The sequence below is a fragment of the Puccinia triticina genome, chromosome 15A, assembly GCF_026914185.1.
Source record: "Puccinia triticina chromosome 15A, complete sequence".
Classification (NCBI taxonomy): Eukaryota; Fungi; Basidiomycota; class Pucciniomycetes; order Pucciniales; family Pucciniaceae; genus Puccinia; species Puccinia triticina.
Genome location: NC_070572.1, coordinates 4,437,306 through 4,502,979, shown reverse-complemented (window position 1 = coordinate 4,502,979; position 65,674 = coordinate 4,437,306). Strand labels below are relative to the sequence as shown.

Below are 65,674 nucleotides of genomic sequence, written 5' to 3'. Positions count from 1 at the left end.
GCACCATGTAAGTCAACTGCTTGGACAAGACCGTCCGGGCAGTCGTCAGACAGAATCAGTTTGCGAGCTTAACCAAGCCTCTCCGGGAGGCTCCGAAGGAGAGGCTTACGTGTAAAGTCGGGGTCGCGTCCTGAGAAGAACAGGGCTGTTGTGTTATTTTGTTGTATTTTGATTTCAAGATCCTGTAGCACCTACAACTGAGCATCTCAACAAAGAATCAAAATCAGGGAAGTGGAGCCTACCTTCTTGCTTATGATTTCTAAAAAAACTATGTCAAAAGATTAAGGTTTCAAAATGTGTTTCAAGAAAGTGATTTTAAGGGCTCTGAGGGGTGTGAAAGGGGTGGCAACCAATCTATAATTCCTGTGACAGATGATTGGCTGCTGGCCAGCTTTACAAATGGTTTCAAACACAATGGCAGCTTGTTTTTTAAGAGTTCAACAGTTCAGAAAATGTAGGAAGTCCTGATGATTCCAATGGTGCTCTTGGCTTCTCAAATTTCAGAGGGGTTGGGGGTCATCTGGGGGGTTTTATGGTCTTTCTAGCCATTTGGCTGGTACTACTCACGCCTCAACATTGCGTGCAAGTCCCTCCCTGGCGGGAGGGTGAGGGAATTGTGTTAATTTTGGTCAGTTTGTCAAGTTAAATTCATCAAAGCCCCTCCAAGGGGGGCCCAGAGGGCTCCACAGGAGGCACTTGTACCTTAACTGGTGAAAGATGGGGTGGCAGGAACAGAAAATCTGCCTCAATGCAAGGGGTTATTTTTGCATCAGTTTTCAAACCCCCATCTCAAAGGTTTCCTGTATGGTGTGTTACACAAAAAAAAAGTTCAAAAGCATGACTTCATCCCCCTCCTTTCTCTAATCACTTGCTTGCTTATCCAAGCGCTTCAAATGCAAAAATGCTGCAGGAAACTGAATTTGAATGCACCAAAAATCTGAGATGCCATAATCTCACACGCTCACTGGATGACTTCCCGTTGGCATCCAGCAGGCTCTAGATGGCATTCAGCAAGCTCTAGATGTAATATTAAGACACCTATCAAAGCCATGAACAGCACACATGAAAGCAATGAACCACAGACTTAGGACAACACTTTCCTGTTTTAGTGAAAATTAAGGGGCAGGCTAAATGCACTACCAAACTTTACTACATGTACTCCAAATATGAAGTGCACATTTGTGTACTCCAAAATATTGGAGTGTGCATTAATGTTTCACTGAATTGCTGGGGTAAACATACAGCTACTCCAAAAAATGTTCAATTCTTGGAGTGCGCAAGCCTTGCACTACCAACATTTTGGAGTGCACTATTGTGCACTCCTTTTTCAACTTTTTTAATTTTTTTGCTCTGGCAAATGGAGTCCAACAGAACACACTCCTACAATCAACACAAGGTCAACCTCCAAGACCTTCCAGGGTTTCTTGAACTTGTTTGAAAATGGCCTGGCTTGAGTCTATATATATATCAGGATTTGGATTCCCAAGTATCTTGATCCCTTGTCTTTGTTTTCTGTTAATTGGTTTCCTTATCCATACAGAATAAATTTGTTTTTTGGTCATTTTTTTGTTTTAGTTCTTAGTTGATTTGTCTAAGAAATTCATTTTCAAATTTTTCTGGATCCTATTTGATGAACTCCAAGTTCTTGTGACACAAATTTGCGCACTCCAAAAATTTTGGAGTGCACAGGATCAACATTGGAGTGCATAAATTGTGCACTCCAACATTTTTGGAGTGCACACATGGTGCACTCCAGATTTTTGGCGTGCACAGGTGGTCCACTCCAAAATTTATCACATTTTTGGAGTGAACATTGGTCTACTCCAAAATGTACCACATTTTTGGAGTAAACATTGGTCTACTGCAATAATTTCGGAGTGGACTGATGTTTGCTCCAAAATTATTGGTGTAGACTAATGTTCGCTCCAATATTTTGGAGTACATGTAGTAAAAGTTGGCAGTGCATTTAGCCTGCCCCTCATTTAGTTCTCTGAAGTCAATGTAATAAAATCATTGAGTCAGAGTATTTTTTTCTTGAACTACCTCTTTTGGTTGAAATTCCCAACATAAGAAATATTTTTTATCAGCTCCATGGTCAAAATTATCTCCTCGCATCCTGGAAAGGCAACAACGGGTCTCAAATTCTAACACAACCTACCAGGGTTTAGAAAGCTGGCTATTTGCTATTTCTATTTGTTTAGCAAATAGAAATAGATACCACTTTTTCTGTCCTTCTAAGTTGTGCCCCTCATGCATATCTTCTTATTGATTTGGTCACATCTCTCACCTTCAACATTTGCGCCCAGGGGGTATTCAATTGTATTTGTTTGATAGACTTTCTTGAAAATGTTCTGCAATGTGCTGCATCCAGATGGTGGAACTTGACATCAAACTTAATACAGACCCTCCAAGGAGGTTACCCTTCGCGCGACCTCCACGGGAGGGAACTGCCTGCAAGCAGTGAATTTTGAAACCAGGAACTTGAGTTTTTGCCTAATTCCCAAATTTTTCAGTAATCCAACATTTCCCCCATCATTGTAGCAATTTCTTTTTTTTTTTTTTTTGAATAAATGGAAGATCTCCATGTTGTAGAGAGAGCAACAGTTACAAAAGAGCTATTGTCTAATTTCTTAAACCTATAATCAAATCAGTAAATCATCCAACCAACACCCTTCTCAGGGGGAGGGCTGAGTAAATTTACACAGTACCCTTGGAACGTTTTTTACAACTACTGACACATCATGTTCAGTTTTCTTTGCTGATCTAAGCTTTGTAAGTTGAACTGCATTCAAGTGTCAGTGGATGATTTCCCATCAACTTCAAGTTGGGGACTCCCAGATATCAATTTACATGTCTCAACTGAGAACTCTTAATTTTGGGTAATGCTTTACGCACTACCAAAAATTACCATGTGCACTACCAAAAAGTAGTGCACTCCAAGAAATCTTGGTTCTTGGAGTGCTCAGCTAGCCACTCCTTTTTTTTTTTTGGAGTGGAGCCCTGTGCAGTGCACCCCGAAAATCAATGAAGTACACACTACCATTGCTCTCAATGAACAGGACAGACTGGCCATCAAGAGGTTTAGAGCATACAACTTCTGTTGGCTGGTGTGGTGTGCGGGGCCTGTGCCTATGCCAAAAGCATTAGTGCAGCAGTGTTGGTATTGCCCAGTTACATACAAAATAAAGCAATTACAAGAGGAGGATGGGTATAGTGTATGGAAAGGTATTTCAGGTGGCAAGGGTAGTATTACATGGGGGGCGACAGAAGAGTAATTATGTAGGAGGGAGGAAGAAAGATGCAAGGAGAGGCTTTGACCCCCAACATCTTGGATTGGAGGAGTTAGCAACAGACACCAGGAAGGGATGTGTTGCACTCTCCAGAGAGTGCCAGACCATAATTTTTATCTAGAATTCTGCCAGATATGATCCATCACCTCATGTTTAACTGAATCATGGGTTGGTTTTATGTTTATAATCAACTCATGCTGATCTTATCTGTATCTAATCTTGTTGTATCTGGCAATTTAAACTGAACTAATGAGTATTTCCACTCAGTGGCCGGTACACAAAGGGATTCTCCACCAGCCAATTTGTCCCGCCATCAAGTGGAGACATCCTCCGCTTGATTACTGGGTTGTATGGCCATCAAGTGGAGAAAACCTCCACTTGGTGACTGGTTTAGATGATCATGAAGTGGATAAATCCTCCATTCTATGATCCTTGCCATTGACCATTGAGTGGAGGAATCCTCTACTTGATGACCATGTATAAAAACCATCAAGTGGAGAAATCCTCCACTTCATGAACTGTTTTTATAGTCATTGAGTGAAGGGAATCTTATCTCAATTACATGTGTATACCCTCCATTAATGGGTGGAGGGATTCTTTACTTGATTACAGGTGACTGGGATGTGAAAGGACCAGCTCAACAACCAGTACATGTTGGTAATCAAGGAGTCTCTTTCCCAGCTTGGTGAACCAGCCATTACTGTACATTGATCTGGGAAAGTCCCAGCTAAAAGGCCATTGCATTCTGGCAATTTGGCGGCACTTTTGCAATCTGGGACGCCAGTTTATACTTCCTGCACATCTTGTGAATGTTGGCTTGATGACCAGTATGTGCTGGTCATTGCGCTCATGTGATGACCAGTAGGTACTGGTAATTGGTTTTGAGCTGGGATAGGCGGCGGATTGGTGTCCACGGCACTTGTCCACCACAAGACTCGACCAAGCATTGCAGTGGACAAATGAAAGGGGTCCCCAAGTTGGGGAAGCTCTATTCCAATGACCAGCAGATACTGGACATCACACTGTCCTTTCGGAGCTTTTTTGACAGCATATACTGTCCAAAGACATTGGAAACGCCCAGCTTGGCAGCTACATGGTCAGCAAGCCAGGAATTTCCCAGCGCAATGGTCAGCACTACCTGTTCATTGAGTCTGGGTACAGCTGTTAGCTGCTGGCCAATGTCCACCCTGACGTTCACCCAAACACAAGGGTGGACATTACAAAAGTAAAAAAGACCCTCCCAAGTGAAAAGGGGCCATGCTGAGCCAATCCAAATTTCCTCACCCGGCCATAGTTCACTTGCGCCAACCTTCAACCCCCAGACCCAAGTTTTTTAATGCTTGTCCTCACATAATTGTGCTGCTCCTGCTATCCTAAGGCCAATGATGTTGAGTGGTCTGGATACAACAGGCCCGCAGTGCGGAGTTCATAATTAAACGCCAGTGCTACTTAAGCACCTGCATATGATAAGAGCAATAAGCACTATTTGCTTGAGTGGAAATAAAGGTACATGTGATGAAATAATGCTTCAAATAGGAGAAACTTTGTGGAAAACATTTGGGGAAAAGATGTGAAGATAGTTGATCTACAAGACAAAAGGTGTTACCCACACTGAGATGTGAGTGAAAATTGAAGAATTGACTGCTCACCGTGGAGTCCTCAGACCAGCTGTTGAAGTATTTCTCCAGCTGGTTCCAGGAGCAAGGGAATATTGGTGCAACTGTCAATATCAAAGAATATACCCCCATTTCCCTTTAGAAGCTTCATTTTGGCCTCTAGGCTGTGCATTGTCCAGTCTGTTGTGGGTAAATATTCACAAATTGTACCAAGTCTAGTCATCTACTAGGCAAGGTGCAGATTCCCAAATGAACATCTATTCACACTTCCAACTTGAGAATTATTTTATGGCTCATACCTTGGTAAAAATGGTAAGGAAAACAAACTCCGTTATCTTCACATTTCATATTTCTTGGAGTACAATTCCACATTACACAGGTCTTCCTGGCTTTGACACTTTTTGATACTTGAAGAATACAAATTGATTTCAAACCAATTTCTGCCTAATTTAATATGGGAATTGGCATGACATAAATATGCTCAAAGGATTCATCCGGCAGCTGGCTGACCCTCTGAAGTTGCTATATTTTACAAGAACTTTTCATAATTTGATGTTATGTTTGTTTTGAATGAAGAAAATCTGCAATGCAAAATATTCCCTGTCACTTGGCTAAGTATATATTTGAGCTTAAGGATAGGTAAATTATTGGCAAAAATTGTGTGCATTGAAGCTCAATTCCACAAATGTGGTCATAAAAAACCCAACACAAAACGTCAGCAGAGGGTATTCATGTGTTGGAATTGAGTGAAATATTATCCCAAAACAACTTGAACTAATGTTAAACCAACTATTAGCGGGATTCAAAGTAGACCCACGCATGCCACTTGCAAGGCAAAGCAAGCCGGCATTCAACTCAAATGTTGAAAGTTGACTTGCAGTCTCCCCACAAAACTGGGTTATGCAAAGTGACCTGCATGCACGCGCGGGTCTACTTTGAAACCCATTATTATCCCAAAACAACTTGAACTAATGTCAAACCTGAGTTGGGAATAAAGTGAACAAAGAGTTAAAGTTAACATTGAAATCACATCAGACCTAATTCAATATAAAATTGTGGCTTGTCACTCTCTAGAGAGTGCAACACATCCCCCCCTGGTGAGATCAGGCAGCTGTGTGCAGGGTGCGTGGAAGAGGAGGTAAGGTGGCTTGTTTGCATAGCAACACATGACATCATGCATGCAAATGCTGTGTAGCGGAGTATCCCCTCTAGCATAAATTCCTCATTGGTGGTATGTTTGGTGCAGCATATGCAGGTAGATAAGATGGACAAGGAACATCTCATGCAGCATAAATCCCTTGTTGTTTGTGCAGTTAGTACAGCATATGCAGGTAGATAAGATGTACAGGGAGTGTCTCCTGCAGCATAAATCCCTCATTGTTTGTACATGCAGCACAGTAAATGCATCAAAGTGCTGTGCAGTTGAGATTCCCTGCAGCAATAATCCCTCACAAGGAGCTCCCCTGGAGCAAAAATCCCTCATTCTTCAATAAATAAGGAGGCCTCTTCCCCCCCTTCCTGAGATCTTTTTCCCCATCAGCCTAGATAGTTTTGGTCGCAGTGGTTAGTTTAGTTACTATCAGCCTAGGAAGGTTTGGTCACAGTGGTTAGTTTAGTTAGAGTTACAGTGGTAGTTTGGTGGTAGTGGTAGTAGTAGGGGCAGTGTCAAGTTTGAGTCAGTATTAGTAGTAGTAGTAGTCAGGAGCTCTAGTAGTAATTAAATTGCCTTATCAAGAGATTTTTAAGGAAGATATTATTACCAACTTCATCAACAATAATTATAACAAATTTTTAGTAGTGGTAGTAGCAGTAGTAACAACCAGGAGCACTAGTATTGATTAAAGTGCCTTATCAAGAGATTTTTTAAGGAAGAGATCATTACCAACCTTCTCATAAACAACCCATCATCAGCAAAAATTGTATCTTACACAATCAATCCCACTGGATTATATTATCCCCCATCATCAGAAGTTGCAACAGATCTGCAAGATTAGTGATTTGAGGTATCTAGGTCTGATAGAGGTTACTATACAAAAGTAAGATCTATCTTGTAATCAGCCACAACATTATAAATATTGATTACAAGACTATTATTTGCATAGTACCATTAGAGGGGCAGGTCTTTCAAACCACCCATAAGCTGTAATAGCTTTTCAACCTATTAGCAATTTATTTCCCCCTCAGAGGATATTTCACCAAATAAACATTTAGTGTCCCAGAAGAGTCCCTACACCAATCCAGGCTGTTCATCTAGAAAAATAAACCCTCTCAATTGCCAGCAAAGACCAGCCATCACAACCATACAGCCCTCTGGATGACTGTTGCAGACCAGTAATTGACAGACCATAGCACAGTGGTATTCGACGCGTTTTTTGGGCCCGTTGAATACTGATTTGTCGAATATTCGAGTATTCGGAGATGTTCAACGGAAAACCCTCCAAAATACATTAAAAACACCAAAAAATTACATTTTTTGTGTTTTTGACTTCTTTTGTCTCATTTCTGGCCCATACATTTTTGAGGAGGTCATCCTTCAAAAATACTAGAGTTCATGGCGGCTTCGCCGCTGCAGTGTCAAGGCCTCTCGGAGTCTCTCCTCACATCACACAAAAATGTGTCCAGGCGCAAGCACACCAAAATTTCTGCAGTCATGAAAAATTGGAAGCTGCATTAGGAAGGTTTACAGTCAAAGGACCTAAGGGTGATGCCCTGCGCAAACTTGTTCCTTGCCTAGAAGTCAAACTTTGATTTTAGCCTATGGCAACATAGCTGCCGGCTACACTCATGATAATTGTAAAACTTTATCTACAACTGAGCAAAGGCAAATTTCATTAAGGCTTGCATATTCAACAACACAGGATGCTGCCACTGTCCGACCAGGCGAAGGCGCAAGGCTCATCCAGCCCCAACAAATAAATTGGAGATCTTCACCAAAGGACCGCCGCACTACGTTCCCGCAAGGCGTTAATAATTATTGTTCTGCTTTTTATTTACAATAACATGAAAATAAGTCTATGGCTTGCGAGACAAGTTTACAATACATTTTGCAACAATAAAGCCCTATTGTTAAGCCCTAGAACCAATAGCAAACGCATCAGTCATAACTTTGTCCAGTTGCAATTATAAACGGATGTATCAAATCAAAGTCAAATCAACATCAGATCACACTAATCTCATCAAAAGTGACTCCAAAGGGGAAGTCAAACCAAGGTAGCCACAAAGTAAGTACTTATGGTTAATGACTCAATTTGGCCCAAATGCACCCAATAATAAGCAGTTGCATTTGTAAGCTCTAACAACCCAGGCTGTCAACACTCCTGAACACATATGTATGACAGGATCTCCAGTGATTAGATTCCTGTTGTTCAGACGACCGGTGAAGCACGCTCAACGGCCAATCACATCTTCTCCCGAATAAATTTCCGGGCACCTGGACGGCCTGGTTATGAAATTCATGGTCAACTCGGTTTGGGGATCCTAACACAAGTTATTTATTAGTAATAGACTCCATAAGCCAAAACGCGGGTGTCAGCAGTGCAACAAAACAAGGACTGGGCATTGCCAGGCCAAGCCAACCTAGTTATGATCAGGTGAGGCCCTGTTGCAAATGCCAAGGTGGGGGAATAAAGTACAATCAGATATTGGAATCCTTGGTTGTGGCAACAGCTGATCCAGTAAAGTTTGACCCACCCTGTTTTGCTTTGAAATGGAGGCTTGGCAAGGGAAACTTTGTCAGGGGATCGCGACGACTGGGGGAGAAAAGGCGGAGAGAGGGCTTTGACCTAACGACAATCAACAGAGATCATGCCCTGGGATATTGAGATGGCTCATAACCGTTTTGGATACGTTCTACTTGAGCAATGGGCTTGGGGCAGGAAGGGTTTGCTGTATTGTAAATGAAGGCTGGGAGACCGCTAGGAGGGTGTAGGGTGTGGTTGCAGCCCGGGGTTGGATTGCTAGGGTTGAAGTTGGTGAAACATTGCGGGTATATTGCGATTGGATTAGCCGAGGTTGAGGAATGTTTGGTGCAAGGCCTATTGCTTAAGCACCCCACCTGAAAAATTGAATATCCCCCAGCGCGATTCGAGATGCTGTAATTCCAGCTATCCATCGCGCTCAACCCCTCCGCTGTAGCACTTGCTCAGTTTGAGGGGCAAAGAGTGGGCCCCCCACAGGCCAGTAGCCTTTGCTGCGGGCCGGGGGCCTTCACGTCCAGTTCTTTTGACCCGTGCAATTGACGCGGGCTGGGGGCTGAGCCTGTGGCACAGCACTTTTGCTGATGTTGGAAGGCTATTTCAGTTTTTGGTGCTGGAGAAATTTGTGCATTCAGTTCTGCAGGAGTTGTGGTTGGTGCTTTACCTGTTTTTAATTTGGGGGGGGGGGGGGGCCATGATGTTTTTTTTGTCAATTTTGTATATTTGCAGGGAGAAACCTTGAATTTTTTTTTGGGGGTCCAACATTTCTGTGTCTTTAATAAACTTGGATCATGGTGTCAGATCTCATAATGGCGGATGCACTATTCAGAGTGCCGGACACACTTTTGATAGTGGTGGACGCACTTTTGATAGTGACGGACGCACTTTTGATAGTGGCGGACACACTTTTGATAGTGGCGGACGCAGCTTAGCACGCGCTCTTTTGCGCCCTGCGTGCTTAGCGGTAGCGCAATTGCGCGTATCTGTGCTACCGCTATGCTAAAAGCTAAAATAGTTTTGCGCCCTGTGCGTGTAGCGTCAGCGCAGATGCGCGCAATTGCGCTAACACCACGCTAAAAAATAGCGCATTTGCGCTGCACTACGCTATGCTAACAGCTATGGATAGCGTAGCTGACCCACTTTTGGGCCATTTCAAACTCATCTGGGTCCTTTGGGCCCCAGGAAAGCTTGTATTGGACCTCTACGCGCCCCTTTGAGCCATTATTTGAATTTATTCGAATATTCAAGCTTAGATTTGCCCAGGCATTATTTGACTTGAATCAAATTTGAATACAAATAATCAAATTGATTTGATTCAATGTGCTATGGTCTGGTCATTGAGGGGATATGTGCAACCCTGTCCCTCTGGATGACCGGTACAGACCAGTCACTGAAGGGATATGTACAAACCTCTGGATGACAAGTACAGACTGCTCATCAAAGAGATATTTACAAACCTCTCAATGGAGTATACAACCCTCTCCATGTAGTATACAACCCTCTCAATGGAGTATACAACCATCTCAATAACAGGTCTGTGTTGGTCATCAAAGGGATACAACCCTCTCAATGACTGATCTGTGCTGATCATTGAGGGGACTCAATAATCTTGATTAGCAGTGCAGACTGGTCATTGAGAGGGTCAATGAATGGTACTGCACCATTCATTGAGAGGGTGAGGGTTGTATCACCTAGATGACTGGCATAGACCAGTCATCAAGAGGGTTGTATGCCATTAATGACCGGCGCAGACTGGTTATTGAGAGGATTGTATACTCTTGATGGACGGTCTGCACCATTCATTGAGAGGGTTGTATGTTCTCAATGGCCAGTCTGTACCAGCCACCAAGAGGGCTGTACATGTGGTCTTGCAAGCCAGTTTGGGCACATGGCAAAGGTTGGCCCAAAAAAAGGCCAGCTGCCAAGCGCACATGGACAATCTCAAAGCCCGCTTGGCCAATCCCCAAGCCCGCCTGGCACACTCCCAACCCCTGCTTTGCACATTGCAAAGCTGGCGGGGTTTGGGACAAATCCCCTCTGGGCCAATTTCAAGCAAGGGTGCCAAACCACAAAAAGCTGCGCCTGCCATCAAGGAGAAAATTTTCCTTCCTCCATGATTGTTCTACAAACCAGTCCTTGAGAGGGGAAGACTCCCTTCTTGTTGGTCAATACATGTATTTCCCGCCAAGAAGGGAGGCTTTCCTACCTGATGACCAGCCTACAGACTGACCATCAAGAAGGAAAAGCTACCTTGTCAATGTGGAGGAGGGAGAACATCTCCCCTCCTTGAGTGAATTTTATTTTTGCCTTTCAAGGCAGAGAAAAGGGCCAGATTCTGATGACTGGTGTGTGCAATGTGCATGCCAAGTCATAGATCCCATTGGCCCAGAGCTTGATCTTGGCCAGGCAGGACTTTGCTGTGTGCCAAGTCCTGCCTCCCGTTTATCCTGCCCAATCAAGCCCGCTGGGCACATACAAGGGTGTAAAAGCTACGCTATGCTGAAAAAAAGCGGTGTTATAGCGTAGCGTAGCGGTCATACTGCTACGTGCCCAGACCGTTTAGCTGTAGCGGTCCCCAGAACCGCTAAAGCTACCGCTAAATGTAGCGGGGTACCACTTTTTTTCCTAGGGCTGCAGCTTTTGCGCAGCGGAAATAAAGCGCTTTTGCTACCAGAAAGCGCAGCTGAGCCTGTAGCCCAAAACCGCTACATGTGAGCTACATGCCCGCTGACCGCTGCGGAAGCGGGTAGCACCTGTGTAGCATCACATTTGCTGCAGGATTGCTACGCTACCACACCTGCCACGGGCTGCGGCGGTACTGTACCCGAGTAGTACTTGAGCATGAGGGACGGCTGGAGCTGCGTGCCGCACCTTCCCACCCACAGTTGATCCCCTGTCCCATTCGTAGGAGCATCAGAAGCCAGCTCCACAAGTGGCCCGGCCTTCAGACTATCCGTGGCTTCAAATTAAACTCTCCTTTTGTTTTCTTTCTCAGTCTGTTATCCAAAGTCATGGCCAGCACGCCCTCATCCACTCGCAATCGTACCGGAACCACCAGATCAAATAATCCCCCACAGTCTGCCCGCCGGGAGTCCTCACGTATCCAAACGCCAAGCACTCAACCAGGATATGTACCAACTCAACGAGATTCTCGTCGCTCTCTCGTCAGTCCCGCGCCTACTCGACAACAGGGATCAAACAAAACCTCCAAGAAAAGGAAACTCACAATCTCCTCAGAATCCAATGAAGAAACTGACCACGATGACAGCAATCCAAGCAAACAAAAAGATGCGACAGCCACTAATCCGCTTGCCAGAATAAAGCAAGTATCCAGCCGCACTGGCGAAGAGGTTTTAGTCAACACGGCCAAAGATTCTGAAGGGGAGAACCGCAAGAAATCCGTCAATTCACAGAAGAAAAAGGATCTTGGTAAAGATAAGGATGGTAATGATCATGTCCGCCTTTACTTTTATGAACCGGGTAGTGATCCAAATCAGGTATGATGCTTGTATAATCAATATTCAAGTGCAAATTGATCCAAACTAACTTCTTCAACCTCACAGGAACCCGGAGAGGTTGCCTGGGCATGTCTATGGTGTCCCAGCAAATTCAAGATATTGGGAGGCTTGTATTATAATGAAATCTCATTGCAACGGTGTGAAAATCAAGGGTGCACTACGTTCGGCATGCCTTGGTCGTTCTAAGGCCATCAAATCAGGATCTAAACTTCCCCCCACTGCCGCAGAGGCTTCTTCCAAGATTGCAGAGAATTTTCCTTCCGGCAACAGTACCCTGGTTGGCTACGCAACCAAAGGACAATTCAACAACAAAACGTTGAACAAGCTTATTGTCATTTGGATTGTCCGGCATTTGTTGCCCTGGATACAAATTGAAGACTTCCTCCTGCGTGTTGCGTTTGACTTCTTGGTATGCAACTCTGAGCTTCACTCTTGGGTTTGGGCCGCCACACATGCCCATCAGCTTTACCTCAAACAACGTATTCAGGTCTTAGATGAAATTAAGGTACATGTTTTCTCTTTTAATTACGTTGATGGTTTTTGACTGAGTTTCCTTTGAATTTTTCAGAAGTCCAATTCACAGATTTGTCTTGCCTTGGACGTCTGGACCACAAAGGGAAGCCACAAGGCTTTTGTTGGCATCACCTGCTTCTTCATTAATGAAGACTGGAAGTATGTGTGTCAACATCTCACAATCAAATATGTCTTGTGGCATCACAACGGCAAGTACCTTGCCGCCCCCTTTGCCAACGTACTGTTCAAGCATGGACTTCATGGAAAGATAGGTTGTATAATTTATTTCTATCTCTGATCATATAAAAACTAACTTTGTTATTATGGAATCTATACGTCCTTGCCCAGACCACGGACTCTGGGATTAACAACTTCACTATGGCCACCGGTGTAGCCTCAATTTTTGGATTGGTTGATTCAATCTACTGGGATGTTGAGAACAACCATCACCGGTGTATCTGTCATGTTATTGCTCTCATCCTTGGCGCCGGTTTGAACACTTTGAATCTTTCAAAGGCCATGGTTTGTAAACAGACGGATGATCAAAGCTTTCCGACCCTGGAAACCATTGCTGAGGAAGTAGAGGAGTTGATTGATGAAGAGATTGTTGAAGTTAACACTGAAATATCAGAAGATGAGGAGGACTTGGTTGATCCTTGTCAGATTTCAGGTTTGAGGTCGTGCGTGCGCTCTGCGCAGCCCGTGCTCTCAACTTTCTCAAACTCAGTTTGAGCTCGCCCGCTCCCCTTGTCTGTTCTCTATCCCGTCCGGAACCAATCAAATCCGACACACTAGCGAACAAACAAACGGTCAAATTACTCATTGTTGTCGTTGTTGTCACGGGATGACAGCAGTTAGAGTTTAGAGTATTGGTACTTGTCTCTTCTTTCTTGTTGTCTTGTGTTTCCTTCCAGACCCTTGTCCATTCACTTACTTATCATCTCTCAGTCTCTTCTCTTGTTTGTTTGTTATTTTGTTTCTTTTTGTCTCCTGTCTTTCGTAGCTTTTCCATCCTGGTCCTCTAGATACATTCTTGTTTTTCTGTCTCCTTTCCTTCTTCTTGTTTTCTCTTGTCTGACAGAAATACACCTCAAACTCTCTTAATCCTGACAATGCGGAACCAGAAGAACAGGAGCCTGGCTGGGAGAACAAGTCAGATAATGAAGAAGAGCTCAATGGTGATCTAAGTGGCATAGGTTTTACCTTGAAAAAGGTATGTTTCTTTATTTCTATCTACATCATTGCACATGTGAAGAGAGCTAATGACCACACATTACATTTAGATTGATTACATATGCCGGCGTATTGCTTCGTCGCCACAGAAGCAAGCGGAGTGGAAACTTTGGGCAGACAGGCTAGGCTATAAAGGTCCTGGAGTTATTGGGGGCTACGGCATCAGGTGGATAATCGCATACAACAGTCAACAACGAGCCTACCAGGGTCGGTGGGTGATCAAGCAGCTTCTTGATAATGAGTCCGACAGGCACAATGGACGTTCTGCCAGCAAGCACTTTTATAAGTCTTACAAGCTGACCACAAACAAGTGGGAAGATATAAACAACTTGAATATGATCTTGAAGGTAAGATTTTTAACTTCATTTGCTTTGTTGGTGTGAGAATTGAAGACAAACCCTTCTTATTTTACAGGACTTCTTGGAGATGACCAAACGCATGGAGGGAGATGGCCCCAAGCTGGCGATGGTTCTATATGAATATTCTCGTGTTCTTGATACCCTCAAAAAAAAGAAGTTGGCCTCAACAACAAACAAGACCAAGTTGCAGCAAATTTTTGCTCCAATGATCAAAATCACTAAGAAGTACGTCAATATTGCCCTCAAGTGTGATACCGTGATTGTTGCAACCTTCCTTCATCCAGCATGGTGGATGATGTTGTTCCAAAGCCGATTTGGAAGCCACGTCAGATGGATTAATGGCTTGATCCAAGTCAAGTTCAAAGAACGCAAGAATCTCCTCAAGTCACTCAGGGACAATTCACCTCAACCACAGGCGAAGTAATCAGACGCAAACTGTACCCCGTCCGACTCCGACTCTGACAGCGGAGCATTCAATTTCTATCCCCAAAATCCTGAAGCTGTCAACATCAACACAGAAATTGAGCGTTATACCAATGGTGACTTCCCCTTGGACAAGAAGGGATGCATCTTGTCTTGGTGGAAGGTCAGTCTGACTTCCTTCACACATCTTCTTTCTTGGAAAATAATAATTATTGACAATGTATGTTTCTTTATCTATTTCAGTGTCATTCAAAAGAATTCCCAGTCTTGGCCTCAATGCCCAGAGACTATCTAACCTGTCCTGCCAGCTCGGCCAGTGTGGAGCGGACGTTCTCGGCAGCTGCAAACATTTGCAGAACAGGAAGGTCTGGGCTTGGCATACAAACAATTGAGAGATGTATCAGCAGCCACATGTGGCTTTGCAATGGTGTTAACTTGGGAGGAGTTTTTTCTGATTGCCAAGTGATAATCAATGCTGCCAAGAAGAACACTGTAAGACTCAAAAGTGGTTGTGAAACCCTTTTTGCTGAATAGAGAAGGGGATGATGGAGGTGCAAACTCTGCCCTTCTATACTATCAGATAACAAGACCCACCAAGCTAAGCTTGGCAAGTTTTAATCAAGTGATAGGTCTGGTCTAGTTCCAGATGAAGTTGTTTGATGACAGGTATGTGAGAGTTGAGAGGGTTCATGATGATGGAAAGGGTGAAAGTTGACTTGATGTTTCCGGTGGGGGTTGAACACAGGTCTTCCAGAGGGTGGTATAAAAAGTTGAGAAGAGTGTCTGGACTGAGAAGGGTATATGTCTTAGTCGGGAGTTGAACCAGGAACCGGGTAACTTGTGACAGGTGCGTGATATGCAACCAGGAGATATGAGAGTTAAGAATATGAGAGTGAGCTCAGTGGTTATTGCAGATAAAAGGGAGGTGATGTGGGATGTTATAAGAGTGTAAGGCTGATGATAATGGCTAATGGGTGATATCTGTATAACTGGTGGGTACTGAACTGAGGGAAAAACAACTGGGGGGGAGAGAGCTCCTTATATAGACAAATGTGAGGGATTTTAGCTACAAGGGGGACCCTGGATGAGGGATTTTAGCTGGTGGGCTGCGTACAAGTGGTGTCAGAATATACTAAATACAGGCAAAAAGTGGGGTGAGAAATGAAAGATGATGTCATACTAATGCAAGGAGTGCATAAACAAAGCGGGGAAATGTCAAATACAGGGGTACTTCATGCAAGGGGTGCATGAGTGGTGTCAGACTAATGCAAGGAGTGCAGAAATGGGGTCAGAAGACTGCATGCAGCTGCAAGGGGTGCATAAATGAAGTGGGGACATGTCAAATACAGAAGAAATGGGGTTGGTCCCCTGCATATGCAGTGGAGATAAGAGGGATAGAAAAGAGTATGTTTTTGGCTGGGGCTGAGTATGCGTATACCTGGGAAAGGTGACTTGAGGGGTGTGACAGGTTGATGACTGGGGCTGGCCGTGTCCATGAGGGTCCAAGAGGGTGTAACTTCCAATCCAGCGGGGTTCCAGTGACGCTTCCAGTTGTGACTAGGGGTAAAATTGACCGTAGAATCCATTTCTGAGGTGCATTTGATGGTATCTTGAGGCCTAGGGTGAGTAAATATATGTATGAGAAAAACTTTTGATTTATCACTTTTCCGTCTACCACAGCGCTAAATTTGCCTGCTACCAACAATGGCTTGAAAAACAACAAGCTAGCCAGAAGAAGAAAAAGAAAATCTGAGTTTATTAAAGACAGACAATCACAAAAACAAAAATCAAGGGTTTCCCCTACAAAATAATAAAAAATAAAAATAAAAAACAGCCCAAAAAAACACCCAGCCCAATACCCATCCTCTTCTAGAGAGGGTGCAAGTATTGGGCAGATGACCCCCAGCGCGCCGCATTTAAGGCAAGTTGCAAAGGGGGGTCATCACCTTTCACCCTCAAACTGTGCAAACGCAGCAGCGGAGGGGCTTGAGTCAACTCACTGGCTGGAAGTGCAGCACAGCGAGTCGACTGGTGATTCCACTTTGCCAGAGGCCGCTCTATTTATAGGCGCACCCTCCACCCTCACTTCTCTTTCCTGACCGTCACCCATCGCAAGAAAACACCAAGACTGCCACCGCAAGCCTCCCGACCGTTGCGAGATACTCGGCAAACTAGGACTCCTACCAACAAGCACCCTTAAATACACTTCACCCCAGCCACAATCTACCGCGGCTCTGGGAAGCCCGGGATCCGATGGTGCTGGGCTCACCATTGAGAACCATGCCAACAACCAGGTCTCCAGCTCAATGTGAAACACTTACCCCTGCTCTCATCCATCCAAACCCCTCAACAGACCATCCAGATGATCAGCTCCACCGAATTCGCTGAGATCCACGACACGTACATGACCTTGGTCTCCCGGGTTGAAGAGTCCCTTGTCTTTCCCTGGCTCCACTTATACCCGGCACTCCTCAAGCCTCCTACTTCTGCAAGTGTCCATGCGCGGTACTTCCCGCGCTACAGAGGCCTTTACCATTGTCTTGGCCAACTTGAGCCTGCCCCTTGCTCTACCACCTGAACCACCACCAACACCACTACTACCGAGTCCTCCTCCCAGTCTCCCCAACCAAGTGGCCGCGCCTCTGATCCCTTCGAGGTCTTTGAACGCCAGTTCAGCCATGTTGTCGCCGTCGACGGCTGGGGCTATCGTCGCAACAAGATCGACTTCTTGGAGCGCGAGCGAGAAGAGATGGCGGCTTTAACGAGAGCCTCGGAGATTGCCCAGAACGTTTGGGTGCGTCCATCCTTTCTTCTTTCTTCCTTCCTAGATCAATTTCTGATAACATTGTCGCAACAGCTCGGCAATTCTGCAGATGTCCCGCTTACCAAAGAGGATCTATCGTCCTCACGTCAGCGTGCTGCGTTCGATGAGCGCCCACCAATGGTGACCTCCCACTTCGCCATGACAGACGAGTATGGAAATGCGCCGTACAATGTGTGTGTGGAAGCGCACGACCAGGCCGTGATCACCTCGTCGCTCGAATTCCATCTCAACCAAAACTATCTCGACAGCATCAAGCAACGCGCCAAGAACAGCAGCCTCTCTGCCGAGCTTGCCGAGATCATCCACATGGAAGTCCCGAGCACCGGCCAAAGCTGCTCAGGGGCCATGTCCCGCAATAAGCTTGTGCGCTACTTGGTTGACCTGTGCACATGGGTCAAGAAGATCGCGAAACCCGGCAAAGGCAGGGCTGGCCGAAAAGTGTTGATTCACTGTCACGATGGATAGTACGTTCTATCCTCTCCTCTCCAGCGCATCATCCAAAAAAAGCTCATTTTTTTTAATCTTGTCTCTACTTTGAGTACAGAGACGTCCCTCTTTGCGCCGTCGTACATCATGTACGACCTGGGATACACCCTTCCCGACGCCTATCTGCATCTGCAGAACGACCAGAACCGCTCGTTCTTTGTCTATCCCGCGGACGTCCAGCTGTTGCGCCGGGTGGAGAGCCGGATTGAGCAGGAGCTGCACGAGCAACGCAAGGCGCAGCAGATGCACCGGATGGCGGTCGATGAGCCAAGCCGCAGCTCGTTCCTGCGCGGATGCGTCTCCTTCGGCGTCTCCTCCGTCCACAGCGCCAAGTCCGCCGCCACCCACCCCTCCCCTCCGCCCCGACGCCCTCCCCCCCGCGGACGACCCGGGCACACCATCCCTGGTTCTACGACCCCCGCTTCGACGGCCACTTCCCCTCGCGCATCCTGCCCTTCGTCTATCTGGGCAACCTGAACCATGCATTGAATGCGTTGGGGATCACCCATGTGGTCTCGATGGGCGAGTCCGCGCTGGTCGCCCCACACCACCAGCACCAACAGAACGGCCGCTTTGGGGCGCCGTTCGCAGCCGACGCCGCGTGTCGTGAACTCGCTGTGGCACGAATGGAAGAGCGGACCTATGGAGATGTTGGACATGAAGGGCGTGGCGGACGACGGGATGGACTCGATCCGGCCGCACATCGAGCGCGCCATGGCGTTCACCGAGGCCTGTCGCGTTGCCGGGGGAAAGGTGCTCGTGCATTGCCTTGTCGGCGTCAGTCGCAGCGCCTCCATTGTCATCGCACACGTCATGAAACATTGCCAGCTCGACCTCACGTCCGCGTACCTCATGGTCCGCTCCCGCAGACTCAACATCCTCATTCAGCCAAACCACCTCTTCATGTGGAGCATCAAACGGCTCGAAACGACTTGGTCGCCTCTGCCGCTGCCAATGCTTGTACCTACAGGCCCATTAATTCCAGATTAGTCATGAAAGCTGTACAATCATTTTATGCAATTTAACAACATACATGTCAGCTTGCACTTAACTTCTTGAGGACAGCATCCATCAAGGCTCAAGACCAAGCACAAAAGTATCATCTCCAAACATAGTTTGGTATCCAAACTGGCTATGTTTGCATATAAATTTGAGCCAATAGCATGTAAATTACAAACAAATTGTATGGAGGTAGGCTCTTTGGTGGTTAAATAACTTCTGTGTTGTTTAATTTGAAAGCACTTCCTCAAGAGCATGGTCCTTGGGATCAAGCATTAATTTTCAAGGAACCAGCTCAAATCCATGTGAAGTTGCAATAAACTTATTGTAGCACCTAAGGAAACTAAGCTACCAACACATAATTGAGCCCTCATATTCCCTCATGCCATGAATAGCTAGGTCACAAGCAATCCTAAATCAGAGAGTTGATGATAGTAGGAAGTTCAAGACCAATCTATAAAGAGGTGTAGAAAAAAATGTTGATTTTTATTGAACTTGATTCAGGTGGGTGGGTGGGTACTGGGTAGGGTGGTCCTCCCCAGGGAGGGAAACTCAGGGGAGGTGTCTCAAGGGAGATTAAGAGTGGGAAGTCTGAGAGATTTGGGGGCTGCATGGGCCAAGTATGTGGTGTGAACTTCACACCACATACTTGCAGGGAGATTAAGCACAAGACTATAGGACTGAACCTGAAATCTGCAGCGGCGAAGCCGCCTTGGCCTCTAGTCACTGTCTAATATAGTATTTCAAAATTTTTTCCTTTAAGTTCTTGATGCCCCTATTACTAATTTATTTTTAAAAACATAAAATACAAAAACAAAGCAAAAGTTAAAACCATAAACATATGATTTTTTCTTCTCATTTTACAATTATTCTATATATTTTCTTCCTTCTTGATTGGTAGTTTTGGTAGTTTTTTCCCTGGTTTTTTTCCCCCTGATGTATGTAGAAAAGCGGTTTTGAACCGCTGCGCTACCACTATTTTTAGCGGTTTAGCGCTAGGCTACCGCTGAAAATAGCGGTTCAGCACTACGTGGCCGCTGAAATTAGCGCGCTAAATACAGCTTTTTTTCCCCCGGGATTTTAAAAAGCTGTAGTGGTTTTTAAGACCGCTACTTTTCAGTGTAGCATAGCAAGCCAAAAAACCGCTGCGCTAAGCGCTACGCTACGCTTTTTGTAGGGCAGCGGTTACACCCTTGGCACATACCAAACCCCTGTGTCACTTGTTCAAGCAGGAGTTTGTTATGTGCCCAGATGGGCTTGCAACAACATATATCCTCCTCAATCCATCAGATTATCTTTGTGGTGGGTCAGACTCATATGAAGAGGCAAGGCCCCAAATTGTAAGAGTCCAACTGGGACTCTTCACTAAAGGGCTCCAAGGGGGGCGCAGAGACTCGTCTCTAGAGTTCAGGGCCCAATTATCTTGTGTTTTTGAGGGGCAAGGACTAGCAGGGAGAGAATAATATCTCTCTCAGGATCTACATCAAGGGCTGAGAAAGGGAAGAGAGAAGAAGCAAGAGAAAGAGAGAGGGACATATCTAGCGGGGAGAGAATAATATCTCTTACTGGGCTAGGTAGGTGGGGCAAGGCTGAAACGCTGCGCTGCGCTACAAAAAAGCGGTCTTTTAGCGCAGCGCAGCGGGGAACCGCTGCGCGGTCAGCCCAAAAAGCGGTAGCGCAGCGCCAGTCCCGCTGCGCTACCGCTCAAAATAGCGGGGGCCCGCTTTTTCCCCGACCCAAAAAGCGGTAGCGCAGCGGACGGGGCCGCTCCTTTCAGCGCTGCGCAGCGGTCACCAAAACAGCTGCGCTTTGCGCTGCGCTGCGCTTTTATGGCTGGCAGCAGGGGAGCGCTACGCGGCCAGTTCAAAAAGCGGTAGCGCAGCGGGCGGGGCCGCTACTTTCAGCGCAGCGGGCGGGGCCGCTACTTTCAGCGCAGTGCAGCGGCCACCAAAACCGCTGCGCTGCGCTTTTTGAAGCGCAGCGCTTTCACCCTTGGGTGGGGGAGGAGCCGGGGCTATATGGGTCCCTCTTAGTGTCTTGTGACTTGTGTGTGAAACCCTAGGAGGGGGGCTCACACAAATGCCAGTATTTGTTTTGTAATTTTTTGCTCTGTTGCTTGCCGGTGAAAAACAAGATGTGTGGTTTTTTCAATCATTCCCACAGGTCAGTGAGCTACTTAGTTTGAATCCCAAGGATGCCAGCCAAAAACAAAGAAAGTATAGACTTCTGGCTTTTGAAGCCTAGAGGGGCTACACACTCTGAGCCTTACCACAGTCACAGTATTATCTTCATCCTGTACACCACAGGCTGAATTGGTCATCACAAGGATGCATGTGGGGATGTCATTTGGATGCACCTCCTGTGGCACGGCAAAAAGTATCACCCAGATCCGCATGGTCAAACTACACCTGGGACATCTTTTCAAAGATGTCCTCAGGTTATCTTCCAGATGCTAAAAAGCCAGCCTCAGGATGCATTTCTGCCCACCAAGACCACCATAAATAAGACCAGACCCAGAAGAAGTTGAACCCACAACCTCTAATACCATTCTTGGGAACCACTTGCCCTCCAATACCCTTCCCACAACTACTGTTGTGATCAAAAACCGCACACAGTTAAACCCAATTGCATGTGGTAGCAGTGGGTGCAGTCAGTCAACCCAAATGAGGGGGTCAGCACACGGTAGCACTGAGTACAGTCAGCAAGCCCAACTGTGGTGGTTGGTGTTACACGCTGGGTTGGCAGCAAGATGGGTAACATGCAAGTTTACCAACTTCCCTATTGAAATTAACATGGAGTGCACATGTTAAGTTCTACACAATCCAAATATCTTCAGAGATTTCTGGAAGCAAACCTTGGGATGATTTGGTGAAGACTGTCCTGAGGATTGGTGTTCAAAATCATCCTCAGGACAACTTCCCAAAACATATCCTGATGATGTGTTTTTTGAGCTGGATAATGCATCCTTGGGATTCTCTTTGTGCAGATGGGTCCTTGGGATGCCTCCTGAGCATCCTTGGGACCAACGGTAACCTGTACTCAGGATAAATCAAGGCTGTCCCGGGGTTACTTTTTGAAAAAAGCATCCTTGGGACAGGCCCAAATATTAAATACTGGTTTGATGGTTTACATGAACCTTTGCTGAATAGCCTGTGAATCCAACCAAATTTTCAATTGAGCCCACTGACTCACAACACTAGCCCCTACTACTGATTTTGTGGTAAATTTTAGGATTTTCTGCCACAGACTGCTTGATTATTTTTCTGCCAAATGAAATGGGTCTAGAATAAAAATGAATCCAAGTTACCTAGCACAACTCCCAGCACAGGGCCCTCAATCAGAAGCATGTGCTTTGAGCCCAGGAGAAATTTGCTAAGTTAGTAAGACTAATCCTTCAACTTGTTGAACCAGGCTGTCAGGTTAGTTAGTTTCTGCAATTCCAGTATGATTTATCCTATTATAAGTGCAAAAGGAATGATCTGGTAAAATTTCAAAACTCCCTGCAGAATATTATCCCACTTTCTTGCAGAATCCACAAAATCCTAGACCTCTGGATCTAAGTTTTGGGGTGTTTTGTTTTTGCAATTCTAACAAACTTACCACACACACAGTAATCTAAACACAAGCAAAAGTTGAAAAATACCCAACGGCCCAAAGGTCCTATGGATGACCCTCCAGCTGTGCTGCAGCCACAAGCAACCAATATAATATAATGGTATTATGGTAATGAAGATGGCTGGATCAGCTGAATCTGATTTCAAAGTTGAAGAGACCAGTACTGTAGGTTGCCTACAAAAGAAATGGACACTTTATGTTGAATTTTGTATTTATTATTGAATTAATCAGTGATTATATTGCCTATATTTATTTTGGTGCCAAACAGAGCCAAAGCTTTTAGAGGGGGTGTATTATATCTACGGACTTACTTCGCACAGTACGGAAAACTCTTTGTGCACTGCACAGTGCGCGCATTTCCAAACACTTTGCGCACTGCGGGTGAAGGAAGCAAAATTTTCAAAAAAAAAATTGACGAATCAATAGAAGGCCCTTTTACTGTCCTCTATTAATTTTCTTGGGAGTTTTTTGAAACTTCCTTGTATGCTGTAAAAACCCATTAAGGAACAAAACAAGTGTGAAAATTAACAACTGATGACAATGAGATAGGAGAACAGCAGAGTGCTGAGGTCAAACTAAGTTTGACAGATAACCTACCAAAAAACTTAGTTGTTGATGATTCTGAGACTATCAACACAAGAAGTACTTGCGCAAGAGGCTGAGAGTGTTGAGTGCAACGAACAATTGTGGTCAGGACTGATGTGTGTATTGCCTCAGTGAAGGAAATACATGATTACTAAACAAAAAAGGTTTGAAATGTGGTTGATGAATATGCATCAAGATGCATAAAAAGCATAATGAGAAAACAAAATTGACAAAAAACCTTGACATCAATGAGGGAGGACATGAAATGAAAAACAAGATATTTCAACAACAAGTACAGTCATTTGGGGACCTGGAATTCATGTTCCCGCATGCCAAAAATTCCAAACAGTTTATCAAATCATGGTAAAAATATTTCTAACTTTTTCAGAACTTTTGGGAACCTCTGATCAAGAATGAGGCCTTGAAAAATGAGGAAATTTCACATGAAATCTGTCAAAGTGCACCAGTGTGTGATGCAATTTCCTAAATTTTCAAAACCACATTCTTGCACAAAGTTTCCAAAAAGTTCTGAAAACGTTAAATATATGTTTACCATGATTCAATAGATTGATTGGAATTTTTGGCATGCAGGAAGATGAATTCCAGGTCCCCAAATGACTGGACTTGTTTTGTTCCTTAATGGGTATTTACAGCATACAAGGAAGTTTCAAAAAACTCCCAAAAAATTCACAGAGGACAATAAAAGGGCCTTCTATTGATTTGTCAATTTTTTTTTTTTTTTGAAAATTTTGCTTCCTTAATTCACCCGCAGTGCGCGAAGTGTTTAGAAATGCGCACACTGGGCAGTGCGCAAAGAGTTTTCTGCAGTGCGCAAAGTAAGTCCGTATATTTATAAGTTAAGTTCTGAAGAAGTCTCCCACCTTCTCTCACTGGCATCAGCCCACTCCCAATTCATCAGGATGATTTTGTGTGAGAAATTGCACATTCCATTAATTTTGAGTAGCTACTAGCATGCATAAAGTATTTATGGAGACATGTTTTGTACAGACCACACCAGTGGCAATATGTGTAAATGCACACCACCAATTGTTCACACCCATCCCCAAAAGTCTCCTACCAAAAACAATTAAGCAAAAAAAAAAAAAAACAAGAAAAAAAAAACAAGGACAGAATGCAGGGTCTACGGCATAATTAGGGCAGACAGGTTCTAAAGTTGTCTCAACAGACTTTTCTTTTCTTTTGGTTGTTGTTGTGGATGGTGTTTTTGTTGTAGACTATACATGACTGGACTATGTTGAGAAAACAAAGTTCTCGAGCGAGAGAGAAGACATGACAAAAAAGAAACCTAAAACTAAACATCACAAAACTGTATACAACAAAAAAAGGTCAAAAAAAAAAGAGTAAAACAAAAAAGAAGGTAATTCGATGAAGAAAACAACAGCAACAAAAAAGATTGACTCAGCGAGTGGTGCATATTCTTCGACTAGCTATGTTCTGATCCCGTTTCTTCAAGAAAGATTTTTCTCGTATTCATTATCGTAAAACAATCCGGGGTGGAAAAGAAGCGAAGAAAGAGAAGGAAGGCCGTTCCGGAAAGAAAAAAAACAGTGGTCAGATTATAAATGAAGTGTAGTAGCAGTAGTTGTAGTCAAAAAAAGAGAAAGGTTTCCAAGATGATGAGCGGATGATAAATAAGTGAATGTGGTTGTTGCGGTGTGTGTGTGTGTGTAGTTGTTGAGGTGTGTGTAGATCAGTCGAGAGCCAAAGGAAAAGAGAGAGAGAGAGGAATATAAGTGCTTGAACAAAAGAGAGTGAGGAGGCCGGGAGAGAGGCGTTGTGCGAGGCGGGGGTTTCGGTAGAGAATGTGTGTGTGTGTGATGTTTTACGTTGATCGAATCGAGGGAAAGGGCCGCTTGAACGAGGTGAGACTGGGAGGGATCGGACGAGGCGGCTTGCGAATGCACCAAAGCGTTTACTGCAACTTCTGCCAAACTGACCAAGACGAAAAAAGGTGAAAAAAATGACTCCCGGGACAAACAAAAGAGAAAAATAACGGGCAGGGTCCAACGATCTGAGACGGGAGAGAGTGGCCGAGAGCAGGAGGGGGACGGAGAGAGAAAGGGCGGCTGGTATTCCAATCAGTTGAGGGTTCAGTTTCAATTTTTTTTTTTTTTTTGATTTTGATTTTCAAGATGAGGAATGGATTAGGTCGGAGGCAGTTCGTGGGAGACAGAGTCGGTTTTGACTTCGGCCAGCGGTTGCTGATCGATCGGGATTTTGCCGGCGGCGTTTGAGATGCTCATGGAGGCAGTGAACGTGCTCGGGGTCACTTCGCTCGTCTTGGTCTCTGCCCCCGGCTCGATGAACCATGACCGGCGCGACATCTTGGCATGGTCGTAGACTAGGAAGCTTTCTTCCATCAGCCGGAAGTCGGCCGACATCGAGTCGATGTTTAGGTTCGGGTTCCTCTTCTTCGCTTTCAGTGGGTTGTCCTCTAGCAAGAGTTCTTCCAGCTCGTGAGTCGCATCAAAATTTGCCTTCTTCGACTGTAGATTATCATTGTAAGTATCGAGATGAGTTGAAGGATGACAAGTTAAGATGGCTTACATCAGGCTCAAATGGAGGTTTGACGCCCAATTCCTGCATCAGGTCCCAATTCACATCACGAAACCAGTCATGGTTCTTCAATCGAGCCATTCCCCCCGCGCCTTTACAGCCGATCCGTTTGTTGATGTCACGCTGCAAGATCTTTTCTAAGAAGTTCAAGGCGTCTGGACTGATGGTCTGAGGGAGGGTATCAGGGAAGCGGGGTTCATCACGGGTGATTGCATTGGTCAGTGCGCTATTTGTTTTGCCTCTGAAGGGCCGCTTGCCGAATAAGAGTTCGAAGGCGACGACGCCGAGCGACCACCAGTCGATCGTACATGTGTATCCCTTCTTGGCGAGGATTTCGGGGGCCATGTAGGCCATCGAGCCGGCGACGGATGTGAGTGCTCTCCGCTCGGTGAAGTGGACGGCAATATTGAAGTCGGTGAGATGTGCGTGACCACGTTCGTCTAGTAGGATGTTATCGGGTTTCAGATCACTGTGTTCGATGATCGTCGTCGTCGTCAATGCAGATGGATGATCAGCTCAGACAGACAAAGGAAGACGGGGGTGGGTGGTGGGGGCACTGCTAACCGATGGACGATCCCTTTTGAGTGCAAGTAATCGAGGGCGAGAGCCATTTCACAGACGTAGAACCGGACGACGTCTTCCTTCATGAGCCCGACCCGATCGAGATGGAACCTGAGATCGCCGCCCAGCATGAGATCGAGGACCATGAAGAGGTTTTCGTCGTCCTGGAATGCATAGCGCAAGTTACAGACAAAGGGCGAGTCGATCTCCTCGAGCAGTCTCCTCTCCTGAATGATATTTGATACTGCACGCTGGGCGACGATTCTCTGCTTGTTGATATACTTGAGGGCATAGAGTGCCTTGGTTTGCTTGTGTTGGACCACTCGGACCTGAGCCCCGCAGATGGGAGAGCATGAGCGGGATGGATGTGTGGGTGTTGGGTGTGGGGCTGCGTACCTTGCCGAAAGCCCCTTTGCCGACCGACCTGAGCAGGTAGAAGTGCCAGAGGTCCACCGGGCCGTCGAAGTCGATCTCCTGGATAAAGTCCGAGGATGGTCAGCAAGCAGTTCGCCGGGCTGGACAGCAGCAGTGTGTGTACCTCGGGCTTGCAACAGAACGCGCCCATTGTCTCTGGAGTGCGGGTGGGGGTGGGGTGTGTGTTTGGCTGAGGTGGAACGAGGGTGGGGAGGCTCAAGAAGCGTGCTGGGGGTGGGTGGGAGTGGAGTGGGGGTGGGGGTGGGGGTGTGGGTGTGTGGGAGTGCTGTGCAGTGCTGAGTTGCTTCGTGGGTGGGTCTGGGCCAGCGACTGATTTCCTCGGCGTCTTTGCACTTCGACCCTCGACCCTCGACTGGGGGAGGCTGCAGAATGTATGTATCGGGACTGTCAAGGGCACACTGCAAACGTGTATTGGACCCTGCAGAATGGCGGATATCACCAGCCTCATACATACATATCTTGCAGTCCAAGCTGAAACAGGGCACGCTCAGCGAAACACCCATTCCGTAACACTCCAGCTCCAAGCGATAAACAGTATGTATCACAGCAGACAGTGCACATCGGAATTTGTAATAGATTTCAAATCTTCAAGGCACAACGACAACAGCTCAAAAGATCTAATTTGACAATCCAACCATTTCTAAACAAAAACAAACAAACAAACAAACAAACAAAACGTGGTAATCAGAAACCAGCATCCTGCAGCTTAATCTGAATGGCCATCAACGAACCTAATTTATCTAAGTTATCCAATATCCCAGAGTTGCCTTGGAACGCATGTTTGATCACTTCTCGAACATCCTCCACGTAAACGAGCTCGATTCCCTCCTTGATCGAATCAGGCACCTTCAAAAAAAAAAAAAAAAAAGTTAATAAAAATTACATGTAAAAGAAACTTCTTGAGACTCACATTGTGCTCGATGTCAGGCTTGTTGGCTGCGGGAACTAAAATCTTCTTGATCCCTGCCCGGTGCGCAGCCAAGATCTTCTCCTTCAAGCCGCCCACTGGGAGCACTTGTCCAGCCAAAGTCATCTCACCCGTCATGGCTGTTGGGCAATAAAACAGCCGAATGAGATTTGAGAATTAGGGGGAATCGATCAGTGCACTGGTCGTAAAACAATCAAGTGTTCCGAGTAAAAGACCACTAACCTAGATCAGAGCGGATTCGGAAGTTGGAGAACAGCGACAAATACGCGACCAAGATCGCCGTGCCAGCCGACGGCCCCTCCTTGCCGATCGAGCCTTCGGGCATATGCAAATGGACCGACTTCTTCTCCAAGAGGTCCTGGCCAGCTTCAGCGGTCAGGCCCAAGTTGAAGGCATTCGACTTCAAGAAACTCAGGCCGATCTGCGCCGATTCTCGGATCACCTCGCCCAGCTTGCCCGTCAACAGGATCGACGAGCCGCCACCGGACGAGCCCGGCATCAGCTTCACTTCGATCGGCATCAGACTCCCCGATCCATTCCCGGTGTACCCTAAGCCTTGCGAGACGCCGATCGGGCACTGAGCTGTATACAGTCGATCCTTCTGGTAGATCGGCGGACCGAGGTAATCGATCAGGTTCTCATGACTGATGTGGATCGAGAGATCTTGGGGTAGCTTCAGCGGCTTCCGCACTTCCGTCGTCGTCCGTCTCTCACTTCCAGTCACTCCAGATTTCTCGGGCGATGATGAATCGCTCGACGTTGGAGGTGATGCTTCTGAGGTTGAGGATGATGGAGATGAGGAGGATGAGGGCAGCAGGCTACTACTAGATGATGGGCTCGAGGTGCTACTCGATGGTGAGGCCGGGAGGGCCCCATCATATTTGATCACACTGTCCTCTTTCACAGTCGATGTATCGTTCGGTGGTGAAACAAATTCCGCAGACGATTCGGGTAAGGCCTTCTCGCCAAGATCCCGTACGATCTTCAGCGCCGCCTTCCGATAGACTTTCTCGATGTTTTGTTTCAGTTTCCGGACTCCAGATTCCCGGCAGTAGTATCGAATCAAGGTGTCAATTGCAGATGGATCAATGCTGACGTCCGATTCCCCGAAACCGCATGATTCTTTAGCTTGGGGTGAAAGATACTTGCTGGCGATGTTGATCTTTTCGTCGGTGACGTATCCACTAACCTCTAGCACTTCCATCCGATCCAAGAGAGGTGCTGGAATAGTATCGAGCACATTGGCTGTGCAGACAAACAAGACGCGTGATAAGTTGATGGGAATATCAATGTAATGATCCAGAAAGCTGCTATTCTGCTCGGGATCCAACATCTCTAATAATGCCGAAGACGGATCGCCATTGTGACCTTTGCCAACCTTATCGATCTCGTCTATCAATATCAACGGGTTTTCTGTTTGAACCTTCTTGAGGGATTGGATCACTTTTCCAGGCATAGCCCCCACGTAAGTTCTTCGGTGCCCTTTGATCTCCGCCACGTCCGTCAAACCGCCAACTGAGAATCGGAAGAACTGTCGATCTAGAGCCCTGGCAATCGACTTCCCAATCGATGTTTTACCTACACCGGGCGGACCAACCAAACACAGTATTTTACCTTCAACAGTCCCCCGGAGTTTTCCCACCGCTAAAAATTCCAAGATCCGATCTTTGACACTAATACAAAAACCAGTTTCAGCTTTCGAATAGCAGAATGACACGCTTATGATCGCTTAACTTACTCTTTGAGACCGTAGTGATCCTCGTCCAAGACTCTGATAGCGTGCTGAAGGTCGAAATTCTCCTCAGAGTGTCGACCCCACGGGATTGATGTTAACCAATCTAAGTACTGATAAGAGGGTTGCGTCAATTTCCAACAGTAGATGAGGTTTTTCTATCACGACTTACGTTTCGAGTGACGTTGAACTCGCTAGCCTGTGGCTCTAAAGTCTGTAGCTTGCTGAGTTCTTCATCGAAAACGCTTTTGGCGTATTCAGGCATATTCAGTCCATGAGCTTTCTCCTTGAACTTCTCGATCAGTTTATCTTTTCCATCTCCATCAATTCCAAGCTCCTTCTTAATCCCTTTCAGTTGTTCCATCAAGTAAAATTCTCGTTGGCGCTTCGTTATTCTTGATTCTACTTCTCGAGAGATCTTCGATTGCAGTTCAGCATTCTTCAGTTCTTGTTTCAAAACAAACAGAGCTTTTTGGAGCCTTTCCTCCAGAACCATGGATTCTAAGACTTCTTGTAACTCGTTGAAATGAAATTCACCGCCATCTGCTGAGCTGGGCGATGTGCTGACTGCAGCAGCAAAATCGGCCAACTTGTCGGGATCCTCAAAAACGTTTCCAGATCCTTGGGAGATACTGAAGTTGGCGATTTGATCTCTAAACAGTGGGTTCAAAGTCGCAATATCCCTAAAGACGTTTATAATTTCAGAGGCGATAGCCCGGATGACCTGAGAATTCTTTTTGAATGGTTGCAATGACAAGTTTTTCACGTTTGCCAATGAGACTTGATACTCTTTCAGGAAACTGGTTTGAAGCAGTGCAGCCGAATTTTCGTCGGATTCCAAGGTGGGATCATCAATTTCCTTCGCAGTTGAGGAAGAAGCCTGCTTGACTATTGGAGAATCTGTCGAGGCGGTGATAGAAGGCTCCGGCGAAGGATCGGACAGCTTATCTGTGACTAGAATATCCCCCTTAGCGGGTGATATTGGCGAGGGTTTGACAGCCTGGATCGAGTGTTTGACTTTTGTGGGATCAGATGGATCAACCTTGGGAACCAAAAGTTCGGTAATCTCGATTCTCCGATGAGGATAGAGGACAGCAGTCAAACCATTGGCATATTCATCTGCTTCGTCGTCTTTTGATGCGGTCTTTGATAGGCTACTGGGGTGTTCTTTCTTCGCTGCATTAGTCGGAAAGATACTGGTGATCTGAGCGAAAACGCCAACTTTATAAACAGATTCAGGATCGGAAATGATATCGGTTTCAGACTCGGAATTCTTGAGTAGGAACGCGCCGAGATAAGGTTGGCCACGTTTCATCATTTCTCTAACCACCTTGATTACATCTGGGTTCTTGATGATCACAGCTTTGTAGAATCCAGGAAACAATGGTCGACGAGTGATAGGTAAGGCAAGCACTTCAGGGTAAACTTCAGGTATCGTAGGCTTAGAAATCGACGTTGGTGGCTTTTGAGAGGAGGGAGGATCATCACTTGAGCTAGCGCCATCTTGATCGCCCGGTGAGGACGGATTTCCGGAGGAGGATCCCGCTGGAGATTGGTTGTTCTTAGGATTGTGCTTGGATGAAGAATTCGAGGATGAAAGCTGGAACGTCTGCTGTAAAGGTTCTGACTGTTGAAGATTCAATTTTTGGTTTTGAAGGTGGTAATGAGACGGAATGACGAGTGAAGTTCTGCTTGATTGGGTCGCTTGGTGAGTCATGCGAAGCAGGTCTGGTGTAGAATGGATATAATCGTTGGTTCGATCATTCAGCCGATTTGAAAGTTGGTTGCTTCCTGTTGATGGCAGAGCTGATGGGTCATAAGTACTATGGAACGATACCAACTGGCAAGATTCTAGATGAACCCTACCTTCGACTGGTCTTGAGAATGGCGGCGTATGATGTTGGGGATGATGCAGAGGGTGCGAGGAGGCGCTTGCATGATTTTTCTGGAATGAGCCGCAGGAGCCAAACGAATGGCGAGATACAACCCATCTCTGACGATGACGAAGCGTTGTCAACATGATACGAAGCTTGAGGAACCCGATCGGCTGACTGTATCACAACCAAATGTCAAGGACGATGTCAGCTATCCGGATGGTAGAATTGAAGTATTGTAGACTACCTACTTACTGCGTGCACCTCTTGATCCTCGAGAGCGTATTTATTTCGAACGGTGTGGTTGTGAGTTGCTGGTTGATGATCAAGGTGTGCTTGACTCTTGCTGATCGGGAGCCGAGGAGCTGGGAAAGCCGGGTGCTGGATTACGTGAGCATCTCGCTCGAGCCGGTCGGGATGACGTACATATGCTGGGCCCTCCGGCAGAGTCGGGGCTGACTGGGTGACGGCTCACCCGGACCCGCCCCGCCCCGCGTGTGCATGATAGGACAGCGCAGTCAGACTCAGACCTCGTTTCATCAGGACAAAAGCTACATATTGTCTTTTGATTTAAGGCTGGATAATTTCTCATTTTTATTAGAATGCCTCAAACCTAAAAATTGGTTGCCCTAACAGGTAGTATTTTGGGCTGTTATTGAAGATAACAATACCTGATTTGACACACTGGCTACAGCGGAATACACTAATGGATATTGGCTCGTATCATAGCTTGGCGTAGTGGCCCAATGTTGCCCATAAGGCTTGTAGATTATCCCCCAACACTTTTTGGGGAAAACTAGAGGCACAAGGATCTCCTCTGAAATACTGTCACAATTTTGTTAGTATAAGGGACAAGCACTTGGAACCTCAAGTCACAAGTCCCTGGCAAGATTGTGCATGGTATGTCTGGTTTATGATTGAGCTTGGGAAAGCCCGTGAAATCTTCCCAGGCATAAAACAGATCTGGGCCAAAAAACCATCTAGCCTATGAACAGGGGCTCATTAAATGCAGGCTCCAAATGGCCACCAGTTTCAAAAAAAGCATATTCCCCAGTTGCAGCCAAGTAAGCTAAAAAAATATATTTTTACATACATACACATCCTATTTGGGGTGATTGAAAAGCCCACCAGTAGATGGGATGGAATCTGGATTTGGTAGTGTTTTGTAATGGTCTGACAGAATGTTGCAAACTTGAGAAACATTGATGATTGCAACTAGCACAGTATACCCAATTTGCTTTATTAAGCCATAAAATTTCTGTGTGTAACAGAGATGGTAAATTCAGTGTGTTATGACATGAAATGTTAAGTTGGGAAAAATAACAAAGCAACACCAGGGATGTGGAAAGTGCTGCATGAAGTTGCAGCTGCCCTGCGGGGAAGGAAGCAGAAATTTTCTAATTGCAGAACCACATTAAAAACTCTAAACAGTCATAGTCTATGTACAGTGGTTGCCCCAGGGAGCACTTTGAAAATTCTAAATCTCCTCTAAGCTATGTACTTTTCTGGAGACATTCTTCCTGTTAAATCAACTGTATGACAAAATAGACCCATAGGGGGGGGGGTTAATTTTACCAACATTTCACTGCAAGAAAAACTCTAGAAAATGCTTGCAGTTGAGATGCAAGAGCTCAAGAAAGCTGTGCCTCATGCAAGAATCAAGCACTGGGTGATTCCATGCACATTGTCTAATTTATGCAAGAGTGAGTCTAAGGTACAAAAAACTAAGTACAGGAGTTGATACCTGTGCAAATTCCCCTTTCATGTGCACATACCCCTTTCATGTGCATATATCCCTTTTGTATGCATTCATCCCTTTCCTAATGTGTACATAGCCCTTTATGTGCACATACCCCTTTCATGTGTGTATATCCCTTTCATGTGCATGTATCCCTTTCACAATGTGTACATACCCCTTTCATCATGTGTTCATTACCCTTTCATGTTTACATGTCCCCTTGTAGTATTTTAGATCCCTTTTAATACCCCTTTTATCATTCAGTTTTACATACCCCTTTGATGTTTACATATCCCTTTCATGTGCAAATACCCCTTCTGCACAAACCCCTTTCATGCATAAATACCCCTTTCATGCATAAATACCCCTTTCATGCATACATACCCCTTTCATCATGTGTACATATCCCTTTTATGTGTTGATACACCTCCTCACATTCCCCTTTCATGCATACATATTTCTTTCATCTGTACATATCCCTTTCATGTGTACATACCCTTTTTATGTTATTCTGGCTGGTTTCAATGGTGCATGGAGTGTTTAATAAAAGAAAATGAAAGGGTGCTCAGGGGGATGCTCATTTGCCTCAGCCTACTGCATGAGCACTACAGCATGTTCAACATTGAGATGCTGAAAAAGGTACACACTCAAGGTGCACCAGCACAGAATTTGGGTGCTTGACTCCAGCTTGAGCTGAAGCTTGGTTGAAGCTTGCTGCATCTCAACTGCAAGCAGTTTTTAGAGTTTTTCTTGCAGTGTTTGAAGCTAAATTTGAGGCCTTTATGAACAAAATTTTAAAATTTTGGTAATATGCATAGCAGCAGGTGATATTGATCAATCAGTGCAATTTATCAATTTTAACAAAAAATGTTCATAAACACCTTGGAATTTGTCCAAAAGTTTGTAAATTTCAATTGTTAACCCTAAGGATGATTATTGGTACCCAGCACCAGCCAGCCCGGTATCGCTTGCACCAGCCAGGCACCAGCTGGGCGGTGCCGGGTGTCTGTTTTGGGACAGAAATCCAGGAGTTACCCTGGTACCCTCTGCATGTACCGCCTCACCCCCGTATTATTCCCCGGGGGGACTACCATGTGCAGCAACAAGACTGTACAATGGACCTGTGATAGGGATGATAATGGGGTGGGCTCAAGAAAATATTACATTTTTTTATTTTTAACATTAGTTTTGCCTTTTACTACGTTATAATTTTTTCCTACCTTATAACAAGGGAGGGGCAACCTGTCTGTTTGCGTGCCAACAGACAAGACACCAATGTTTTGTTCCATTTGCATGCAAACGGACAGGACGGAGCCAATGTTTTGTCCTGTCCATTTGCGTGCGAACAGACAGGACGGATCCAATGTTTTGTGTTTTTTCCTGTCCGTTTGCATGCAAACGGACAGGACAGAGCCAATGTTTTGTCCTGTCTGTTTGCGTGCAAACAGACAGAGGTCTTGTGACACTGTTTCAGACTTGTCACAGGTCCGTTGTCCCCATACATATCCAATTGCACTCACCACCTCAGATCCTTCTGGTACCGTAGGCACTGGTGGTAAGTACCGCCGGCACCAGCTGGGCGGTGCCGGGTGCCCATTTTGGCCCAAAAAACACCTGGTACCCTGGTACCGCTAGCAGCACCTGGGTGCCAATGATCATCCTGAGTTAACCTCCCCTAATAAATCATATAACATACATATTCTATATTTTTCAAATGCTCCACCCATTGCAATTTATTTGAAATAATAACATTACTTAGGGCTGAAACAGGCTCAGAAACAGATGTTATGCCCAATTGGAAACCCTTTGACTGAAGTAGCTTTACACACTGTCATGTGCAGTTGCACATGACCAAATAGTAACAGAGGAAGATGGTGTTGAGTTCAGGATGTCAAAGGGCCATCTGCAGGCCCTTTTTGTGCCAATTAGCTTTTGAGAACAGGGAGTCAGGACTATTACAATTCTAAACAAGACTTCAGAATCCAGATTATTAGCCCATCTGAGAATCCAATTCAAAAGATGTTTCAAAAACCTCACAAGGATGGAGGTTGGTGGGCAAATTTACATCCTGAGTGTACGCGGCCAGAGACATTAATAAATTGGTGTTTTTTTGGTCATTTTGACATTAGTTAAATTAGGAAACTTAATTCACCACAGAAAGCAGGGAACAGCAATCCAAGTTAGTTAGTTTTTCAATTGAGTGCCAGATAGAGATGGCATATGGCACCCGGGTACCTGCGCTGGGTGTGGGTACCCCCCTGTTTTTTCACAAATTCCTCACACCCGCACCCACACCCAGCACCCGCCCTGGGAGGTACCCGGGTGCCAGGCACAGGTACCCGGGTATCACCTTTGATGGCCGGCTGACCGGTCATCAAGAGGTTTAACTGTTATCAACAGTGGGTCGCTACGCTAAACTACGCTATTTGACCAAAATCTCTTAGCGTAGCGGCCTTTTTTCCCTACAGGGTTCATTTAGTGTTAGATAAAGCTAAAATTTGCTACGCTAACAGTCAGCGTAGTTATAATGATTTTGTTTCCAAAACAAATAACGTTAGATTTAAATAATAAGCGCTAAACTAGAAATTAGCGTAACTTGTTATAAGCTAACAAAATTTTTGCACACATTTAGCGTAGCTAGTGACAACACACGCTACGCTACGCTAAATAGAAGCTTCATTAAGCTGAAATAAATTGGTGAGCTTGAATTTTTTCCCTCAAACCAACAAGCCTTTGGGATGAAGAAAATAGGTGTTTTTTTTGACCTCTTCTTATTATGATGAATATGATAAATTATTTCAAGTCCCCAGGCAGATGTCCGCCCAAGATCTCTCATTTCATTATCATAGACATCACAACAAGACAGGAAATAAACATATAAGTAGACAAACCATTAAAAAGAAGAGAAACAAGGGTGGGTGAGTGATGAGTTGAAGCAATCAAGCAAGAGATGAGTGGAGTTTATTGAGGGAGAAGTTATGAACTGATGAATGAGTATTATAAATGATGTTTGGTGTGCTGAATGATGGTTGTGTACTCTCATATAGTATATCAGGAGTGAAAATTGATGCTGTCTGAGGTCTACTGTGGTCCACTGAGTTCAATTAGAACCTGGTCTTGGGAAAAATTACACAACATGTTTTTACATATGTAATCAAAGTACGACCACCACACAGACAGTTAGCGTAACTTCAAAGAGCACCACACCAACAGTTAGCATAGATTTTTGGAAAGCTAACATTGCTAAAATGATAATTCCAAAGAATTTGAATAGTGTTAACTTTCTTTTTCAATTCCAGCTAACACTATGCTAACAGCTATTTTTTTTCTTCAAGAAAATGCCTTAGTGTTAGTTGGAAAAAATGAAAGCTAACAATAACTTCTTTGTAGCGTAGCTGGAAACAGCTAACACTACGCTGCGCTACAGCTATTGTTAGTGTAGCTGACCCAGTGTTGGTTTTATGGTCTTTGATGGCCGGCTGACCGGTCATTGCTTTTGATGGCCGGTTGACCGGTCATTGCTTTTGATGGCCGGTTGACCGGTCATCGCTTTTGATGACCGGTCAGCCAGTCATTGAGAGGTTGTATCCCTTTCAATGACCGGTCAGCCGGTCACCGGTCATCAAGAGTGTAGCCTCTTTGATGGCCGGCTGACCGGTCATCAAGAGCCATTATCCTCTTCCATGACCGGTCAGCCGGTCATCAAGAGGTTGTATCCCTTTTGATGAGTCATGACCGGTCAGCCGGTCATTGAGAGTGTAGCCTCTTTTGATGACCGGTCAGCCGGTCATTGAGAGTGTAGCCTCTTCAATGACCGGCTGACCGGTCATCAAGAGTCAGCCGGTAATTGAGAGGCTGTAGGCTCTTCAATGACCGACTTAACGGTCATCAAGAGGTTTTATCCTCTTCAATGACCGGCTGACCAGTCATTGAGAGGTTTTATCCTCTTTGATGGCGGGTCAGCGGGTCATCGAGAGGTTGTATCCCTTTCAATGACCGGTCAGTCAGTCATCAAGAGGTATCCTCTTCAATGACCGGCTGACTGGCGGGTACCCGTCCAGGTACCCGCCGTTCTCCCCACCAGAATTCTGGACACCCGCACCCGCACCCGGCACCCGCCAGCGGGTACCTGTAGGGCCAAACAGGTACCGGGTACCCGGCAACAAGTACCTGTTTGCCATCTCTAGTGCCACAAAGGGGATGTAAGAATGAAGTTTGACCTGTGTAGGAAGAGAAACAGGCAAATACAAGTCCAATTGGAGATGGAGAGCAGTCAAAGAGTTGTTTGTTTCCAAAATTCTAGAAAAGGCACTGTTGTCATATGTTGAACAAGATGGGCCATTGCCATAGATTGTTTTGAGTGATAGATACAACTATGTCTTGCATTTACTTAAGCAGACTCAAGATTCAATAGTACAGGCAATGGTGGTCCAATACACTCACATTGTTTTTAGTGTAGCGTAGTGTAGCCAAAACCAGCTAACAATAACAATGTTTTCTGTTATTGTTTTTTTTGTGTTGCTAACAATACAGGAACTTGCCCAGGAAATAGTGATGGATAACAGCAATAACTGTTATTTTAGGGTCAGGCTTTAGGCACGCCAAAAAAATGCCGGATGCACTCCAAAAAAGGTGTGAACTCTGGACCACTCCAAGATTTTTGGAGTGGAGGATTGTTCACTCCAAAACCAGCCCCCATTTGGAGTGCCCAACCCGGCACTCCAGGCTGGTATGGAGTGAACACTCTGCCACGCCAAAACCAGCCCCCCCTTGATGGCCGGCGGAGACCGGCCATTGAGGGCAGTGGAGGACTTTCCGTCAATCTGGGAACTCAGATTTTTCCAGATTTTGCGGGAAAATCTGGGCGGCACCATGAAAGACCTGAGGGGACTAGGTGGTAGGTGACAAGAGGTTAACTCCAGCCTTAACTCCAACCATACACTTAGGGAAAAGTGGTAGAACCCCCTGATGATGACAAAGGGGCCATTGTTATTCAAGGGGAGTAATGCTGGACTACCACTGGAATTCCAGCATATTTTACTGCATGTCACCTGACACCTATTCACATCATTTTTTTCATGGTGCTGGATCATCCCAAATCCCAGATCTGCCTAGATTTCCCTGCAAAATCTGGGAAAATCTGGGTTTCCAGATCGGCAGGAAGCCCTCCAGTATGTACACTCAATGACCGGCACAGGCCGGTCATCGAGCGGACACACCCCTCTCAATGACCAGCATAGACCGGTCATCGAGAGACACACTCCTCTCAATGACCAGCATAGACTGGTCATTGAGAGACACACTCCTCTTGATGACCGGTCTATCCCAATCACCAAGAGGATCCCGGTCATTGAGAGGACAGATCCCTCTTGATGACTGGGATAAGCCGGTCATCAAGAGGACACACCCCTCTTGATCACCGGGACTGACCGGTCATTGAGGTCATCAAGAGGACAGACCCCTCTTGATGACCGGGATAGGCCAGTCATTAAGAGGACACGCCCTTCTCAATGACTGGGACTGACTGGTCATTGAGAGGGATGTATCCTCTTGATGACCGGTCTATCCCGCTCATTGAAAGGATAGATCCCTCTCAATGACCGGTCCAGACCATTCATCAAGAGGGATATATCCTCTCGATGACCGTTCTATGCTGGTCATCAAGAGGGGTGTGTCCTCTTGATGACCGGTACAAACCGGTTATCAAGAGGGATGGATCCTCTCGATGACTGGTCTATGCCGGTCATTGAGTGTACTGCCCTCAATGGCCGGCCTGTGCCGGTCATCAAGTGTACATACTGCCCTCGATGGCCTGCCTGTGCCAGTCATCAAGTGTACATACTTCCCTCAATGGACGGCGCAGACCAGCCATCGAGGGGGGGCTGGTTTTGGTGTGGCAGAGTGTTCACTCCATACCAGCCTGGAGTGCCGGGTTGGGCACTCCAAATGGGGGCTGGTTTTGGAGTGAACAATCCTCCACTCCAAAAATCTTGGAGTGGTCCGGAGTTCACACCTTTCTTGGCGTGCATCCGGCATTTTTTTGGCGTGCCTAAAGCACAACCCTAAAAATAAATCCTACAGAATTTGGGTTGAAACTAAGGGCCCAATTACAAACAGTTATCAAAGTTTTATTGTAATATATTCCAAACTTGATTCAAAACAAAATCTCTTAAATTTTTGTGGCAAATACAGGCCCAAATATGTTTCAAAAAAGCCTGGATAATATGTACAATTACAGCCATTCCATAAAAGCTTGGCTTTGTTGGAAGGAATTTCCACCCAAACTTTGTCTTGGATTTGCCAATAATCACTGGCAAGGTTGGAGATATGTATATTCATGCCCACCTCATTCTTATATGCAGGGTGCATATGCAGCAGCCAGATGCCCTCAATCATCTCCTTCCTTTCATTTTTTCCTAATTCTGAGTTCAGAATCAAGCAATTTGGCTGATTTTACCCCGGATGGCACACTGATCCTGTTCGCGAGGTTGGATGGTGCTGGTCGCAGCAGCCGGCGTCTTTTTTTTCCGCTACTGAACGGATTGATTGGTGGGATCCTGCAAGCGACTGCGCTTGCAGGTCTGGATATCATGTGTCCAACCTTGATGTTGGATGCACATACATTGGCAAATCCAGAAGGAATTTCCAGTGGAAATTCCTTCCAAAGAAGCCAAGCTTTTTTGGAATGGCTGTATAAACCTGCGGGCCACACAACAGGAATTCCAATTTCCGGGCCAACACCGCCTGTTCCCCCTGCCCGTGGAGCTTACATTTTGGCGGTTGAAGAACTGCTTCCGTATCCTCCTGACGGCTGAGGCTGCACGGCCAATATGCGCGCGGCCAAACACTTTTGTGTGTATGATTCTACACAACCTTCTCAATTGCTAGGGGCCCTTTACCTCCAGGACTGGTACAATTGATCAACACTCGAACAGTTGTATGGCCAGAGGATCCCTCGCAATCTGGGGAACATTGCAGATGATACTCGGGCTCCCGGTGAACACATCCCCTCGATGTGGACTTGACGGGACCAGATCAGAGATCTCCTGTGCACCCAAGGCAGAGACCTGTAATACACAGCATTTGGCACACGGAATTTGGAAATGCTTCCAGTGGCTGGGTGTGAGGCCCGGCCTACTATTCAGTTAGCTATATATTGGCTATGAAGTTTATCCAAGAGGACAACTCGCCGGTGCTTGAATAGTAAGTCGATCTTTTAAGTTTATCGGGATGTTTGATCAACTTAAAATAATAGTAAAGCTTTTATTTGTATTGAGAATGATTTTCTCGGATTATAGTATGTAATACTTTTTGAAGAACTTTATTTGACAAAGAATATTGCAATGAGAAAGAGAGAAAAGAGAGTAACAAGATTTGAGAAGGAGACAAAGATAACTCGAAGAGAAATCACAATTCGAGTGACGTCATAAAATGAACACGTCATAGCTATGACGATCACATTACATTGTTCCAATCTAACAGGAACTCCGAAGCTCGATCGAAACTATCGAATTAGACAAATCTTAAGCCATAAATTAGTATAATAATGCCCAGAAGTCCATAAAACTTCACGGCATCCGTTACACTGGGTCGTTGCCGCATCAACTGCCTGCGGCTGTGTATTGCTGACCAACGGTACAACTGTTGGATTAGTGCGGTACAGTGTTGCATACATGTACTGTATGCCTGTAAATAGCTTCGATAATAAATTTTTGAAAATTTTTGATCCAGGTCATTTGGGCTATTTTTGAATCTGTACATAAAAAAAATCCAGACAAAAAAAGTTTTGAATGAATTTGGATTTTTTTTGAATAAAATTCCAATAACTGTTTATAATTGGGCCCTAAGACCATTTAAATTTTCCACCACTGTTGTGCGGTAGATACCACCCAGATCGCTGTGAAGTCAACGTGTGATTGAAACGGGAGGCATACCGGCTTCAGATCAATCTTGCGAAATTCAGTATGTATCAAAATCACCACCGTTCAAAGCTGTATAAAGATCTGATCCAAAATTTCTCCTAGTCAAAGCATATCTAAATATTGAGCCGCCGGCCGAAGCTGTTAGACCCTGCCGGTTATGTTGCAAGACAATCCGCTCTGGCTCTACTCCGCCCCTCGCGCGGCCAAACGTTTAAGACTACGAGTGCTCACATGCTTCACAAATCTTGATCAATTTTTCCATGGATGTTAAACGCCAGGCATGACTTGCGCTTGCAATCGAGATAAGGACTTTTGATGGACGTGTGTTGCATACATTATATTAATTGGTGTTGTTATTGTGATCTACTCCTTGTTTAGGAAACTGACCTTCTCCAGATGCATCGCCTCGTTGACCAGGTCGTGCATTGGCTGAGCAGGCATTGTGCGGAAAGCAACTCACGCTCCCAAGTCATTATGCTCCATTGGCGCGTTGACGGAAGGCCAAATCAAAGTCCCTACGAGTGGTAAGGAATTACACCTAACTTGATGATCTCGTCACCATTATTTGTCATGATTAAAGCGAAAAGAAGCCGAGCGTGTTCATTTTGCTGAGTGGATGAAATAAATAGGGTTGTGAGTAAGGCCTAGATTGACTGCTAGGCGTTTGGAAAGGAAGAAAGATAGATAGTCTCTCACCAAAATGCCCACCCCGATGACTTTATAGATTGTTCATGATGAGGCGTAGGTTTAATCATATCCAGGGTGTTGGAGAAAGAGTAAAGAGAGTCAACCAAAATACTGACAATGTCATTTCACTATCACGATTCATAATGACCCAAGACCCATTTTTAATGGTTCAGTGAATATTCAAGAGGTTAATAAGGGAAAGCTCGAGGCTGCTGACCAAACACAAGAAGGTTATGTTGTGTGTAGGGGCATTATGGGCTAGCCGAGCATAATACGGACAAGAAAGTTTTCCTTCAATACGTATTAACTTGATCAAGCTGATGCTTTATATGCTTTCTTGGCTGGATGTCGATGAAGTTGACCAATAAAATTGTTGTGAAAGGTTGAAAGTGTACCGGGAAGAGCGTCCAATTAAGTGAGCCAGTGTACTAAAGGGTCCATACATGCTGAAGAAAATTTGTCAGTGCTTGTTATCGTTGAAATGAATACCAAGGGCGCTTCTAACCATGATTAAGCGTGTTTTGTCTATCCAATTCAAATTTACAGCTCACCTTCGTGCCATGAAAACGTACCTCAAGACGTGTCGAGTCAAAAGGCAACTCAAGCATTTGGGGTGAGTGTTTGAGATCAGGATTGCTGAATGGTTAGGGGAAAATATTGGAAGTTGAAATCTTCTGTCCGATCCCTTGTCTTAATTCCTTCAAGGTAAAACCGCTAGGTATTGATGAAAAGAAGAGCAAATCATCAAGTCCCCAGTCTGGAAAGCCAAGCCCGACTGAAGGCTTATGATCTGTCTTCTCTTTATCAACACCTGGTGGTTTTCCCCAGAAGGAGTTAGGGCAAGAGAATCCAACAATTTCGTTGACAATCCTGTGATTTTTGTTAGAGATCCACGCGGGCCCAAGACCGACTGGATGGCTGTTATAGTTTGTTTACGGTTGGAGGCGTCAAGGGGGTGTGGACCATGCGGAGCTCCGATGTTTTAAAAAATATGTTGAGGCCTTGATGAATATGTATTTATGCTGATGTGCTTGTTTGCTCATGGCACTCCCCGACTGCCCCAGAAATCTCAAGAGCCTGGACTCCAGATGGCAGAGGTGACGAAGTCCACAGGGTTCACCCCATAACCATGTTTTTTACCCATAATATGTATTTAGATAATATTCAAAATCTTGTAAGCACACACTTCCAAGTCTTGTTGCGGTTTTGCGGGAGCTTCAGACGTGCCCCGGTTGCCTGCAGTATGTGATCGATTGTGCTTCCGCAATGTTCCTCATGAACTGCTTCCGGCTGAGACTTTTTAACATCTAATTTTTGGCCCCTTTGAATTTGCTTTTTCAGGCATATCAGTGACATAGCTACGTTCTACCTTCATTGACATGCATCCATATCTAAAACTGACAGTGGTTATGGGGTACATATTCACATTCAAATGTCATGACCCGCCAGGCCAGGCCAGGCCTGGCTTTAGCGCGTCGATTACGTCCAAAAGTGAACAATTTCAACAGTTGCAATCCCAAACCTACTTCCCTAAGGCACAAGTGAACACAGGTTCCAACTTGAATCATCTCAGGCTCTGGCACATTTCGTCATCTGGTAGGTCCGATAAACTTCATTGATGGGACTTGGGCCAAAGAGCAGAATTGATGATTGGTATATATAGACGTGGTTAATCCTTTGAAGTAACTATGTACATAATTGGTGACCGGTCCCTCAAGGCTGAGAGTGCAAGCGCCTTTGCCAGGCAAGACCGGTTGCTAAGTTCAGCTCTATGACTGGTTTTATCTGACTTTCAAGTGTGTTTCACACACTTCCCATCCATCCCATATCAAACAACACCACAAACTTTTACTTTTTAACCTGTTCACTTTGCTATACATATGCATCTTTCAATGCTCTCTAAGGGGCGAGTGAGTACTCTCCTGGTTTTTGTTTTGTGGTAGTGGGAGAATGTTTTAGACCTCTGGGCCCTAGTGAAAACTCTTCAACCTTGAAATATGATAAATCTTCATTAAACTTTGCCATTCAAATTTCATAACCAAAATCTTTTGGGATTGCCTTGATGCTTCCCATACTTGATTTGCAAAGTCAACCAAAACCACATAAAGTTTTGTGAACAGGGTTTAATTTTCTGGCCCATTCCCTGGTTGCCAAGATGTGTAGTGGAGGGCTTCCTTTTGATTTACAAGGCCTTGTAAAGTCAGATCTGGCACTTGTCAAGACAGATTTTTACACTCTGGTTTTACACAAACTTCTTAGGGGCTAGATCAAATTACAAGAGTACATAACCCTTTTGATGGCCAGTACAGAACAGTAATCAAGATTACACAGCCCTCTCAATGGCCAGTACAGACCAGTAATCAATGTATGAGTTGGAATCTTGCTGTTTGTGTGTCTGTTCAGTAGCTGATACACAATCTGCTTGTCTCTTCTGGCATTCTTCGACTAGCTGCTTCTCCCTTCTTTTGTCCTCTAGATTTGTGTTTGCAAGTTTTTCCTCTTCCAGCCTATCAGGATCCCAAGCGTTCAACCAAAGACAATGCAAGTCAGCTGCTACATTTTCAGGTAGGGGACATGCAAAGAATCAAGGGAATATCAGACCTGGACCGTTCCTTCTCTTTCCGCTCTTCTTCCAAGTTCCCAACTCACCCAAATCTCTCTTCCCAATTCCATGTGATGTTTTCCCTCTGCACCCCTTGTTCAATTTGTCAACAGAGTGTCAAAAAGTGTTTCTGTGAAAGAGTATTTCATTACACTTTTTTCATTTGAACTTTGTTTCATGAAAGGTTGTTTCATTGAAAGAGGTTTTTTTTAGAGTGTTTCATTGAAAAAGTGTTTCATTCAAAGAATTTTTAATTGAAGGAGTGTTTCATTGCAAGATGTTTTCATTGAAAGAGTGTTTTATTGCAAGAGGTTTTCATTGAAGGAGTGTTTCATTGAAAGAATGTTTCATGGAAAGATTGTTTCCTGTAAGAGTTTAGAAGTACTAGAGTTTTTCCTTGATATTTATGTGCTTCAAGTGAGCTTTTTGGATGGAAACTGCTCTTTAGCATAGAAAAGCTCACAAATGATCAAGAACATATTCTCATCCATACTGCATGCATAGTAGCTTTTTTCCTATAATCATCATAAGCAATAAATCTACTTTTCAGCTGAATTCAGGTTGCATAAGATGGTTTCTTATTGTTTTCATGCTGGTCTCCTACTCTTTCATTTAGGATTGGGGATCACCTGCATGGATTCAGAATATGTTGGGCTCATACTGGAACAGGACTCCAAGCAAGCAAGCAAAGTTTTTGATTTTACCAATAGAAACACTTGTCAAATAGATGATCTTTCCAAAAACATACGTAAACCAAATCCCCTAGATTCTAAAAAAAACACCTTAGCCACAGCAAGTGAATTTTCCAGCTCTTCAAACTTACAAAAACTACCAGCCCCCTTTAAAGCTTATATAAATCCCCTCAATTTTATACCAGGTACCATAGATCATGAAGTCTCAACTCAGCCCATGGAAGGTTTTGATAGTTTCCACTCAAAAACTCCCAAACAATACTTGAAATCAAATCCAAACATTAATGTTTCTTCATTGTTAAAATATGATATAAACCACTACATTCAAGATTTCCAAGATGGAATGAAGGCAGCACCTTTCTCCAACAATCCAACATCAAAGAGATACAAGCAACATGTTCCAATACACACAGAAATTTATGAAGCTTTAAGTCACAAATCTTCATCCAAGCTTGATGTGTCTGAAATCAGTTCTTCAAATGCATTCAACAACCTTGGTTTCAAAGGTTTGATAGACTATGGAATGAATACTGAGGCAGAAAAAAACCAAAGCCAAATTATCCACCATTCAAATGAGAAATGTATTGAGATAGCACTTGCCCCAGTTATAGAATCACCAGATCATCCCACAGGAGCTGCAATAATATATGAAAATTGTAGAAAAATGAATGATTATATGGTCAATCATCAGCCCGAAATTGGAATAGGTCAACTTAAAGGATCCTCAAGTAGCAGCAGTTTGATGAAACCAACTTTTCTTGAATTTTCATCAGAAATGCAGATGATGAATAGTTTAAAGTCAATTGGAAACATTGCCTGCAGCATCTTTCCACCATTGCAACAGCATGTGAAAAGTCTTAATGAGGTACTCAAGTTCAATGACGAAGTCTTTTTATCAGATAAATCTTGGGAAATGAAAAATGAAGCACATGCACATGCAATAATTGGGCTTCTTGAAACTGGAAGTAATCAGCTTTCCATTTCAAAAGATGATCCAGATCATGTACATCAAACCTTTAAGATTTTTGAAACTGCTTTAATCAAGTTAGGAACTCAAAGACATGGAAGAAAAAGAGTTTCATCTGAAGTGAATCTTCAGGAAAATTTTGAAAAGCCTACAGAGAATAATCCAAAATCACGCATTGAAAAAAAAGCTGAAAGGAGATGCTTAGAAAATGATTCAGTTGAGAAGCTATTTGAACACAAAGTTCAATGGAATTTCTTTTGGGAACAGAAGTTAGAGATTAAAATCAAAGAAAATGGAATCCCTTTTCAAGACAGCACTCAAATAAGACTTACTTTGTTTTTATTTTACATTGATATGATTGGTACTATACTTCAAAGATACTTCCCAGTTGATGTCTCTAACTTTGTTCAGCAAAATCATAATTCAATTATACTGAAAAAAGCACTTTCTATAGCTTCAAGACACTATGGCATATCACTTCAGTCAAATCCTGAACTAGAAATTTCAAAATTGGATCATGAAATAAATAGGCCTCATTATAAAGTACCAAAACATAGATTAAATCTGGTGTGGTATTGGACAGGAAAATTAATACAAGAATTAGATGATCACAACTTAAACCAAATTTTCTTTCAAGGAAAACATGGTGTTGTTTCTCGTGAATGCAAGTCTTTTTTCAACCACATGTTCCTTTACTCCATTGAAAATTTGAATAAAAGAGTATTAAGCTACTATGAATACAAAAATTTCCTTGGGAGAGTAGGATAGCTTCATTTGAGGTTGATGATTTATACATATAGTCTGGATTTCAATTTTTGATATATAACATTACAGATACACATAGGATATTTCACAAGAAGGATACCCAAGAAGAGTTTTGAGTGAGATCAAAACCGCAACAGCTGCACTTTGCTGACAAAAGCGCCAAAATAGCAAAGCGCAGCAGCCATCCGCTTTTCCTGGCGCCAAAAAGCAATAGCTTCAGCGGACAGGCACTGTTTTCAGCGTCAGCGCAGCAAGAACCCGCTGCGCAGATCTTGATCCTTCAGGTAGCGAAGCGTTTTTTCCCGCTTTTGCTGCGAAATAGCGCAGCAAAAGCGGCGCAGCGGCTGGAGGCGCTTTTCTTCGCTTTTTACTACAAAAGGAGTTTCTCGCGCAGAGCGCTGCGGCACTTGGGCCCACTAAGCCTCTTTTTGCTTATAATAGCAACAATAGCGCGAGAAACACCGCGGTTTTGTCTGCTACGGAGTCCAAATTCTAAGTTATAGCGATCCCAAGATGCGCAGCAGTGAAAAAATTGACCACTTTTCGGCACTCAGCGCTCTTATCAGCGCCGTCGGCTGCTTTTCAGCGCGCAGAGCAGCGGTTTTCCGCAGCAGGCCACTGAAAAAAGCGCACTGAAATCTTTTCTTTTTCCCTCCTCAGATCAATCAGCGAAAAGCGCAGCGGCTTACCCGCTGCTAAAAGCTTAGTGAAGCGGGTCAGAAAATTCTGTGCTTTTGCTGTGCATAGTGCAGATGTTGCGGTGTTGTTGAGATCAAGTATTCCCCACTTGTGCTGTGTGCAAGCTGTGCATCTTGAATTTTATGACCCAAGAAATCTGTGTGGGTATTACTGGGATGATAGAAACATTCCCAAGCAACCCAATACATAAATTGATCAACAGATCTATCAACTTGATGGCCATCCAAACCAGTCATAAATTGGAAGGTTTCTCCACTTGATGGCCATAAAGCCCATTTATCAAGTGAAGGATGTCTCCACTTGATGTCCAGTAGTGTACACACTGTTCAGCGGAATCCCTTTGTGTACTGGCCACTGAATGGAGAAACCAATTAGTTGAGTTTGAATCGCCAGATACAACAAGAGTTGATAGAGATCAGATCAGTATGAGTTGAGTATAAACATAATCTCAACCCGCAATTCAGTTACACATGAGGCAATGGTTCATATCTGGCAGACTATTGGAGAACATCCTCCATCACACGACTAGTCATCAATTAGAGATTACATCTGATGACCAGTAATTGATTGGAGAACACTCTTCATCTGATGACTGGTCACCCTCCATCTGATGACTGGTCATCAGATTGGAGAACACCCTCCATCTGATTACCAGCCATTTATCATAGAAAACTCTCCATCTGATGACCAGCCTTTTATCATAGAACACTCTCCATCTGATGACCAGTAATCTATTGAAGGAGAGCACCCTCCATCCAATGACAGGTCATTGATTGGAGAATTCACTCCATCCAATGACAGGTCATTGATTGGAGAATTCACTCCATCCAAATTCAATGAACAATGTGGTTTTCAGACCGGTATGATGAACAAAAGTGGTCCCTGCGTAGAATTGGCAGGACTCCGCCGCACCGGGATGGTTCCTGGGTAAATTTGGGTGATCTGGAGAAACTCCGCTCCGCAGCTCCACCGTGTTGCAGGGCTCTGAGTGGGATAAATGAAGTAAAGCACGTAAAATAATAAGCTCCGCAGATGTTGTGGTGATTTATATAGGCAGGCATGATAGAATGTCCACTCGGGGGATAGCGTGGGCAGGAATGCACAGAGCGGCTGAGTGCAGAGTGCATTTTGGTGACATAAGCACTAAGGATGATGTCAGAAATCAGGCTAAGGAAAGCTTACGGAAAGTTGTGTGCAGATGGAATGCATGGATTGCGGATTGCAAATTGCAGATTTTGGATTGGACTAGAGGCCAAGGCGGCTTTGCCGCTGCAAATACCAGGTTTAAATCTCCAAGCCCCTTGTATGAACTGCTTCAAAGAGTCTAGGCCCAATTTTTCAGTAATGGATTGGGACCTGACTCATTGCACTGCAGTTGATATTCATTTGAAGAAAATTATAATATTATTTCTAAGTTAAAAAGTGCTACAATTGATTGACTCCATAGCAGAGTTTGTGTGTCAAGTCAAGAGAGTAAAATTCCCAAAAAACAGTGAATCCACAGGCATGGCTGACAATACTTCCACCTTTGACAGATATGTAGAAAGCAACACCAAAGGTAACAACTGTCCTTTTCTATTAATCTCATCTATTTAAATCTCAATCTTGTCTCAATTCAATAGAGCAGCTACTCTTGCTCTTAGGCACATATATGATAATTTTTTATCATTATTTTGCACTCTAATCAAATTATCTTTGTTATAGTCAAATCTTGGTCCTCTCAAATTTCTCAGTTTTGACCAGGCCTGTCATTTGATCCATACATTTTTTTTGTTTTCCTCTGGGGATTCCTGATGATTTTCTTTCCTTTTGAACTTTGTGTTTTCTTATCTGCAACTATATGCAGCTTTTTGGGAATGGCTGTACACTTGATCAGGTAGTCACATTTCTTACCCTTACAGAATTCCAATTGCCACAATCATAAGCATGGCATACTTCTGATGTATTTATGTAGTTAAATATTTTTTGTTTTAATACAATCACTTGTTAATCTTTATATTCAAAATTTAAAGGATCTACCACAAAAACAACTGTTAAACCAGACATTCATTCCTTTCATGACCTTGAAACCGTCGGTGTGGAAACAGATTTGTTTGCCAGTAATTTTGGTAGGGTAGACCAAACCCTCCAAAATGTTTTCATGAACTTCTTTCAAAGTACCTGATTGTGGGCGCGGTTGCTTTTGACGGTTGCCTGCCGCTGGTAGGCTTACGCATCATTCGGCCCTGACCAATGAAGACGACATGGCAATTGGAGAATTTTGTTTCCAGTTCCTGTGTCAGTCTGCAAGCAAGAGGGCGACGAGTAAGCCTTGATTGATATATTTAGATCACTGGGGATGAAGATTAATTCACCGGCCTTGGACTTTGTGGAAAGATTTGACTTGAGGGACAGGTACACCACCACTTGAATTCGAGCTTGGGTTGATGTGGGCCCAACAGCGCAGTCGGCAAAAGGTTGGCCCAGGTGGGCGCCAACCTGCCCACCCAGACTTCAACTGTGGGATTGGATTGTGTCAAAGATTGGTTGGGTCCCCCTTGACCCAACCCATCCAGCACTGCGGGCGGTTGGATGGGTCGGCCGTGTCTAACCCAGCCAACCCATGCCGGCTCTGATCAGCGTGCCCACGGGGGAAGCTGGTTGGGCATGACAAGACCCCAACCAGCTTTACTCAGTGGGTGGGCCAATGCAATCATGGCTGGCGCTGAGCAGCGCGCCAACGTTGTACTCTGGTTGAGCCCGCGTTAGGCCAACCAAGAAATGATTTTTTTGAAAAAGAAAACATGTTTTCTGAGCCTCTTTCCATGTTTGGAAAAAGGCTACATAAGTGAGAAAGTACAAAAAAAAAGTGTCTTGTCCAAATCCGCAGACTTTGTCTGACAAAATTTGGAGAAATCACCAGGGAGGGATTGGTTGCACTCTCTAGAGAGTGCCAGACCGTAATTTCTCCCTGGAAGTCTGCCAGATGTGAACCATTCCCTCATGTGTAACTTTATTGTGGTTCAGCTGTATGGTTATACTGAACTCATACTGAGTTATTCCATATCCAATATTGTGTGTTCCAGTGAGTTAAACTCAAATATTGGTTTTCTCAAATCAATTGCTCATTCTGGCACCCACAGGGCTCCTCCACTGGCCAGTGTGTACTGGAAATCAAGTGGATACACCCTCCAATTGAGTACCAGTATGGACATGCATTGAGTGGCAAAAGCCTCCGCTCAATGGTGATTTGGAAGGCCATCAAGTTGAGACATACTCCAATCAATGAGCCTGGGTACTGGCAATCAATTGGAGATCTTCACTTGATGGCCATGTATATTACCAGCCATTGATTTGAGACATCCTCTTCTCAATGACCAGTTTGTAAGGCCATCACATTAAGTTTTCCTCCTCTCAATGACCAGTGTGCACTGGCCATCAAGTGGAGCCACCATCCAATTGATTACAGGGTAATAGGCTGTGAAAATCTCAGCTCAATGACCAGCAAACAATGGTTGTTGAGCGGAGCCTTTCTCAGCCTGGTGAACCGGCATGCACCCCACATCGCGCTGGGAAAATCCCAGCTCAACAGCCAGCATGTACTGGTCATTCAGCTGGGCTTTTAAGAGCTCGGTGGACAGTATGTACTGCCTACTGAGCTCGTAAAATCCCAGATAGATGACCAGCATGTGCTGGTCATCGCGCGAGGGCTTCCCTGGCTTGATGACCTATGTACTCCGGGTTTGAGCTCGGACAGCCAGGGGGCTGATGACAAATGCATGCTGGTCACCAAGCGCGGCCTCTGCCAGTTTGATGACCAGTTCGTGCTTGTCGTTGAGCCGGAGAAGCTCTAGCCCGATGACCAGCACATGCTGGTCATCGATCTGGGCCTATCTGAGCTTGGTAGGCAGTTTATACTCCCTACAAGGCTCGGATACGCCCAGCTTGATTGCCAGCATGTACTGGGAGTCAGCTGGGACTTTCCCAGTGCAATGAACAGTACACACTGTTCATCAACTTGCAGTACATGTGCCAGCGACTTGCCAATGTCCACCCTCACGTTCGCCCGAACCTGAGGGTGGAAATTACATAAGAAAATAACACTCCCCGGGGGACACAGGGGGATACAAAACCAATCCAAGTTTCCCCGCGCGCCCATAGTTTACTTGTGCCCACCTTCAAACCACCAGACAAATTTTTTTTAACTCTTTTCCTCACATGTGCGTGCCACTCCTGCTGTTCCAAGGCCAATAATTTTCAGTGGTCTGGATACAGCAGGTCTGCAGTACCAAAGGCTTATCTAGCAGCCTGTGCTACTTAAGTGGCATGTGATAAGAGCAATCAACACCACATTTTTGCACCATGCACATGGAAACAAAGTTACCTGTGAATAATGAAACCTACGTGCAGGAGAAAATTCATGGAAAATATGTATGGAAAATATGTGAAGACAATCAATCTAAAAGACAAAAGGCATACATAACCCAAACCAAGATGTGTGTGAGCATTAAGAAGTGACTGTTTGCCTTGGAGGTCTCAGGCAAACTGTTGAATTATTTCTCCAGCTGTTTTCAGAAGCAAGGGGATATTGAAGTTCCTGTTAACCTCCACCAATCTAGCCCCTTTTGGTGTTGAACAATTTTATTTGTGGCTCTGAACCCTGCATTTTTCAGTAAGTTTTAACTAAAGGTATGAAAATTGTACAATGTGTAGTCCTGTACACAAGGTGTGTATTCCGAAATGATAATAAGTGATTCACACTTCAGAATCTAAAATTCCTGAATGTTCCATCACTTAGTAAAATTTTTAGGGAAAACTAAATCCAGTAGTTTCACATTTTGTATTTCTGGGAGTCAAATTTCATGTTACACAGGTTTTCCTACCTTTTTCCCTGTTCTTGAAGGATATAAATTTGATACCAAACCACTCTCCCCAAATAATATCATGGCTGAAATATGTCACTCACTAGGATTCATCCACCATTTGGCTGATCCTCTGAAGTTGCTATACTTGACTCATAATGTGGTGTTGTTTGGTTTTTGAATTAAAACAATTCTGCAATGAAAAATATTGCCTGTCACTTGGATAAAGCAATATTTTAGAATAAGGATAGGTACATTCTTGGCGACAATTTTGTGCATTGAAGCTTGTGTTCAAAATTGTGATCATGATGAACCAAACACAAAAAGTTAACAGAGCAATAATGATGTGTTGACATTGAGTGACAGATCATTTCACAACAACCTCACTCACAGTTACCCTTCTATTGGGGAGGAAGTTTAACAAAGTTACAGATGACATTGAACTCACATCATACCAAGCAACTGAAAAAATTACGGTCTGGCACTCTCTAGAGAGTTCAACAAATCCCTCCCTGGTGAATGGGGTCAATATAACACAATAAACCAACAAGTAGCATAGAAATGTTTGATGTCTTACACTGCGGGCATCTCGATGTCGCTGCGGACCGCAGCAACATCTGACGATTCAGTGGGGATTCAAACCCTGTGCGACAAGTATTGCAGCGACACTTGGCCGGCTGATGGACAGCCGGCCACCGGGGTATGTACACACACCGCACCTCTTGATGGCTGGCACAACAACCGGTCACCAAGAGGAGTACGCACTCCTCTCAATGGCTGGCCCAAGGACCGGCCATTAGGAGGAGTCCTTGTGCTGGCCATTGAGAGTTGTCCACACTCCTCTCGATGACCAGCATAACGACTGGTCATTGAGAGGAAGAGTCCACACTCCTCTCAATGACCAGCACAAGGAGCGGTCATCGGGAGGAAGAATCCATACTCCTCTCAATGCCAACACAGGCCGGCGTCGAGAGGAGTACATGCACCTTGATGCCCGGTCTGTGCCGTCCATCAACGGAGGTGTTTATGTACTCCTCCCGATGACCGGGCCTTGGGCCAGCCATTGAGAGGAGTGCGTACTCCTCTTGGTTGCCGGTTGTTGTGCCGGCCATCGAGAGGTGTCTGTACTCCTCTTGACTCCGGTGTGTGCTGGCATCAAGAGGAGTGTGGACTCCTCCCGATGACCGGTCCATGAGCTGGTCACCGAGAGGAGTGAGAGGAGTGTGTAATCCTCTCAATGGCCAGCACAAGGACCGGTCATCAAGAGGTTGTTATGTATGTACTGCAGTGGCCAGCTGTACAAAGGCAAATCAGCCGGCCAGATGTTGCTGCATTTTGATATGCAGCGTCATGATGTTGCTGCAGGCCGCAGCAACAGCAAGATGCCCGCAGTGTCAATTGGCAAGGCCGGTGCCTCTAGCAACCTGTAGCTCAACGGCCCTTGGAGTGCCGTGATGTGCTGGTTTCAACCCTGGTAGCAAGCTATATTTTTGTTACGCGCTCACCGGACCCCGACCGCGGCGCCCACGGCGGGCCAACTTGGGGAATTCGCCGACCGCGGGCCCCGCACGTGGGAGGTCGCGCCGACCGCGGGTGGCAATCACTCCCGCTCCGGGTGACACCAAAACTTCAGGGTGGGGTCTTGGGGGTCGTCTCCACATCGCGTCCGACGTCAAACCGCGGTTGGGGGCGCTCCGTGGTGTACAAAGATGACAATGGCCTTGCGTCCACTCTTGATCTTAACCTCCCAAGCAGCGCTGATTTGGAGGGGACGAAGTTCGGCGGTGAGATTGGGGACGTTAGTCTCAAGATCGAGGATAGCTTGGGCTACCATAAGGCCGGTCTCATTGGAGGTTGTGGGGGTCTAAGATTGAAGAGAGCAAAGGGACAAAAACAGCGACCAATATCAGTAATGGTAAACTGGTGCAGTATCAAGGAGATGTGGGCCCGGGCATTTGACTCACATTAGCTGTTCGCAAGATCTTTGTCTGAGCTGACATTCTAGCAGGTGCAAAGACTAGTTGTTGGACAGGAGACAGTGAATCTAAAGCAGTTTAGATCACCCTCTGGAAAGTGTAAGCTACAATCATTTGGGGCCAATAGGAGCATATTGAAGCTGTTAAACCACCTGGGATGACAATCCTTTGTCAAATTGCTGCCACTCTCAACTGCATTGACCAACCCGCGCATTGGTTACTTGTTGGACGCGGCTTCAGATCTGAAAAAGACCACATTGACTGTGACATTAATTTTCTCAAGCTTCTTTCATATTCAGGTCAATTTGTATGTTGTCAGGTTGGGAGATAATTGCAAAGAAAGTTGAACAATGGCTTGTTGACACCGGTCACTAATGCAGTATAGGACTTGGAATTGAACAAAAAATCAAGTCAGTAAAGAATTACAAATCACAATGTGTACTCGCGTTATAACCTGACCTTTTGCTGGCTAATGTCATCAATCCGCATGTGCTTTCAGGTTCCTGAGGTGTCAAAGGTTATAGCACGAGGTGAACATTGGATATCGACAAGCATCCCGTGCAGTTTCCTTTTTGAAGGGATTTCAAGTGAAGACCGTTGCACAATTAAAGCACTTAGATGAGCCTTTAGGCTTGAGAAGGGACAGTGAGAGGATAAGAGCTCACCGGATCGGCTCGGATTGGAGGCGCGGATAGAAAAGAAGAAGAACCAATGAGGTTGATTGCGCTGAACTAGACTATGGCAGATATAGGCTAAATACACAGGGCAGACTTGTGGTTTGGAACACAATGAATATGCAAGGAGAACAATGGAAGGTGATGGAAAGTGATGGAACTCGGGTAAAGGAAACAGGTGACATTCTCACTATCACAGACAGAGCGCGCATGCACATAACAGGCACAGTAGATCAGGAAAGCTATACAACACATCAGAACAGGGATTGAGATCACAAGCTGAGGTAGGAGGATGGCATGACTTGAGCTAAAAGGAGAGCATGTGGTTGACTTAAAGTGTGGATAGGAGTGACAGCTGGTTTGAGGATCATGAGGTAGAAGGAAGTGAGATAGAAATCCAACACCCCCCGTTCCTGATGCCAAATGAACCTGGGACCGAAATAGTCAAAGTCGCAGAGTTATCAAACTGAGGATTGAGGCGATGAGAGAGGATTTGAAGAGGAAGAGTAGCTGATTGAGGGATTGTCGAGCCGATAGAGGAGATTTGAGAAGAAGATGTAGAGAAAAGGAGGAAAGGGAATGAAGGCAAGATTGATCGGCGAGCATTGAGTCAAAGAGAGATGTTGAGGCCAAACGGAGAGCGTTTGTGATCAATTGCTAAATCAGAAGTAGCTGACATTTTTGAATTTCATGTTGTTGATGTTGTAACGACCGCCGTTGGGGGTACAGAACCAGGTGAAGGTACCCTTTGGTTCGGACTCTTGAGGTTTGTCAACAGTCAAGTGGGCTGACTCGGTCTTCGGGCCGGGGGCCTTTTTGGGAAACTTGACCCAGCAGTGGGTTGAGCGATGGCCGGGTTTCTTGCAGTGCGGACAGATTGGACCGGTTGCGTTGGTGTGAAGAGAGGTCTGAGCGATCGATCCAGGCGAAGTCTTGGTATTGAGCTGATTTTGGGCAGCAAAATCTTCAAGTTTCTTGAGAACTTGGTCAAACAGAAATGTCTCAAAGTTCATCAAGATGTTGGTTTTGAATGAATGAAACTCTTGGGGCAACTTGTCAAGCATGAGGATGGTTCGGACTTGATCATCAAGGACGAGACGTGAGAGATTGATCTTCTGATTGGCGGATTGAATCGAGGGCATGAACGAGAGAAAATTGTTGTAATCAACTGCAAGGAACTGTTTGAGAGCAGTGGTCTTGGTGGTGAGGTCGTCGCTGGCATACTTGGACTTGAGGAGCGACCACAACTTTTGGCCGTTGAATTTGTCGGTATTGGGTAAAGATGAGCTGACATAGGCGAGAACTTCCTGACTGAGCAGCTGGATGATCTCGGCGTAGGCGTCCTCGTTGTATTTGACATACAGCTTGAAATTGTCTTTGTCTTTTTCGGGGTCAGGAATGGCTACGGTATTGTTGACAACGTTCAAATATTTGAGTTTGTGAAGCTTCGCCTCGATCGGAAGGAGCCAAAGCGCATAGTTCTTGTTGGTGAGGAGGATCTTTGTTTTGCAGACGACCAATTTAGATGACATGATGGAAAGAGGTCGAAGAAAAAAAGTCGGAGCGGAGTTCGACTGTTAATCGTGAAGGAATTTCAAGTGAAGACCGTTGCACAAATAAAGCACTGAGATGAGCCTTTAGGCTTGAGAAGGGACAGTGAGAGGATAAGAGCTCACCGGATCGGCTCTGATTGGAGGCGCGGATAGAAAAGAAGAAGAACCGATGAGGTTGATTGCACTGAGCTAGACTATGGCAGATATAGGCTAAATACACAGGGCAGACTTGTGGTTCGGAACAAAATGAATATGCAAGGAGAACAATGGAAGGTGATGGAAAGTGATGGAACTCGGGTAAAGGAAACAGGTGACATTCTCACTATCACAGACAGAGCGCGCATGCACATAACAGGCACAGTAGATCAGGAAAGCTATACAACACATCAGAACAGGGATCGAGGTCACAAGCTGAGGTAGGAGGATGGCATGACTTGAGCTAAAAGGAGAGCATGTGGTTGACTTAAAGTGTGGATAGGAGTGACAGCTGGTTTGAGGATCATGAGGTAGAAGGAAGTGAGATAGAAATCCAACACTTTTGGCTTTAAAAATAGCCTTGACAGCGTCTGCGTGATGTAGCCTCTATTAGTTGGAGCTAATAGAGGAAGCGGAGAGGTCGAGGGGTACGCCACGGATATGAACGTGCAGGGCTGGTTGAGGCGGGCGGTAGTGCCGACAAGGGGGAGGGGAAGGCGGATGGAAATAATGTGGCCGGTAGCCCTCGACCAGATTGAAAATTCACATCCTCACCGTCATGTCTAGATGGTTGTCAGGAGATAATTTGAGCAAGGCAACAAGGATAGTGAGACAATGTCATCAAAGTGTCCGGTATAAGTTTGATGAATGGGTTTTGAGTATGCCTTGCGGGTCAAAAATATGTACAGCGGCAGGGTGGCAGAGGCATTGGCTTCAGGGATATGTATGTACATGCAAGCGGAGTCAAGGGCAAGGCTTCAGGCGAGCTTGCTGGTTGATGGGGTATAAAATGGGGGGTGCTCTTGTGTTTGGATAAATCCCCCAGGCGTCCTTTGCCACTGTACTTCCAGCATGCAGTTTGTCCTTACCCCCTCCGCTGTTGCACATGCGCAGTTTGAGGGGCTAAACTCGTTGGCCCCCCTTTGCATAATGCCTTCAATGCGGCGCACTGGGGCTCATCCTCTCACCGTTTTTTAACCCTGCTAGACAGGGATGGACAGTGGACCACGGTGCATCAGCTTGCTGATGTTAGGTGGCTGGTTGCAGGTTGGTGTAAAATTGTGTTTTTTTGTTGATTTTGGCATTTGTGAAGGGAAAACCCTTCATTTTTTTTTCTTGAAGTTGTAGAGGGGAAACCTTCATTTTTTTTGCAATTTTTGGAGATTTGTAGGGGAAACCCTTGAATTTTTTTTTTGTGATTCAGAGGCTTTAATAAACTTGGATATTCAAACCAGAGCGGAAAGACAGGGCTGGACTGCGGTGGACTACACTCGTGGACTGGTAGCAGTGGCGCTTCAGCAGGTGAGCCAAGGCAGCTGAAGCTGGTTCCACCAGCAGGTGGAACTGGGGCGGAGGCGTTGGTGAGAGAATGACTGACAGGGGCTAGACAAAGGGCGTGTCAGAGGAGAAGAGTCTGGGACAATGACGCGCGGGAAAGAAGGCCGAGCTGACGGACTAGTGCGGGAAAGTGTCAGATCTGCGGGATAGGGTGGGAACAGAGATGCGTGTGGAGGGAAGGAAGGGGGTGGAGGTTCATGGTTTCTCTTCTCTTTTCTTTTCTATCATCTTTGTACTTACACTTACGGACATACTAGAGTATTAGAGGAGTTTCACGCGACCTTATCTTTTGCTTAGGGAGTGCGGAGCTTTATTCACTTGCAGATTATTATGCTATAGATCAGGCTCATTGAGGAGTGCTGAAGGCTAGCGGAAAGTAGCAGTGCGGAGCCAAGACACCAATAATCTCTCAGCCTGGACACATATATATTCTTGAAGAAGGCAGCTAGTGGACTTTTCTACCCACCAACCATCCTTTATTCTCACAATGTAAAACGTAAAATAAAGCTCCGCTGCATAAAGAAGATAACTACACCACAAAACTCCGCAAAACCGCAAGAAAACAGCCGTAAAGCAAGAAAAATTGCTCCACAAAGCACAATTGTAACACATAAAGCAATTCCACAATGTAAGACTCCGCTCCGCAACATACAAAAAGTAAAAGAAGCAAAACAATCCGCTAAGTAAAGTAAAAACCGTAAAAAGATAGTCTGTGGGGAGATGATGCAGAATCCTCCCTCCCCCGCCGTGGTTTTATGGAGAAAAGGAAGAAAACTAAAAGATATCCTCCGCCCGCCTCCCACGCACACCGTCCGCTAAATCCGTTCACACATGCTGTGGAACTTCTACGCAGGGCGTGATCTGAGCTTGGAAGGGAATATAGCAAAACCCAGGTAAGTTTAGGCTAAAGGTGCTTGAAGGGCTGCCTTCCTAAAATAAACTCTGGGAGAAATTTTCACTAAGAATTTAGTGTGGCTAAATCAGAAGAAATATTCTTAAGTTTTTCTACTACAGACCCTAAGAACCAGGACTCTGTGCGTGGGATGAGAGGTGTTATAGTTTGATGTAAGTGACTTTTTAGAAGAGTCAATTTATATTTGTTATGTTATCAAGTTCTCAATTTATGATTTCAATTTATATTATAATTATTACTATTATGATCTTACTATTTAGATGGGTGATGGAAGCGGAAGTAATTTCTTAATATTACTATTTATGCTGGCATGGGGAAGAAAGGGAACAAGAAGGGGCAGAAGAGGCCTCCTTATATAGTAAATAATCTAGTCTGAGAGTGGATTTTACCAGTGTGAAATAGAATACTACTTTGGGATGCTGTACAGTTGTAGTGTTGAAATACTAATCTATATTGGGAAGCTGTACATGATATTTGTGAAATAGTATACTACTTTGAGTTGTGATCACTTGGCTTGTTCCTCTTTGGGTTGAAAACATGATCTAAGAGTAGATTTTCTAACATGTGATATTGCAATCTTTCAGCAGTGTCCCTTTTAGTCCTAGAATAGATTTGTACTATTTAATGGGTGTGATTTGTATGTTAAACTAGGATTCTACTATGTACTTGATTATGTAACTAAACAGACTAGTACTGGTTTTCTGGGTGATAATTTAACTAACAATTCTATGTGATCTGTAGATTGTATTTTAATTTGTACTAGAAAGGTTTTGTTTATACTTTATATTATACTATTATATTAATTTTTCCCTATTTTTGATGTGTTTGTAAGTGGATTAGTCTTACCACAACGCCCACTTGTCATCCGCCAAGCGCTATGCACACATGCACGTCATCCGCCAAGCGCTATACACACACGCACGTCATCCGCCAATCTCTGCTCTCATGCTCAATCCTGCCATATTCGCCGCTCGCCTTTGACTGCCATTGTGGTGCTCCATTCCTAGCCACAAGTAGTATTTTATTATCTTCTTTTTACATATATTCATCATTACATTGCCTATTACCCCATAAAACTTCACAAATACCTCATTATCATTGCATATTCAGGTTTTACGCCTCATTTTACCTATAGTCACTCATACATAGTACCCCTTTATCTTCAATGGTTCGATAGTTATAGAGGATATAAGAATTACAGAAAACCCTACATTCTTCATTAGTTACAACACTCATTTCATTAGCAACTTAATTAAATCATTACATTAAATTCTTTTTACAGATATTTTCTCACATACTAAACCCTTTACATACATTACTCATCATGTACTATGCCTATTGTACACATTAAATCATTCAGGGCATAGCACATTCAATCAAATTGATTCAAGTATTTGTATTTGAATTTGATTTGAGTCGAATAATGCCTGGGCAAATTTAAGCTCAAATATTCAAAAAAAATTGAATAATGGCTCAAAGGGGCGCGTAGAGGGCCAATGCAAGCTTCTCTGGGGCCCAAAGGTCCCAGATGAGTTTGCACAGGCCCTATACCAGCCCCTTTGGTGCAACACAAAAAAGAATCTGCCTCTGGCACTTTGGAAAGTGCGTCCGTCACTACAAAAGGTGTGTCTGCCACTATGCAAAGTGCGTCCGCCACTTTGAAAAGTGCATCTGCCACAATGAAAAGTGAGTCCGCCACTATCAAAATTGTGTCCAGCACTCTGAATAGTGAGTCTGCCACTATCAAAATTGTGTCCATCACTGTGAAAAGTGCGTCCGCCACTACGAACAGTGCGTCTGGCACTATCAAAAGTGCGTCCAGCAGTCTGAATAGTGAGTCCGCTACTCTCAAATTCTCCTGAATTCTTTGAGATTTTCTGAGTCCAAACCCTATATTGTTTTGCAACTCTCCTTCGTCAATGTGCATTTGAGGTGGAACCCATGATCCCCATTCGTCTAGCTCTATGACGGCTGGTGTTGATTCCAGAGCCGCAGCAGTGGTCTCATTTACCGTTCTTTGTTTGTCATGGAACCTCTGTACCATTTGCCGCACAGAAGAGTCTTTATCTACTACAATAGGCTGTCTATTTGGGTAGTAGTAGACTCCTTGATATCTGTACATCCTTCTAGTATGCATGTCCTGGTTGTAAGATTCACACTCAGATAAGGTGTGTTTCTCTTCACAGTAGTAACATTCTAATGGTGCAAACCGGGGCCTTGTGTCTGAAAAACCTTGTCTTGATTCTGAAAATCCGGGTGAAGAGGGTCTGCTAAGATGAGGAGGGCAGCTCTAGTCTGGTATTCTAGTGCATTGGTGAGCTTCTTTACTTTCTCCTTCAACTCCTCTGTCTCAGTAGGATCCTGAATGGCAACCTTCTTCTTGGGCACCTCTTTTGTAGTGGATGCTACCTTGTCAATGTCAAAGTCAATAATGATTAGGGCCATGTCCACATATTTCTTTAACGTGTCCAATTCCGGGATGATATTACGTCTGTCTCTGGTTTTCCTGAGTTCCTTGGCATGAGCTAATTCTTTGGTGACTTCCTTCTTCAGCTCAGCAGAAAGAGCCCTCAAAAGAGGATTACCGCTTTCTGGATTCAAGTGACTGTATCCCATTTGAGTAAAATAGTCTGTCATTTCTTCAAGCTCACCAATGAACTTCTTATACTCAATTCTAGTTTTGATACCCTGACTGTTGCGGGCCTTCTGGATCAACTGTGGTATGGCATCTTCCCTATATTTCCTAAAAGGAATAGCCCTGCCCCATTTCCTGATCATCTGCATCTTCAGAAGCTCCCAGTTACCTGTCTCATGTCCGTCCATCTGCTCAAGAGCTTCACTTATCTTCTTATTATTGATGATGAGTGGCAATTGAAATGCCAGGTCAATTGCCCCGGCGCCTTGAATTGAAGCAACCTTCTCTACCCTCTGTATGAATGTCTCTACTTCTGTGCCATCAAAGGGAATATTTGTCTTCTTGACGTCAAGTATAACTCCTTTGCGTTCGTCTGGCAACATGATTTTGGTATGAGGTCGGGCCTGACTTGACCCTGGCAATGGACCTCTGGCCACAGGTAATGGTGCTGGTAACATCAAAAAGCTTTTGTCCCCTGCACCCAGAGTTGTCTCTAAAATTTGTGTCCTATCCGTTATGGAACTCTGTCCGGTGCTAGGCCGGCAGCAGTTTGGGGAGGGGAATGGAAAAAGAAAATACTAGGCTGTGTATGCCCTCCGGGGTGATTGGCCAAAAAAAGAGCGCTGAGATTCGTGTAAGCGTAGGGGGGGGGGGGGGGGTTGATTTCTGACGGCTGGAGTGGCGCGTCGGCGATTTTGTTGTTGAGAAAAGAGCCAGGGATACTGCCGGCGGGGTGTGATCTAAACCAGAAAATTGGAAGAGATCTGCGTTGCGGGGAGGGAGAATGAACTTTAAGGAGCTGAGACTTCGGGCAGACGGATTGCCAAGACTTTAAACTTAGAATTTGATGGAGAAACTGAAAATTTACGGTTCAGAGTGAGTCCATGCCGCTCCAAAGCCGGAGTTCAAACTGAACTCAAACCCTGGAGCTTGTGAAATCTAACAGACAGCTCATCACAACCTAGCGCGCACGCGCGCGCTACAACAAACAAAACAGGACAAAAACCAACCCTCCTCATCCAAAACCTAACCAACGCGCGCAGAATGAAAGAGAAGAAAATAACAAAACTTGATGAAAAGAAAACTGACCAGAAAGCTAAAACACCAACACAAAAACAAAGGAAAAGAACCTGAAAAGCCTTGAGGATGCGCGCCGCGCTGCACCATTGAATCTTGAGGAAGCCTTGAGGGCTGAAAGATTGAGGCCTTGATGTCTTGAACCTTGACGTCCTCTGGCGCGCGCCATGCGCGTAAATCTTGATCCCCACGCGTGTACCCATTTGTCCACCACACCGTGTAAGGTGTTGACTCTGCAAATCTCAAAGAAGTTCTTTGTGCTAGAGCAGTTGTTTCTGAGATTGGTCTCTGTTGAGGTGTGTCTAGTACAGCCTGCATCTTCTCCTGATTTTTGCACATTTCCCGCATTTCTTCCATCATTTCTTGCAGAGAAGCTTGCAACTTAGATATCTCCTGTTCTTTCTCTTGGAGAGCCACTGTAGGGTTTGTTGATTCTTCAGCCATTGTGGTTTTTTCTTGTAGCACACTTGCTAGGGTCTCGTGAATATCCTTACCGCCTCGGGGGACCTTGTCAATGTATTCACTTACAAATTCTCGTTCCTGTTCCAATAATCCGGGGTTGTGCCAAATCCGCTCCTCCTCTTGGTTTTGGTCCGTATCGTTATCCACTGTTTATTGATTTCGTGTTGCTGATGATGTTTTATTGTTGATCTTCTGGAGGTATTAGGCCAATGTTGGGACACCAGATGTGAGAACTCCTTTGGGACGGGTGGCAGTTCTGCAAGGGGGAAATACCAGTTATAATATTTCAAAGATGTAAGAAGCTATTACAACTGTTACGGGTGGTTTGAAAGACCTGCCCCTCTATGATACTACACAAGAGTTATCACAACAAATTTATTTATTGTTGTGGCAACCTAATGATAGAGAAAACTATGTGCAGCAGTCTCTTATAAGACCTAGATCAAACTTGAATTCAGCGGAAAGTGGATTTTGTATGGGAAATGGAGTTAGAGCGGTTTACAGCAGCCTTGAGTCAGATAATGGAAATGAGCCTAAACGTAAGATATGTTTTATATGGTTTGATATGTTTGTGATATGAAAGTGGAGATAAACTGACACAAGACTTCTGAGAGAACTGATGTTATATGTGAACTATTCAAAGTGTCTTTGCCCTCTTCCTTAACCTTCAGTTAAGAGCACAATGGGTTAAGATCACTTTGACTTGTTAAGAGCACAAGTGGGTGATGCTTGCTACTTGACTACTTAGAACTACTCTGAGGCATGAAAGATTTTAATGGGCAACTCAATTGAGATCACACTGCTGGATTTATGTGGATGTGACTTGTAACTCTGAGTGAGATGTGTGTTCTGGTTAGGATTGCCTGAGTGGCATGCCGAAAACTGAGGAGGGAAAATCTCCTCCTTTTATAGTAAAATGTGAGGGATCCTTGTGAGGGATTTTTGCTGGTGTGACCACCACACAGGTGTCCATGTGGTGATGGTATCCACGTGGTTGTGGTGGTGGTGTCCATATGGTATCCACGTGGTTGTGGTGGTGGTGTCCATGGCACCTACACAATTATGGAGGTGTCCACAGGTGGAGCCATGCTGTGGTACGTGGGCGGAGCAAAACAACAACCCTGGATGTGTCCATAGGTGGAACCATGCCGTGGTACGTGGGTGGAGCCAAACAACAATCATGGAGTTATCCACAGGTGGAACCATGCCATGGGCAGAGCCAAACCACACCACTACATACACTATAAATATGTCCTTGAGTCTAATTCTATACTATGTACTATCAAAATATCTCTGCAGTATGTAATTATGCTTATGAACACAGTATAATACTAGTAACTTTTGACTGAGTGCAGCTAGCCTAGTGGTTCCAGTGAGTGACTAGGGGTTAAATGACCTGTAGAATCCAATTATGCAATAATACATCTAGAAATATGTCTCCTTCTCAATAGTAAACTGTGACTTTATGTGATTTGATACTTGAAACACATTTGGCACACCACACCGCTACTTTCAGCGCAGCGCAGCAAGTGAGGCCGCTACTTTCAGCGCAGCGCAGCGGGCGGGGCCACTACTTTCAGCGCAGCACAGCGGGCGGGGCCACTACTTTCAGCGCAGCGCAGCGGGCGGGGCCGCTACTTTCAGCGCAGCACAGCGGCCACCAAAACCGCTGCGCTTCATGCTGCACGGCGCTTTTTGAAGCACAGAGCTTTCACCCTTGCACCCTGTATGACCTTTTTACCCACACCATTAGATTCATCTTCATCATTACATATTTCATCACACCATTAGATAAAATTGTCATTCACCCCTCTTATACATTTTCATACATACCAGAAATATATCCCCCTGCATATATCATTCACATTTGCACATCACCTTTCATCTTTTCCCTCACTACTACTCCTCTCCTCCTGATCATACCCTACAGGTACAAGCAGTCAGCTCATAGTATTAGTCAGTCTAAGATTATAGTAGAAAAGCCACACCTTTCTTCTTTTTCTTAGTGTTACACTCATCCCCAGAAGTATTAGTCAGGAAGGCAGCTCTCATATCAGCATCCTTGGCATAGTTTACATTAGTACTAGTGTATTTATACATTTCCCTTCCCAGCTCTATTCTCCCATTTGAGTAGTTCCACGTCGGTGTGTGCCAATCATAGAGGGGGCTGTGTACCCTCTCAATGACCAGCAACTAGAACCAACAGGTCATTGAGAGGGGTGCTGCGGCAACTTTATCCACAATTTAGTGGCGGGTGTTGACCACAGGCACCTGGGTACCTGGTTTTTTTTGCCAAATTCCAACACCCACACCTGCGGGCGGATACCCACCGTACAGCCGCGGGTGCCGGTTACTGCCACAGGGGTATCACTTGGCAATCCTTACTCTCTCATCTCAAACAAATCCACCCCCACCCCACTATCATTGTTTTTGATCCTTTTTTGCTCAAGATTCTACAGACCACCACAAGGGTAGATGTAAAGAACTTTCCCCTCACCACTCTGCCTAAGGTCTGACACCGTAGGAGCTCCATACCAGTCATCATTGAATTGAGGTTGTTCTCCAATCAATGACCAGTAATCAATCAGAGAATATCCACTGTTGGATGAACAACCAATTGTTGATTGTATTACACACTGCAACTGATGGTTTTTATTGGATGGAGTGTGGTTACT

At 44.9% G+C, this 65,674-nt stretch overlaps 2 protein-coding genes across 2 annotated transcripts; both read right to left on the bottom strand.

Moving 5' to 3' along the window:
• Positions 1-25,321: 25,321 nt before the first annotated feature.
• PtA15_15A449 (uncharacterized protein) lies at positions 25,322-26,859 on the bottom strand (the record flags this gene model as incomplete). Its single annotated transcript, XM_053163655.1, has 5 exons — positions 25,322-25,663; positions 25,725-26,202; positions 26,298-26,623; positions 26,691-26,768; positions 26,833-26,859. The coding sequence occupies 5 exons, from the start codon at positions 26,857-26,859 to the stop codon at positions 25,322-25,324; spliced, it is 1,251 nt and encodes a 416-aa protein (XP_053027609.1).
• Positions 26,860-27,346: 487 nt separating this feature from the next.
• On the bottom strand, positions 27,347-31,106 carry PtA15_15A448 (uncharacterized protein; the record flags this gene model as incomplete). Its single annotated transcript, XM_053163654.1, has 6 exons — positions 27,347-27,369; positions 27,461-27,575; positions 27,640-27,776; positions 27,880-29,330; positions 29,396-29,502; positions 29,562-31,106. 6 exons carry the CDS (start codon positions 31,104-31,106, stop codon positions 27,347-27,349), a joined length of 3,378 nt encoding a protein of 1,125 aa, XP_053027608.1.
• Between the last annotated feature and the right edge of the window lie 34,568 nt (positions 31,107-65,674).